Source organism: Cupressus sempervirens, chromosome 4 (assembly GCF_028749045.1).
Source record: "Cupressus sempervirens isolate cs-2001-9-10 chromosome 4, ASM2874904v1, whole genome shotgun sequence".
Classification (NCBI taxonomy): Eukaryota; Viridiplantae; Streptophyta; class Pinopsida; order Cupressales; family Cupressaceae; genus Cupressus; species Cupressus sempervirens.
Genome location: NC_143121.1, coordinates 177,656,000 through 177,728,088, shown reverse-complemented (window position 1 = coordinate 177,728,088; position 72,089 = coordinate 177,656,000). Strand labels below are relative to the sequence as shown.

The window sequence follows — 72,089 nt, the reverse complement described above, 5'->3', positions numbered from 1 at the left end:
CAAGTCATGAGTGAATTTTTATGTATCTATCAAAACCAGGATGGTGTTGACCAACATTATCTTTCCTATCTTGTGTATCAATTTATGTGTCCTATAGCCTATATATATGAACTTTGAAATATGCTACAATATATAAATATAAAGATCACTAAGTTGTGCATAATTACATTAATACTACCATGTACCCATTTTTTTAGGGTGGTGGGTTAATTCATTTATTTCTTAGTCTTATCTATTTTGTATCTTCAATTATTTCATTCCACTATAGCTTTAGAACCATAGGAGGACACCCATACTTTGGGTTGAGCTTTAGAGCTCTTCTATATTGGTCTCTCACAATCTTTAGATGTTTGGAAGCTTTTTTAAGGACTTGGACTCTATTCAAAATATTTTTACCAAAGAGATCCTCTAGAGATTTTATGAGCTAATCTTTTAATTCAAGGCTTTGCTCATTCTACCTTTTAACAACAAACAAAATTGCTAGACAAAAAAATTAGTTCAAGCTATGTACCTTGAATATATTACAACAAACAAAAGAATGGGAAAATGTAGCAACCAATTATATGAAGCTATGTACCTTTTATATAATGTGGGATCAAATATCTTCAATGTTAAATCATAAAAAGTTTCATAAAAAAAATTTGTTTCCTACAAAATAATCATGGGATCATTAGTAAAAAATGAGTTATGAATAAGTAAATTATAATTACACTCTAAATAATTACAATTTTAAAGTACCCAAAAGCTTAAGAAATTTTAAAGGAATCATATATTTTTGGGCAATCAACAACGATGCCTCCAACGATCGAGTAGAAGTAACACAAGTTGCTCCACAAAAGGCTGGTAAATTATCACCAGTACTAGTATCTATTCTATCCTCGTGAGAAGGTGTACTTGTTCATGCACAAAGTTAGTCAATGTCATACTATGATCAAATGAACAAGAAAGGAAAAATCAAATAATATTTAACACATAACAAAATATAGCAAAACAAGAATTCAAGCTCTAGTTGTAGTAGGTGTGGATGTTTGCATGCTCCTTGTTGCCAATCCTGCAGTTACCAATCTTAGAGTGTCAGTTGGCCTCATGGAAGGAGGTGTATGCATGTCATCAGGACCTATAAAATAATCATATACACACACACACACACACAATGTATTGTCTTTTTAAAATATACATTGCAAAAATATAACAATAGTAATATAAAATTGTCAATAATAAGCATGAAGAAAATAATGTCCCTTATGATGATTGAAAATTGAAATCACATACCTATAGGAGCTATACTGGTACCCTCATTAAGTGGACCAAATTGGTGAGGTCTCAAAAATTGTTATAACAACACATACATATTCTGGTTCATGGTCCATAAATTAGTATAAAACATGAGGATTTATTGAACCATTGTCCTAGATAAAGTTTCATTGTTGCTTACTTCTAGACAATGTGCTCTCTGACACAATTCATTTCTTCTTGCCTCTTTCTCTTCGGTTGGATCTGGATCCATCATAAGCACAAGAATTTCTAGATTGATGCTTTTGAGGCTCTTTTTACACATGCTTATAGGGTCACTAGTATATGTGATGTCATCATCACATAATACTATTGCCACTATATCATCAACTAATTGCTCTTGTGTAATACGTTATTTTCCCTTTCTATAAGCATCAAATTGTGACAAAAATATTAGTAAAACAATTGAAATGAGTCCAAAACCTTAACAAAAATAACATAATATGACATTTTGCAAAATCATAACTATACAATTTTTTCTACAAAAGGTTTACATGTGCTAAAGAAGGGGTGAGAGCAACATCCATGCCTCTATCATCCAATGGATCGGCCATGTTGCCCTGTGATAAAGAATATATATAAAATCATCAACATAATGAAAGGAATAGTTGACTTAGCAAAAAAACTTATTAATAAATTGGTATATTGTATATTGGAGTTATAATTGGAAGTAATTAGTTTAAATATTACATATATAGTACTCACAAGTCCCATGATAGTAACTTTCTTTGTATCTATGTGATTCAAATTGTAATCTATTAACAACTCTTCCCCTAAACTTATTGATTTTATCACACATACAAAAACATGATTTCCCTCACACACCTCAAAAATGCAATTGGGTCACTTATTAGTTGACCCAAGACACGTACTATTTTATAAAACCTGCAATGTTCCCTATTTCTTTTGGTCTTCCATCAATGTAGATAGCGAGTCTTTTACTTTGATTATTTTCTTTCCATCGTAGATAACTTACTAACAATACATACGTATACATACTTGTTTATAGCGAACTATCTGCATCCAATTATTGTAATTGTAACAAGGTCCTACATACTTCATCAATTCAAAAACTTTTTTATAACTGACCTTTATGATATCCATGGAAAATAGGCCCAAACCATGTGATAATGATGGAGCTATGTGATATATCCTCTCATTAACAAAAAAATCAATGTTAATTGGAGGTAATTCCTTGGGTAACCATTCAAATTGAAGATGTGTGTACCTGAAGGAAACCTTGATGTCACCCTTTGTCTCATCATCATAAGACTATGACCTCCCTTGAGAAAGAAAAAATTTCATGTGTTTATTGAATTTTCTTCTAATATTTTGACCTCTAATTTTTCTCTCTTTCATAGACCTATTGCATGTCTCACTATCCTCTTATATTCCCACATTTCCCTCACTTGAAGAAGACAAATCTGATAGATACCTATTTAGTGCTACCTATAGCCCATCAAATGAGAGATATAGTTGAAGGAGCAAAATATTTTGCTACAAAATGAGGCTAATATTGATGAAGTTTGTATAAAGTTAATTTTGAAGGTAAAGAGAATGCAAGCATGTAATAAATCTCTTGATCCATGTCACTGTGTATGATCCTCGTCAAAGGGGTATAGTTTCCTACATATGTAAATCAATTGTCTTAAGTTAGTTACAAATTACATGATATTTATGCTACAAATTACATAGAACATAACATGAAAAATATTCACATATCATAATCATTGTATAATTTTTAATCTGTTACCTCTACAAAAAACATATTATAAGTAAACAACACCAAGAATTAAGCATCGTAACAAATATTTACACCTAATCAATACCTAATACATTTCCACTGATCATTTTATTACTCATCTTCTTCACCCATCTCATCATTGTGAACATCATAAGTATCGGCATCATCATCCAAATTGTCACAATGACCATTGACATCATCATGATCATTACTATGACCATCATTTTCGTCATTGTCATCATCATCATCATCACCATCACCACTATCATCATCATTTCCACGACCACCACCATCACCATCACCATCATCATTGTCATCATCATCACCATCATCACCACCACCACCATCATCACGAACATCTTCACCATGATCATCATCATCTCCTTTATCATCTTTGCCATTATCATCTTCCACTTATTCGATATCTTCTTCTTCAATCACATTATACTTTATCAATCTTCCTCTTGGATTGTGTCAAACGACAAATGACCAACCCAATTTATGTGGAATGTCAAAGAAAAACACTTATTCACATTGGCTTGAAAGAACATAAGGGTCATTTCCAACTAGCTCAAATGACCGTGTAGTAATAACTGTAAATCCATTATCATGTTCAATAATTATTCTATTAGAATCATTTTGATTCAGTCATAGCCTATACCATTTGACAATGAATAGAACTAGTTTAAAGGAATTAAAGTTACACTCAATTGTATCATCCAAAATGCCATAGTATCTATTTTAAAATTTATGAGGATGCATTTCATTTCTAGATGAAATATTGGTGACCTTAAAGACTGCAGTTATCCCATAATCACAAGTTCACTTAGTGTCATCCACATTTTTTATGCAAAATTTACAACCATTGTAGTACATAGTTTTGTGGTACTTGACCTATTATTTTTCAAACATGTCAAAATTATGCATCCATCTATGAGTTGATATTAAAAAAATGGGTCATGATAGATTAACTTATACATACCTTTCCACCTCTTAATCCATTTTCTAGATCCATTACCATTGGTGTAACATTGGAATCTCCATTGCATTGAGATTCTTTAACCAATGAAGCAACACCTTCCCATGTTAATGATCAACCATTTTGTCAAGATCATTCAATCTATACCATCATTCAATCAGGATTATTTTCAATATACAAATGCAATGCATCCCACTCACGAGCAACTATATAAAATAAATAGACCAATTAGAAATAACTTATATTGATGATGGATAAGAATTAATTAACTACAATAACATCTTATAATTACCTCTCAGTTTCCTCAATCTACCTTTCCCCATCAAGTACTCCCCTTTGAATTTGTTAATGGTGTTGGGATCCCAAATGCGATCTACATGGATCTTTGATGCAAACTTGGGAAGATATTCACTAATGTACACCATGTTCTAGTATACCATATATTCCTTGACCATGGAACCCTCAAGACATGATCTTTGTTGAACCAAGCCCTTCCAAATTTTCAAGTACCTCTCAACAATTCACATTGACCTAGTTGGTACAAGTCCACATAATTCAATCTCCTCAACTCAATGTATGAGGTAGTGTTCTTGTGCATTGCAAAAGTTTGAAGGTAGATAATTTTGCATCTCGCACAAAAGCTAGGGAATTTCGCTCTTCCAATGCTTTATGTCTTTTTTTATCAATTTCTTTAGAGGAAAACCACTTAGAAGATATTCATCACACAAAAAAATATTAACAAGACACTGTAAAAAACTATATAATAAATTACAGAAAAAGAAGAGCAAGAAGTGAAAATAATATCTATACAACAAATTTAACAAATAACACTTCTAACTTCATGTATTTCCCAAGATCATATATAACTTGTTTGATACTCATGTTGTCAAATTTGTGTGGTAGAGATAGAGGTAGAAGTACTGCAATAATAATAAAATAATCTTTTCAATATATTATAAAATAAAATAATGAAAAATACATGATGTTTTACAAACTTATTGTAAATAAAGAAGAACATGACTTTCCTTGAGGAAAGTATGTCAATCATATATTTTCAACCATGACCCAAAATCACCTTTCTTTGATATGAGAGTTATTATGTTTGTAGCAAATCCTATGAGAAATTTAGTATTTTTTAATGGCTTCAATATCATGGCATTAGTTTTCTGATGCATTAATAACCAAGGAATGGCACTCGTATTAATCTAGTTTCCATTTCTATTTGATTAAAAGAAAAAATTCAATGCATAATTGGATTCATCAATGTCATTACAAATTTTGAGCCATTTTTTTCTTTTTCATGCCTTCCATCCAATATTTTCCATAGTGTCTCTATTACATTCTTTTCAATATGCATAACATCAACCAAATGCATGATTGGAAGGTGCTCGTAATATGACAACCTACTAATTTGTCTACGATAGATTTTAAGTCCATTTGGAAGTTTCTCATCAATGCCTTGATGACCTTCATTAACATCAATTACATCATTACTAAACAAAAGACAATATCCAAATTTTAATTTCATACAAAATCTTGCATCAGATGGAATGACATTACTTCAATGATTCATTCTATTATATTCTAACTTCCATATGTGAGGTGTCATTCTTCATGGTTTTGATGTTGTCTCTCCTTTCCCATTGAAAATATATTTTTTGATAATTTGATACTTATGATTTTTGTGGAGAAAGTTTCTATGCTCATCAAAAACTGTCTTTCCTAAAAAAATTGTATGACGAGATTTCATCTTTGGACCACAAATTGGACATGCAAATTTTCCCTTTATATGAAGACCTACAAGATCGTATATAATTGGATGACATGTACACTAGAAGATTCATATTTACAATTATCACATGAAACTTAAACATACAATGAAAATGTGTTAGCACTATTACATACCAAAAATATGCATTAATAGTTTTACATACCACAAAAATGTGTTAGTCTAGGGGCATCATGTATTGTCCATACAAGCATCGCATAGAATTGAAATTTTGTTCCACCAATTGGTCTAGAGATGTCATACATAATGACCCCATTCCATAACTCTAAAAAATCATCAATCATTGGCTCAATATATACATTCATATCTTTCACTTGGTACTTACCTAGTTGAATGAACATAAACAAAACATAATTATTATAGTCATTTTGATACTTTGTTTATAAATTGATTTAGATTACTATTAAATAGAAAAATACCTAGTACAATAATTTCCAACATTATGTGTTTCCTCTTTATAAACATCCAAGGAGGAATGTTATTGTTACTAACAAAAATAGGTCAGGTTGAGTAAATAGATTTCATCTCTCCAAATGGATTGACACCATCTACTTCCAAGGAAAGCTTTAGATTACGAGGTTCTTCTTCAAATATTGGCCACCTATCTTCTATGTCCTTAAATGCAAAACCATTTGCAAGCATTCAGATAATGTCATCTAGACTTCTATTACATGCATGGCAATCCATAAATTGTGCCAAGATAGTGCACTGGAATAATCATTGTAGATGTGGAATAATGGGAATGTACCAAAGAAACTTGTGAGGCACCTTTTTGGTTATTTGATCTAATTAATATCTACTAATGTGACAATCAAGGCATTGTGTTGCAAATTCATGTTATTTATGATATATAATATGATCATGTATTGTTTGATACTCCATTCCAATATCTTCTATACTAGCCAATACTTCTCAGTAAGAGAAAGGTAGAATGTTTTATGGTTGTAAAAAACACTCAGCTATCAACCTATGGAATTTTTATTGTTAATATAAAGAAAATTAATGGTATACGAACATAAAAGATGACAAAAATGACACTATACCTTAGCATGTGTGAGATTGCTACATTGCATATACCATTCATAACCTTGAAGTTTACCAGAAACAATACAATGGAGAGAAGCATTCTTTGATAGACTTGGTATAGGGGCTCATATGCCTTTTCAATTATAGGTATATCAAGGTTATCTTCATTAGCATTATATGCACTAGTATCATCATCTTCATCAGTTGCACTAGTAACATATTCTTCAATGCTATTCTCTGACACATTATTAGTTGTGCCTATACCAGCATCTTCAATTGTGTTCTCTGCCTTAGGATCATCTTCTTCCATGGGAGCATTACCTTCTACTTCAATATTCACACCTCCATGTTCCACCAATTCAAAATCCACATTCACCAAAGGACAAAAATCCTTTCCCCCTTCAATGTGATCATGTTGCCTACAATGTCTCTAAGTTGTTGTGATTAGAATTTTTTGATTCTTTAAAACCTTATATTTTTTGCAAGGACAATAACATTTTGCATCACCTTTTCTTTTGAACTGAGGCCGCAATCTAGCAATTTTTACCTTTTTTTGGGGGGTTTATATTTTTAAGTGTGGACTTTCTTCACAGGAAAATATTCGGTCTATAAAATTATATCAAATATAAGCATACAAGCATTAGCAATATCTTGTATATAATTAAAAATAATTAAATAATTAAATAGTATTATCTCTTTAGTAAGGGTTGAAACTATATATATTCATTGTTGAATATATATAGAAGTATGCCACTCTAATTATGCACATGGTGTCTACACCACAGGAGTTTGCATCATTTCCTAAGTTGTCATGTAGACAACACAATTTTTTGCACTCCTAATTTAGCACATGCTGTCTACAACACTGATGTGCGTGTTCTCACCTTTTTAGGCTTATCCTCACATCATCGCACTTACTTTCTTGCATAATGGAGGATAACCCATATCTAGTGGACATGTGCCTGGTTGTTGGACTTATCATGGTGCTGATTCTGAGGTACTCTAGATGCATCTCAAAGGCCTTTATATTGAGGCACTCCTAGTGTACTTGGACAGTGAGTTGAATACTATACAGTTATTCTGATCATACTCTAGTCTATTTGTTCTTGTGTTTTGAGTTCCTTGGTCTTGGGGAAATTTTTCTCTAACACAAATTCTTACATGGTATCAGAGCTGAGGGAGATACTCATCACATAGCCTTTGGAGACCTCATTGCTTCATCTCTTTAAAAGACCCGATTCAAATCCAGAGCATTAGCTGCAATTGGGAGTGTCTAGAGCCAAAGTGGACCTCGCTATTGCATTCAGAGCAAAGATTCGGTGAAAATTGACTATAAACTTGCCTATTTTAGGTTATAGTCAACCAGGAGGCAAATTTTTTTATGCAAATCTAGGTATGGTCTTTTATCAGTCTGATTAATTTATTTTCAGATCTGAGATTTTGTATTTTTTTGCAAATTCAAAATTATTGCTCGCATTTATTTTTTGGGTATTTTCAAAATTCATTTCCATGTTAGAGGAAAATTTTTGCGACACTGGGTTGTCACACCCCAACCGGCAGATTATTTAATTATTTTTGCAGGGCATTATCGCATTTATCCTGCATATTTTCCAATCGATGGCTAATTCTGACCCGAAGCAACCATATCCAACAATTCAACATACACCACTGGCCGACAGTTTCCCTTAAATCGACGGAGATACTTATACCGACGACAGAAATACCAATCCACAAGCGGTAATCGAACCGGCATTTTTCTCCACTGTTGGCTTCCCTTTGCATAAGCGACTATGGTAGTTTTCTTTTATAATGCCCTGTCTACATAGTCCCACTGAATGTGGGACTAAAATCTAAGTCCCCATTAGTGTTTCTTAACCGCCGACCACTGTTGTCCTTCTCGGCGAGCCTCCTCCTTTCGACCTGCAATGCAACATAGATCTAAGTTGTCTGTCATCGCAAAGTCATTGCCAGCAGAACCAATCCCTTTCCTCCATGTCTGCACCTAGCGGGATACAGTTAGCATTGTCATCGCCACGGTGTGATCCAACTCAATGCTACATCAACTGACCTGTCATCTATCATACCTACACACCTAGCATAACACATCAGATCCATCCATACATGTCTGTACATGCCACGTCAGCATTCATACAAGGTGACATCATCAGAGGTCAAAGTTTTCGCTGACATCAGCAAAATGCAAGGCTAAATTTGATGGTCATCTGACCGTCATTCCAGGCCATTTTTGAACTATTGTGACAGTCATTTGGATGTCAAATTTAACACAGTGTTTTCCTCTGAAGATCCCTCTTCCTTTGCAGTTTTGATTTTGGAGCTCGACTTTGAACAGCCATAACTTGGTCATACAGACTCCAAATCAGGTGCAATTTTTTTTGATTTTGGGTAAAATTTCTTGAATTTTTCAGTGGTGTAGTTTGTTTCTAGTTTTGGTGTACGGATTGGTCAAAAATTGTAGTTTTTCATGATTGTACCTGTCTAATCTTGCTTTTTACAACTTCAAACGCATCATACGGGCTCATCTAGACTCCTTTTAAAGTTCTATTTTTTTTCAAAGTGCATTTTTTTTGTCTAGTTTTAAGATCTAGAGTTAGATTATAGTCTTATTTGGACAAAAGTATCACTTTCAGAAATAGGTCTTGTTTTGCATTGTAATGCTTCACAGTTGATGTAATTTTGAGCTACATTGTAATACTCCAGATTTGTACTCTATACAGAGGCTGTAATCAGCAAAATTAGATAGCCTACTTTGTCCATTTTTGTCAAGTAGCCCATTGTAAACGCACTATATATAAAGTGCCAAAATCATTTATTTGGGGGGGGGATTTATTGATTGAGTGAAAAGGGGGGGTACTGTGTATTGTGTCTCTTTATCTTGAGTTCTTGCATCATGGGTTCTTTTTCAAAGTTAACTCCACATAATTATTCTACTTGGAAAGAAAACATTAAAGAGCCATTGGTAGAAAAAGGTTTATGGCATTATGTCACTGGTGTAGCCAAGAAACCTCCTTCTAATGTAGATGAAGCTCGTAAAGAAGATTGGGAATCCAAACAAGAGATGGCCTTAGGTACCTTGTTGAAAAATATCTTTGATCCTATCAAATTTCACATTAGGAAGCTTACAAATCCAATAGAGGTTTGGGCTAAACTAGAAGCATTGTATGAGACTGTAGATAAAGACATGGCTTACACGATAGAGGATAAACTTCTCAAGTTGGATCCTAGAAATTTTGATACAACTAAAGACTATCTCACCCAAGTAGAAATGTATAGAACACAGCTGAATGATTGTGGAGAACCCATTAAAGATGGAAAGATGATCAAACACATCATGACTCATCTTCCATTTGAATATGCTCCTTTTGTTTCTAGCTTTAATACACACAGATTAACAATGGGTAGTGCCTTTGTTAAGCCTTCATTTGAGAAATTCTCAGAAATGTTTATCCTTGAACATGACAATTTAGTGGGAATGGGAATTCTCAAGTCTTCCAAAACTAAAGCCTTGGTAGCAAATGAAGGTAATTCAAGTGGCAAAAACTCAAACAAGAAGCAGAAGCAATGGAAGGCCAAGCAGCAAGATGACACACAACAGTCCTCCTCAAAACAACAATCTTCCACAAATCAATCTTGTTCTACTCAAAATTCTTCTTCACAACAAGGAAAATTTTCTTCAAAGAACAATAAAAAAGGGAACAATTCCAACAAGAAGGAGAAGAAATCATGTTCCTATTGTAAGAGGAATGGACATGAAGAACATGACTACAAAGATAAGTAGATTGATGAATTGGTTAACATTATGAGGAAACACAAAATTGATGTTCCTAATACATACAAAGAAAAAGGTTCTTCATCCACTTCAAAGGGCAAGGGCCAAGCTTTAGTTGCAAGTACAAACAATTCGGAGGAATGGATTTTAGATTCTGGAGCATCTCATCATATGGGGGCTTCAAGGAAGCACTTTTTCTCTTTAAACACTTCACATGTACCCTACATCTATGTGGGCAATGATACTAAATTAAAGTAGAAGGTAAAGGGAATGTTGAGTTAGAGAATGGCATCTTCAAGGATGTATTGCATGTTCCTAGCCTTAGCACCAACCTTCTCTCCATATATCAAATCACTCACTATGGATGTGGCAACAAAGTAGAGTTCCTCACCAACACAGTAGTGGTAAAGAATCTCAAAGATGATTCAATGGTGGCCATTGGAAAGGAAAACCATGAGACAAGACTTTATTCTTTCTCCAATTTTGTGCCTAAGTCCACGTCTCTTGCCTTGTTGACTCATTCAAATACTCAAAGTAAATTTTGGCATGACAGATTTGGACACCTTAATTATTGCTACCTTCAGCAATTAAGAAGCAAGGAAATGGTCATTGGTCTACCTCAAGTCCAGTTTTCAGAGGGAGTATGCCTAGGCTGTGAAGCAGGTAAACATCCCAAAAAGAAATATGACAAGGGGAAGTCTTGGAAAGCAACTGTTGTTCTAGAATTGGTACATAGTGATGTAGTTGGTGCCTTTCTAGTACCTTCTTTTGGTAAGGCCCTCTATGTTCTCACATTTATTGATGATTTTTCAAGGTACACTTGGGTCTTTTTTCTTGGTCATAAGAGTGAAGTCTTTGACAACTTTATCACATTCAAAGCTCAAGTTGAGAAGAAATCTAGGAAAGCCATCAAGATACTAAGGATAGATAATGGCAGAGAATATGTCAATTCTAGACTTATAGACTATTGCACACATGAGGGGATAGATCTCCAACATTCAGTTGCATACACACCACAGTAGAATAGTGTAGCTAAAAGAAAGAACCAAACCCTTAACGAAATGACTACTTGCATGCTTCAACACAAGTCTCTTGATCAAGTGTTTTGGGCTGAAGCCATGTGTTGTGCCAACTACATTCAAAACCGAGGTCCGCATAAGGCCTTAGATGGAATAACACCTTTTGAGGCATGGTGTGGAAGGAAACCAAGTGTTAAGCACTTTAAAGTTTTTGGTTCTCCAACATGGGCTAGGATACCTCCACAGAATCGTAAGACATTAGAACCTCAAAGCCAACCATGCATATTTGTTGGATATCCTGATCATCTCAAGGCATATAAATTAATGGATCCTGAGACTCACAAAATATTTTATGAGAGGAGTGTTCATTTTGAAGAAACATGCCCAAGTTTGGCCTCTTCAATTCCTCCTCCTTCCTCCTATGTGGATAGTGAACATAGTGAAGACAATGACTTAGAAGATGAAATTCCTCCAACCTTGACTCTCAGGACACCACCTTCGCAGGGTCAACAAATAGTTGAAGACATTCCTTCATCCTCTTCCACCAAACCTCGTTGGGCACAATAGACCCTTGATGTAGCAGGTTCAATGGTGGGAAATCCTTCAGATACTCGGAGGACTAGGTCACAACACAAGTCATTTCCACATGCATACATAGCCATTGCTTCAGATCCACAGTCTTTTAAGGAAGCATCAAGGATTCCAAAATGGGATACAGCTATGGAGGAAGAATACAATTCTTTGATGAAAAACAACACATGGGACTTAGTTCCCCTTCCAAAGGGAAGAAAAGTGGTTCGATGCAAGTGGATCTATCGAACCAAATTTGTAGCGGATGGAAGTATTCATAAACATAAGGCTCGACTAGTTGCCAAAGGTTTCTCGCAAGTTCCAGGTATTGATTATATAGAGACTTTTGCACCAGTTGCTAAAATGAACTCCATTCGCCTCACACTAGCAATTGTTGCAGCTCAAGGATGGATTGTACACCAAATGGATGTTAAGAGCGCATTTTTAAATGGTGACCTTCATGAGGAAATTTATATGGAGCAGCTACAGGGGTTCATATAGGATTCTACTACAGTTTGCAGATTAAAGAAGTCTATTTATGGTTTAAAGCAGGCTCCTTGGCCTTGGTATGCCAAAATGGACTCATTTCTCCTCTCAGTTGGGTTCAGAAGATGTCATTCTGATTCAAATGTTTACATTCTTTAGAAAGATGACTCTCACTTGATTTTAGTGCTTTATGTCGATGATTTGATCATTATAGGGAGCACTGCATCCATCATAGCCAGTGTCAAGACATCTCTACAAGACAGATTTTCCATGACAGACTTGGGTTTGCTACACTACTTCCTTGGCATTGAGATCATACAGTCTTCAGTAGGGATTTCACTTTCACAACCTAAGTATGCTCTTGACTTGCTTTCATGGTTTCACATGAGTGACTGTAAACCTACTCCTATTCCCTTCTTATCAGGTGTTAAGATAGAGGCTAAGTGCACAACTCCACTTGTTGATGCGACATTATACAGATAGTTAGTTGGGAGCCTTATCTACTTGACACACACACGCCCTGATATTTCCTTTGCAATTGGTATGGTTTCACCCTTTATGCAAGAACCTCATGAGCTTCATTAGAAAGCTACCAAGTGCATTTTGCACTATGTCAAGGGTACATATTCACATGGGATTCATTATGCAGTAGGTACAAAGCTTCAATTGATTGGATACATAGATTTAGACTATGTCAGAGACTTAGATTCTCGAAAGTCTACTTCAGGGTACACATTTCACCTTGGTTTCGACCCTATTTGTTGGCAAAGTAAGAAGCAAAACAATGTTGCTCTTTCTTCCACAGAGGTTGAGTATCGAGGGGCTATCAATGCAGCCACAGAGGCTCTTTGGTTACAGCACATCCTAGAGGAGTTTGGATTCGATCTACCTAAGCTGATAGTTCTTCATTGTGACAATCAAAGTGCCATTGAAATCTCTAAGCATCCAGTTCAGCAACAGCGGACAAAGCACATTGAGGTTCACATGCACTATATCAGAGAGCTTATACATGAGCAGATCATAGCACTTCAGTACTGTCCTATAACAGAGCAGGTCGCTAATATTTTCACCAAACCCTTTACCGAGGTCAAGTATTCTCATTTACGAGATCTCTTGGGGGTGCGGGATGTTGCAGATAGGGAAGTCCCTTGACTTCTCTTCTTCTTCTTCTGAGAGGGATTTTTTCCTCTTATGAGGTCTTCTTCTCTCTTTCTCTATTGTACTTATCTCTTGTTTTGGAGGAGGGTTTTTCCCATGAGGTTTTCCCTCTTTCTCCACTTTATGAGAGATTGCATTGCATCATTTTAGCATTGCTTTTGTACATGGGTACCTAAAATGGCCTAGTAGTCGGGACCCTTTATGCATTAGTCAACTTAAGTGCATTCCCCTAAGTTGCACTTAAGGGGGGGTGTTGGTGTAAATAGATATTTACTATTTACACTTTACTTTACTTAGGTAAGTGCATTATTTTATTATTTTTCATTATTTTATTATTTCTCTTTATGAGACACTTAGGAGTTTGTGCATCTTCTACAGTTGTCATGTAGACAACATAGAAGTACGCCACTCTAATTATGCACATGGTGTCTACACCATAGGAGTTTGCATCATTTCCTGAGTTGTCATGTAGACAACACAGTTTTTTGCACTCCTAATTTAGCACATGTTGTCTACAACACTGATGTGCGTGTTCTCACCTTTGTAGGCTTATCCTCACATCATCGCACTTACTTTCGTGCATAATGGAGGATAACTCATATTTGGTGGACATGTGCCTAGTTGTTGGACTTATCATGGTGTTGATTTTGAGGCACTCTAGATCCATCTCAGAGGCCTTTATATTGAGGCACTCCTAGTGTACTTGGATAGTGAGTTGAATACTATATAGTTATTCTAATCATACTCTGGTCTATTTGTGCTTGTGTTTTGAGTTCCTTGGTCTTGGGGAAATTCTGCTCTAACACAGATTCTTACACAAAGAATGTGTTATATCTTATCTTGAAGAAGAAATGTTTACTCTACAAGTCTATTCCACCTTTCCCTAAGGTTGCACATGTTAGCATAAAAGTCAAGTAAAGATCAATGAGATTCCTTGGTCTAGAGCCTCAAATTGTGTAGCCAGTGTTCATATAGTCTAATATTTTATTCTAAAATAAAATCATGGAGGTCCTATCTTTTCCAACAAATCATGGCCTTCAATATATCTAAAATGAAATTAGTTGAAACCATAATAAATGACTTGGATTACAATCTTAGACATAACAAACTTAGTTTATTTACTTTCATTTTCACTTCCTCTACCCAAATTTGCATTGATCTGAGATCCTATAATTAGGATTTCTCATTTTATGATTTGTATGCATCATTAGCCATAAACACTACTCTTTCAATTATTTATTCTCAATGGTATTCCCAATTTAAGAAAATTGTTGGAAATATTTACAATAACTGAGGGGGTAGTGAATCAGTTATCCAAGGTCTAGATGTACAAATAAAACTTTTCAATGCTTAGTAGACCCATATCCATAAAACTTTATTATGCATGGATCCATTAGATCATACAAATCTTAAATTTTGTAGGTTACTGTCCTAGGTCAAAACAACTTTGCAAAAATGTAAACATGAAACATAATAGATTTAATAACACATTTGACACAAGGATTTTACATGGAAACCCAATTTGGGAATAACCACCAGTAACATGCTACTAATTCTTACTCTTCTAAAGTGATGCCCTATGAAAGACCAACCTTATTAAAGGTTACAATACACTGTTAAATGTGACCTGGTTAAAGGATTTCAATCACCCTATTAGGAGCGAGCCTTATTAGAGGATTTTAGACCATTCCATTAGAATGTCACCTAGTTAGAGGATTTTCAAATGACTATTAGGTCAACCTTAATCCAAAGGATTTACCCTAAACTGATACAATGATTAGAAAGTAACAGTAAGGCATGATCCGATAACAAATTACAACTCACTAGGAGATTACAAATCTCTATTTCAGTCCTCCATTCTGCTTGGTTTTCACCAACTTTAGCTCTAATAGCTTGTTCACCCTTCAAGTATTCATACTCTTAAGTCTTATTTCTTTGCATGCCAATTGTAGTCTCTTTTGTTCAGCCACTAAATGAAGAAATATCTTAGACTCTTTGCCTTAGGTTCTTGCACATGAAAACCTTTGCTTCTAACTAGCTTTCTCTATAAATAGAGAATTAAGATCTTTTTTCACTTAATCACAATCGTTCATTTTAGGGTTAGGTAGGATTAGGTCGAATACAATGAATCTACCCACTTTTCCATTTGGTTCCTCTAGAAACTTCTTCTACAATCTTCCTTGAATTTGCCACAAAGTGGTTTACCTTGAATTATGTGTCACCAACTCATCATAATTATCTCCAACATGCTTCACACAATTCAAGAAAACAAAATAGTCAACACGAATATGTCAAACCTTTGATTTAACATGAATATTGGAACTCGACATCAATATGATGTCACTCGACTTCTATATTGTTCTTCCACTCGGCCAACACTAGTTTACTCAACAAAGACTAAAGTTTATTGATGCTCGGCATCAACTAAACTTTACTTAGCATATACTAACAATCACTTGGCTTGCACTATTTTTCATCTTTTCTCAGCACCTCTTATTTTTCACTCAATGTCCAGTGATTTCCACTTGGCTTGCGCTGACTACTCAACAAGGAATGAAAAACATATTTCATACTTGATCTTCTTGCAATCTTAACTTGAGTAATCTTTCATTTCAAACTTTAAGTAGATAAACAATAAACTATAGTATCAATTTCTTACTTGGTCTTAGTGCTTCTTTTACATACCAAATAACTCAACCTTTCTCTAGGTGCTATTGTTATCTCCTCTTTTCAAATCCTCTTCATCAATCAACTAAATGATAGCTTTCAGACCAAAAAGAAATTATCTCACCAGTAGGTAGTAGGGTTGACATCATTGAAAAAATAATGATTGTGCCATTACAGGTTCTTTACTTAAAAGCAATATTATATCAACACAAATATACATTGGTATCTTGTCCTCACTTCCTAGCAAATCTAGACACTTTCAAGCCAAGAAGTGTTTCAAGTTCATCTTCTTCTCTATTAAAGTTCTAGAACTAATTTCACCAATTCTTTCTTTTGGCAAAAATAATTGGATCAAGATCCTTCTTTATAGTCACAATTACCTAAACTAAAAATAGTACTTCCTTCGGAATATTTAATTTGGCTTTAAAGTTGTTGTTTCTTCATCCTCAATAAGGTTGATCTTCAAATTCTATATCTAGGAAACTCTAAGATAGTTGCTTGAAACTCTAACATGTTATAAAATAGATATTGATGCTATTTTTTTTCAAGATGCAATATCAAGTTCATGAGTGTATACATATGGAATCAGATACAAAAGTTCTTTCTAGCTAGGATAGTTTCAGCAGTATAATACCACAAACATCACATAAGAAAACACACACAATAAATAGAAATCCATTTAACTACAAGGATGATATTTCATTGGATAGAAAGAGCCTAAGATATAAAATCCAGAGGTTTTTTATGGTCACTAAGGGCGGCTTTGGGTTGGAACCTAAAACCTCTTGTTACCACCTCACTATCCTTCTTTATAATCATAGTTACCTCACAAACTAAAAATGGAACTTCCTTCAGAACATCTAATTGTCCTCACCATATAGAATTTGTATTCACAGCAACCAAATTTTGGCTAAAGCTATTGTACATTGTTGTTTCATCCTAAATATGGTTGATCTTTAGATTCTATAACTTTTTATTGAGTTGATAATCTCTACTAGGAAACTTGAGACAATTGCTTAAAACTCCAAACTGCTATAAAATATATACTTGCACTATTTTTTTCAATCTACAATGTCAAGTTAATGAATGTATACTTATGACATCATATCCAAACATTCTTTATAGCTAGGGTAATTTTAGTAGTATAATACCACAAATACCATACTAGAAAACACACACAATAGATAGAATGCCATGTGACTACAAGTACACTAATATTTCATTGGTTAACAAGAGTCTAAGATATACAATTGAGAGATTAATTATGGTCACTAAGAGCAGCTTTGGATTGAAACCTAAAACCCATTGTTACCCCCTCATTATAATTATAGGTATTAATCATAGAAACTTAACAAAACCTTTTCATGACAACAAATTATATGAACCCATAAATTTAGTAATATTTCCCAAGGAGGGTTTCTTCTAAATTAATGTGAATCAATGTATAGATAAGATATGAATTGGAATAAAGATGTAAAGGAATATTTTTTGATCATTTGTTGAAGAAGGAAAACAATGAAGGCTAAAAAATAAAATTGTGATGATAAGAAGACAAGGTGGAAAAGCATACCTGAGCTATGATTAAGTAGTTATGGGTGTTGTCAAAGGAACACTCAATGAAATGTTGGTTTCTCCCAAAGAAAGGATGTATGTGTTGTGATGTTTCTGGAGTGCAAATTTGGAAAAACCCTTCCAATGGAGACTGGCATCTCGCTTTTCCTTGAATGCAAAACCCCTCTACACATGTACCATGCACTTGCAATTTGATGGATACAAAATGAAATGTTTTCTTTTCTTTTCTTTTCTTTTCTTTATATCTCAACAACATAGAAATTTTGACAATAAACTTAAGTGTCATTGAAATTGTGATGGAAACCTCAAGTTTTTTATGAATAAAATTAATTTTAGTCGAAAGCTCAACTTTTTTGGGATCATATTAAAAAAAAAAGTGGATTTGAAAAGCTAAATTGCCCTGTCATCAAAAATTTTGGTCAAAAAAGGAGGCCTAATGTACTAGTATCAGCATATTGCAAATGCCAATTTCAACCCAAAGAAAATTATATTCATATAAGGCACAAGGAGATGTATACAACACCTTCCCCTATAAGGGACTTCTGTTTTGGATGTCAGTAGAATGTGCCTCCAGTCAATCCATAAATACTACACCCCTATTAGGGAGTTATCTAGAAGGAAAGAAACTAAAGCCTACTATCTTTGGGTCACCCCTATGGAATTTTATTTATGGAATTTATAAATATTAGAGGCTTGAAGGGAAGTCACAACTTCATTTTAATAGAGGGAGGGCCAATAAGGATGTGGGTGACAATAGTAGCACAAATAGGAGGCACCAATCTTGGTGCTCAAGGGCAAGGTTTCCTTCAATTCCTAACACCGTTTTGACTAATACACAATTTAATTTTATGGGTAATTTTTCCAATCTACCACAATATTATATACTCAACTCTCCAACAACTCCTTGCATCAGCAAAACACTAGTCTTTCTACTTAAGAATGTTCCTCATGATAACCTAAAAGGTGCAAGAATTATTAACTCAACCATGGAAACATTCATAGATGAGCTCAATAATGAATGTAGTAGAGAAGTGTTACAAAATCTTGTATCATCTAGTATGGAGGTCAATAATAAAAACCATTGATTAGTCTAAAGATAGTCATTTCTGAAACACATATACATTATTAACATAATAACAACTTTACTGAACCCATTACTTGTTTTACTTGTAGGTAGTAGGTCAAAACCACCATAAAATTCTCATTTCCCATTGAATTTTCTACTTATTTTACTTGTAGCTAGTAGGTTAAAACCATAAAATACTCATCTCCCATTGTATTAGCTTCTTTGAAACATCTACCACTATTGAGGAATAGTCACATAACCTTCTTCCACCATTTTTCTCTCATGCATAGTACATGCAATGCTTATGACTTTTTCATATGAATCCTTCCTCCAATGTATAATAGAGCATGGACAACATTATTGAATGGAACATTTACATTACAGTCTTGCAAGAACACATTCCTGAACTTGCAACAGTACTATTCAAAAGTTACAAAACAAAAACATATCCACATGTGTATATCTCATGCAACATTTCAAGATTTAAGACACATTCTCCATTTATGGACAAACACATTATCTCCATTACAAAGGAAATGGGCATAAGCATTATAAGTTTCAAACACATCTTTGGTATGCTCACAATATTATAGAACCTTGATTTCAACACAATATTATTTCTTTAATAAACTTATTCATTGCAAAATTATCATCATGAAATGGTAGAGTGTATAAAAACAAGTTGTTGGATTCTCATAAGCTATACCTACATACTCTAGTCAAAGTATTGCTACCTCTCCTCAAAATCTTACTCTAGTTACTTCTAATAGTGCATGCCTTGTAGCAATCTTTTATTGCATTGATTCCCATGTTATTTTCCTCGTCTCTATTCCAAATCCATAATATGTATGCACTAAGTATGACCATTAAAGAAATTGATGATGAAAACTTTTTTGAGAAATACTTGAGCATGATGTTGTCTCATTCCACTTGTAATCTCTTAGACAATGCATTAGAATTACTCATATTATATCATCTTATGCTAGTTTAGATATAGATACTCATAGGAATACTGATGATAATATGCATATTTCTATACTCTTCTCGATTTATCTCCTCATCTACATGTTCTTCAATTGTAGATGATTAAGATTGTTTGTCCTTATTATCTATTTTTATAAACATCTAGAGTAGGGATTTTCTTCACTCTCTTGTAGCTAGTCTAAGAAAACTGGTTAGGCATTCTCCCCACTATTACTACACATATTGTATAAGACAATTTTGGGTTTTTTATTGTAAGTAGGACCAACGCTTGCTATGTTAAGGGTGATATTATAATTTCATATTTCCAAGTTCTCATTCAAACTACTAAACTTGATCTTTCATGAAAATGCAAATTTCTTTATTGTGTTAACTTCTTTGTAGTCAATGCTAAATATGAACAATTAAATGAGAGAAATTTTAAAATTATTTTGCTAAGCATTTTGTTTAAGTCACTTTAAGACATAAAATTTGGCCAAGTTTTAACTGGATTTTATAGATATGAATATTTGACCTCTTGACTTTGAAAGAATTTGAGCTCTAAAGAATTTTGACTAATACGAGTCCTTGGTGAATTTGATGGTAGAGATCTCTTTCATAAAAAGATTCTTTTTTCCCCTCTTTTGTAAAAATATTCTTCTTTCTCTTGTTTTGTAACCCACATTGAATTTAACCTTTCCACTCTTGTAAATTCATTTTGTTTGTCTGAATCTAGGATTTGTCAACACAAGAAAATATTCTTTATGTGAGTTCATATTATCTATTGCAAGTACATGTGACTTTAGAACATAGGATGGCCAATCTTTAATTATCAAAATTTATCTACTGCCCAAACACTCTCGTTTCTCTAGATTTAGAGAAAAGATTCATACCAACATTTAGATTCATATATCAACTCTTGAAGTGATTTTTTCATGTGTTGCAAGTATAGCTGATTCTAGAATATAGGATAATCCCTGTGTGACCATCTAAACATATTTACTTCTTAGCATCACCATTTCTTTAGCTTCAGAGGAAAGATTAAAATCAACATCTAAATACATGTGGACTACTAAAACATGTGCCTCTGCTAAATCTATGTTTGCTAATATACTGCTCAACTCACTCTTGTTGATATCGGGAACCATAGAAGCCTTAGTACTGAGACTAATCTTCAAAGTTGTCAATGTTGAGCATAGATCTAATCTTCAAATTTGTCAAATTTGAGCATAGGTTGGTGATATATGTTTACATCACTACCCAATTTCGTGAATCGGGTCACTTAATAGATGACAGGTGAATTTGGTGCAATCTAGTTGCTACCTTTAATGACATAATGAATATTGTATCAAGAATGCTATTATGGATAATCACTACTATAGACAATCTATTGGCCACATATATCTAGGTATTTTGGCAACTGACTTTATCCTCTATCATTCCCTTCCTTTGCATATCATTCTCATATTCAACTTGTCAAATCCATGTACATACACCTTCCTTTGCCCCTTCATAGGTAGGGACTAGAGCTATAGGTAGCCCTTCTTATTATTATTTTCTATGATTCTTTATTTGTCATACATTATACAATAATAATAAATGAATAAATAGTGTGTTGTTCATTTCACCTTTCAAGTATTTCATCTTTTATGATTTTACCAATATTGTTAAAGAAACTAAATGCTAATGAAAAATATTTGATTGAAGTAGTAATGGGAGATCACTATGGCCAAAGTTGTTAAACTATAATTTGATCTATTAGTCATGATTAGTACAACTTTATCTATCTTTTCATTTACACTTTTATAAGTAAATCAAAGGAAAACTATCAAAATATTAAAAACAAGTAGTGAATGAATTTAGTTTTCTAGATAAATGAAAAAAAAACCTATTTTCTTTTAGAAAAATATTGTATATTAAATATTATCACTTTTTTATTATTATTTTTTTTAAAGAGAAAATTCATAAAATTTTATAAAATAAATTATAGCTTTCTAATTATTTTATAGAATAAGTTATAAGAAACTCAACACTTAAAATTTTATAAAATATGAATCACAAAATAACTTAACTTATTATGAAATTAAAATTCTATAAATATTTTTATTTTTCTTATAATCAAAATCACAACTTTAAAAAACTTTTCATTCAACATTACAACACAAAGTTACATTTTTAGGGATCCAAGGGTCCAAAGGGGTTTTAGGACATATTAATGGGCCTTATGACTCTTTAGACCTCTTACAACCCCTCACCATACATACATGCATAGTAAGTGGTCATAATGGGTGGTAAGGGATCCTAGGAACCCTTACTATACATCTTACAGGTTTTAAAGGTTGTTAAGTAGTTATAGAATACATTAATGTGTCTAAGGACCCCTTAAGACTCTTTACAACCCATTTGGACCTTTTAGTACTCGTAAGATGTATTAGTAGGGATCCTAAATGATCGTAAGGGGTCTTAGTACACATAAAAGTGTCATAGGACCCCTTTAGAACCTTTAAGTTACCTATGATATATTTTTAGGGATCTAAAAGGTTGTACGGGGTTTTAGAACATATTAATGTGGCCTAATACCTCTTAATACCCCTCATCACACACAAATGTATGGAAAGGTTTGGTAAGGGAACCCCTTACAATACATCTTACAGTTTTTAAATGTTTTGAAGGGGTCCTAGGACACATTAATATGTCAAAGTATCCCTTTAGAGCCCTTAGAACCATTTAGGATCTACAAGATGTATTAGTCAAAGTCCTAAAGGGTCTTATGGGGTCATAAGAGGTCTTATAGCACATTAATGTATCCTAGGAACCTTTACCATATTGATGCAAAGGCATTTGAGGTTTTTGAAGATTCTGGCATTTTCTGTGGAAGGCTAGAGATGCCTGGTCATCTTTGTGGTGTTTCTTAGTTGGAGGCTCACTTGAATGGGCTCAGTGGAGAATCTTGGTGCTCAGTCGAGGAATAGGTATGCTTGATATTCATTGGGTTTATCGTGTTGGTCAAGGAGCTTGGTCACTAAAGGAGCTTGAAATACATTGTGTTTCTCAACATGCTCTACGATTCTTAGCATGTGTTGGTTGTTTGACATCTGAGGAACTTGAAAATGCTTGTGGGAGCTCGGTCATGGTTGATGATTTTGTTGACACTCAGAAATTTGGGCTTGACAAATGGAGTTCTTGTGGATTTGATCAATTGACTTGGAAAATTTAATGTGTGAGGAGTGTGACCATGACATGAAGTGATTGTTCAAGTTTGTTTGGATCTATTTGGGTCTTGATTGTTTGTCCTATGTGTATTTAATGTATAATCCTTCAAAGGAATTTGGTATTTAATATCTAGTGTAGGCCAACTTGTGGCTCAACTATGTATTTAATGTAAGGGTTTATGTAATTTGTAACTTTCTAGGGTGACTTGTGGCTTAATTAGGTATAAGTAGGGGGTCTTATGGAGTCGAGAGTTATTATTCATCTAGCATGGAGAAGAGGAGTAGTTGAGAGGAGTGAGGTAAAGCAAAGCTAGTAGTTGTGGCTTGGGAAACAAGGGGATTTCTTTGTGGCTTACAAGCACAAGTTTAGATCTTGTTGGCGGTTTCCATTAGAGTGTGGTTGTGTTATAATTCTAGACTAGCTAGGGTTTGGGTTGTATCTTGAGGTATCTAGTTGAACGATTACTTGCTTTGTATTTGGTTGTAATCGGGAAGGCCTTACAACCCAGTACATTACTTGTAATCAGTCGACATTTTATGAATAAAGAATTGAGTTTGGTATTAGATCTTGTATCTTGTGTTGTTTTTTTTGAAGTTAATTGTTGGGAACTGGATCAACTCCATTGGGGGTTCATTTGGTTCTACACTACATTAGGTGGTATCAAAGCTTAAGTTTTCTTGATTGTGTAGATAGATTACCGAACTTGAAGCAGTTTTTAACAGCACTAGGGGTGAAGATTATTAGAAAAGAGATTGATCTTGTGGTGGATTATTCTTTTTGGAGTCTTAGATATCTTTTTTGTGAGGTGGAAGGTTGTGGTTCCTAATTACAATTGTAGAGGACTTGCAAATGGATCAATGGTTGCAAAGATGGAAGGTTGATAAATCTACTTGGTGGTTGTTAAAAGTGTGGATTTTTCCCATGAGGTTTGTGAAGATCTTGGAAGATGCCTCTAAGAAGATTTGATTCTGAGATGATTGTAGATCTCTGTGTTGTGGTTGAGATGAAGATTTCAAAGACATTTTCTCAGTTTGATGTTTCTTTATCCGATCAAGTTAAGGAAAGGATAGTTGAGTTTCACATAGATTTATGGAGTTGGAGTCTACCAATCCATAAGTGATTTATCTAGACGGTTAGGAGACTTGTTCAAGAGAGAAGAGGGCATAGCCAGGTTGAGGCGGAGGTTGGTTTTGTTGACCAGTTTGTGGTGTTTGATACAAAACTGATAGGGCAACTTCTAGTTGTTGAAGAGGTTCCTAATCTTGTTGATTCTAGGATGGAGATTGGTTTTCATGATCAATTGGTTAATTCTGACACAAGAATTGCAAAGAACTTGTTTGTGGATGATCAACTTGTTGTGGGTGATGATTTGTATCATAGTATTGGGAGTTTGGCATGTGTTGTGGATCTACATGTTGTTGTTGCGGATGTGAAGTTTGATGCTCTTTTAGTTGAGATAGATTGTTGTGATATGTTGCAACCCCTATTTGCAGATTGCTTTGTTACTTAGTTTATTTATTTGGGTAAATATGTTGATTGGTTGTTTATAGACTTGCAAAGGAGGAGTTGGTTGATGGACTTGTTCATCTTCTTGGCATTATAGATTGGCAAGCCTTAGGTGAAGATGAAATGGAAGTCTTATTTTCTTGAAGGAACAAAGTGTGGGATACACTTTTCTTTGTACCCCAGGATTTTGATGTAGGGGCATCTAAGGTTTTTCTATCGAAGACTGGAGATGCCCAATCATCTTTGTGGTGCTTCTCAGTTAGACGCTTAACTAAATGGGCTTAGTGGAGAAGATTGTTGCTCAGTTGAGGAAGAGGTATGCTTAGGCATCATTGATTTTTTGTGTTGGCCGAGGAGCTCAACATACACTGTGTTGCTCGAAAATCTTTGTAGTGCTTGACATGTGTTGGTTTTTCAACATCTGAGGAACTCAACAATTCTTGTGGGAGCTCAGTCCTGCTTGATGAATTTGTTGATTCTCAATAGTTTGGGCTTGTCGAATGGAGTTCTTGTGGATTTGATCAATCAACTTGGTGCATTTAATGCATAAGGGGTATGATCATAACATTGAGTGATCGTAGAAGATTGTGTGGATTGATTTGGGTCTTGGTTGTTTATCATGTGTATATTCAATCGGTGTTGTAAGCCTTCTAAGTCATTTAGTATTTAATATCTATTTTAGGTTGACTTATATTTAATATTCATCCAACGTAGAGGAGAGGAGTAGCGGAGAAGAGCCAAGTGCAGCAAAGATAGTAGTTGTGGCTTGGGAATAAAGGGATTGTTTGGTGGCATGCGAGCACAAGTTTAGATCTCGTTGGGGGTGACTACCAAAGTTTTGTTGTGTTACAGGTCTGTAATAGCTAAGGTTTGGGTTGGATCTTGATGGATCTTGCAAAACTATTACTTTCTTTGTATTTGGTTGTAACCGAGAAGACCTTATAGCTCGATGCATTGCATGTAATTAGTTGTTTTATGAATAAAGAATTGAGCTTGGTATTAGATCATGTATCTTGTGTTGTGATTCCATAGTGTCAGGTTGTAGGGCAAATATTTCAATAGTCTCAAGTTGTGGGGCAGAGATGGTTTCCCTACTTTTAGTGATTACAATACTCATTATGAAACATTTAGGGAGTCCATGCAATCCTTGCTTATGTTACCTACTTTCTTGGCTTCATAGAACCAAGAGTTGCTCACCATGGATTTGTCATTCTTGCACACAACTTTGAGCTTGTTGTAGGCTTTGTTATAGAAGATTATATACAGGCACTCTTGGCTTAAATGCTCATAGTTTTAAATTTAATTTCAGGTATTTGGATAATCTCGAGTGTCACAATGATAACATGCTTTCATTTTTGCCAATTTTTTCTAATAAATTTGAATTTTTTCATTACTATTTTTTTCAATAGCCAATAGAAAAAAGCAGATAACTTTCTTTTTCAAGATTTAAAACTTACATCTAAATTTATCAACTATAGAAAAGCCTATATGCTTGAAAAAAGATTATTGAAGTGCTATTTGCTAGATTAATTAGTCTACTGCATCGAACAAATGCAATAGTATCCTACTATGGTGAAGAACTAATAATTGATTGTATTACAAATGTACAATATTACTGATTGCAAAATATTGAAATACTAATCTAGATAGTCTAAAGTAAAATGGGAAAAATCAATAAAGTAATTATTATAAAGAAAAGATAAATATAGATGTATATAACAAGAATTTGGAAATTATATTTCTAAATCTCATGAATTATTGAATTGGAAGTTATTGAAAAAGTTTCAATTTATTTCTAAGTTATAAAAAAATTGAAGGTTGCAATTGATCACAAATATTTTCACCACTAATATTATCATGAATATATTCATATTGTAATCAAGAACCCAAGTCATTTATTGAGTCAATATCAATATGAGAAATATATTTAAACTACTTTTCGAACATAAAAAAATGAATGCTCTGATTCAAATGTCTTCCATAACATGTATAAATAGAATTTACAAAAGATATTTTGAACTACGTGTTATATAAGAATATAAAGTCACAATTAGGCAAGAGCCTATAATACAACATAAATTGTGAGCCTCTTATTTAGAAGATCTTGAGTTTGAATCTACTTGAGCTTAATAAGTTGTAATAATAATTAATCTTTGGCATTTGTTGATTATAAGAGTTTTTTCCTAAAGTAGCCAGTTTTTAGTGGATTAGACTCAAGAAAACATTGTAAGAAAAATTAAGAAAATTTATGTTGTAATTGAGATTAGAAATAAAAGTAATTTTCAAATGTATAATGAGTTTCTAAGGTTTGCCATTGTCATTGGAAAGCTACTAGAGGAACATGGGTTGGCTGCAATAGAATGTGATTGATGTCAAAATTCTCCATATTCAAATATGTCTTTGAAATTTGTGATAATAAAATATTTTCCCATATCCAAATATATCTTTAAGAATATGTTGTAATAAAATATTTACAAATTCTTCATGCTGAAAATTGAGAAAATAAAATTCGAAAAACAAAAATATAACAATAACAAACAGAAAAATAGATCACGTGCTCTAAAATTACTTTAATTTGAGAAAGCACATTTCAAACAAAATCTGAAGCAAACACTACGTTGCAGTGTCATGTCTAGAAGTAAACTAGAGCTTTAACAACCCCCGTATTCTCTGAGCCATTTCTAAATCTACCCAAAGGCAAATAGATTGTTTGTTGGAAATGGAGAATAATATTGGAAGTAAAAAAATATGTTAACGTTAGAACAGTATGTATTTCCCCGAAATAGGGAGAGCGTGAAAGAAAAAAATGAATTTACAGAAATGGGCAAAATCATAGGCAGAGAATAAGAAGACATAATGTAGTCAAAATAAGAGTATAAAACAAATCAAAATTAGTTAAAAATGAGAAATAATCATTTTACAGTGTACACCATGTCTGCAATAGAAAAAAACTGTCACAAATTGAGGGCTGAGGACGGAGGACTTAAGGTTTGAGTCAAAGATAACGTGTCCAGTAATATGGAATGAACATTAGGTAAGAAGACGAATATATCATGCTTGCGGAATGGGGCTTTGACAGATTTATTTCAAAAACGATCAATGAAAGTTGAGATCTGTTAGGAGAGTCACATTTTTTAGGATAACAAAAAGGTGCCGGTGCCTAGTGGTTTGAAAGGGAAAGTCTATAGGCTTAATTATTGTTATGATTTTTTAACAAAAAGGTAATGGTAAACAATTATATTATATGATAGTGATATTGTTTAGGATTCAACTGTGTGGCTTTTGAATCAAACACATTGATCTATATTTCATGAATAGTGATTCAACATGAATCCATCAATCATATAATAGTTTAATGCCAATAAAATAGTAAACATGTTGTATGGGGTATAAAGTTCTTTTAGTAAGCAAATAAAACACAAAACATACCCTCTGGCATTTTGAATATCTCGAGTCTTGCTACCGTAAAATTAACTAGTTTCAGTTTCAGCACCATTTGGTATAGACACAATTAGAAGAATTTAAGGTGTACAGCAAGGCAAAATGGAGATGTGAAAGCCTTTGCTAGATATCTGGTGTGTTTTTCTCTGTGGTACCATTACATCCAGCATCATAGATCCACCATGGATTGAGAAACTCTATTAACTGTGAAAACATCACTATTGACTGCCAATTTGATAATGGAAGGAGTGATCAGTCCATACGTGTAGCGTGAAGAAGATACTGAGCATCATTGAGGCGAGCACTCGTGTCTTCATTAATGGAATCAATTGTGCGAAGTAGTTGTATCTCCTCTTGCCATTTATCAATTTGTTCTTGATGTATCCTGCATTATCTATGTCAAGAACAACATTCTAATAATAATAATGTATTTTACCGCGACAGTCTAAAATATAAAACCCATGGGCACTCTTCCACCGAAGTTGGAGCATTTTACGACGTCTGGATTGAACCTCCACAAACAAGGGATAGTCAAAGTAATGCTATTGCTCTCCACTGCAGAAAGTCAAGGACTAAGATTAGTTATACGGATGTGGTGAATCTGAACAAAACAGAATATTGTAGTTTTCCATAGGCTTTCTAGTTTTCTGTAGCTTTGTTTTCTCTTCTTTCCACCCGAGGTTTATGGAGAGTTTATGACCAAGAAAAAATTATTAGGATGGAAAGCAAGAAAGCAATGAGCTGTATCCTTGTATATCAATTATAGTATAAAGCATTCGGCTTAGACGTTGTTCTAATGTTTTTCTGTTGCTGTGTACGTTGATAAAAATATGTGACAATTAAAGGATACAACACAACGCGCTCCTCAAATTCATTTGACATTTCCAAGAAGAAATTCTTCCCAGTCTCCAAAAGCCCAGACACCTGAAAAGCATGTGAAAGTCAATACTCTCTACTTATTACCTACTTAATGCATCCTACTGGAAACCCAGAGGATTGTCATGAGTAATTCAATAATTTAGGGACTTTTTTGATTGAGAAGCCAAAATTTGAGTTATGAGGGACTTAATCAACCCGCTGAGTAAATTGTTCCATCTTCTCTTGGATTTGCTGAATCTTGTCTTCCATGGCTTTAGATACAACAGCTTGCTCTGTTTCTTCTTGACCGTCTTTTGCATTGTCATATTCTTCACCACGTGTACCTTCCTCTTTTTGTGTCTCATACTGTGCACTCTCTTCACCACAATTATCTCGCTCAGCTGTGTTCTCATCATCATTGTAGCAGTCCTCGTCGTTCATTGACAAACCAGAGCCAACTTCAATCTCATTGCACATAGCCTACAGTTTCCCACAAAGAGGATACATACATATGCATCAATTTTGAGAAAGTACAAAAGAAAATGCATTCTTTTCGTATTCCATAATTCCTCCAGATATATTTGAGAGAATTGTGACCGATAAAAATCAACCAAAGTTTCTTGAAATCATATATGCCTTGTTTGCTGGCCTAAGTTTTAGATCAAAAAGAACAATTTTATTGAAAATGTGTTCTGTAACAAAAATGTTTCAGAATATCATAGGATTCTACAAGTTATTTCTCATAGTGTTTCTTGTTATCAGTTGCAAATGATGAGGTCGTTTTCTCAATGCAAATGGTTTATGGTCTTAACTGTACATATTTTTAGCATTACTCAGATATCAACCAAGCTGGTTACGCTGGTCATCTTCAAAGACTGGCCGCTAGAATCTTTTCCCCCGGACATGGTCCATTGGATGTAATTAACAATGGCTGATGTAGATGAGCAGCTTTCTTATAGAAATCACTATGGAAATGATTGAGAGATTGCAGAATTGCATTAGTTTTACTGTGACTTAGGATATATGACAATAGGGGAGCAATTACTTTGCTTTTGCAGAATAAGACTGTGATGCAGAAACATCCTTGGTGTAGGGTAATCGGCGTCACCTAAAATATTTTTCTCTTTAGTTGGCAAGTTTGAAGTCGCAGTTATGAGAGCCGATTCAAGATGAGGAATCATGAACAAAAACCCTGAATTATTTGACAAATGCCTTTGGAACAAAAACATATGTCATGAAGCGCAAAGATATCATCGTTTGTTGAAAAGGCTTTATAGATTTCCAAGCAAGTGAATTGGCAAGCTTAAAGACAAATTGGGAGCTTCAGAACAGGGCATGGATATCCTTCAAGCCAGATGTTGCAGTGTCAATGTATGTGAATGTGGAAGCACAGACAGAGCACATAAAGTGTTTGACAGAATGCCTGAAAGATCTTTCATGATTTGCGATGATCGCAGGATTTGCACGAACTAAATTTGTTGGAAAGGTTTAGCTGCTGTCAAACAAATGCAATTTGGCTGATGCAAAGAAAACGCAACAACCTTTGTCAACGTCCTTGCAGCCTGTAGAGCAGGGCACGGAAGGCCATCTGTTAAATGTTCAACTTGACTAATTTGACTGCCGTATATGGAGCATACAAGGGTTACAAGAATTAAAGGCATCAAGAAGACAGATCACTATGTCAGTAAAGGCAGAGGGATATTTTCCTTAATGGCAAACGAAAACAGAGCACGTAAGTTATGGATCCTTTAAAGTAATAGGAGAAATTTAACAATGACAGTTTTATAAAATGTTTTTAAAATTAGAAAGAATACGAAAGGTCATCAAAGGTTGGAAGAATGAAGAAGGTAAAACCATGGAAACATTTTGCCGATTATAAAATGTGATAAAGACAGCGGAGGTGCCTCGAGGTTGGAGGTTGGACTCAAGCCCACAAAGAGATAGTAGGTTTGGCTAAGAAAGAGAGAATGGAGAGCTACATGGTAGTGTGGGGAGCTGCCAACAGAGGGGCTGGGTATTTGCTAAGAAAGAAAAGACGCAACAATATAGTTTCATAGTGAGTGGAGTACGTGAACAGCAGATTGAAAAAATAATAGAGTTCAGGTTAATTATCTGATTTATTGTTTAGAAATGGAGAGGGGCAAATGAAATGCCAAAGTTGTTAAAAATGTTTGCAGATTTGAAGAGATTAAAAATATGTTTCTTGTTATAATCTAGGTAACAGAAAGTTTTTGTCTATGTGAGATTGTCTTTCAATTTTGTGCGTTGCAGGTGGAGCGGAGTACATTCTTCTGTATCAAACTGAACCATTCTTCTATTAAGGTTTCTAACAACAGTAATCCAGTTGTCGGAAAATAATAATTTCTTCTTAATGTTCAGTTCAAGCTAAATTCTATTAGTCAGAGTATTGCTATAACTGATAGCCTACTGATAAAGGAAATTTCACGCAAATAAGTTCCTCCATCATAGAAGCAGTCAACTGAATGTAATCAATCTAGGAGTTACTGTTACTTCCATTAGTCTTTGGAATTATCTATCAATACATATAGATGCATGTAAAACAAAGAAGATGGAGTTTAGTTTATTTAAAAATAAAATCTGCAAAAGACAGTTCAATCATAGATCACATCAATAAGTTTGGAAGGTTGAAAGCTTGTAGACGCTTCTCATTTTATAAGAAATACTTATTACGCCGAGAGGTGTTCTATACAATGGCAGCACAAATGCCCAGCACGGGAATATGCCAAGATTCCTTGTCAATAAAAAAGAATTGGGAGCAGTTACAAACTTCCAAATTAAATATTAAAAAAGAATTCCTGAAATAATAGCTGGCCGAAATAATAGGAAGCCAAATGGAGGCCGAAATAATAGGCTCGAAAAAGTAGGGCCCGAAAAAGTAGGACCCGAAAAAATAGGGCCCGAAAAAATAGGGGCGAAATAATTTCAATATGATTTTTTTTTTTGTTAAATATAATTTTGCATGCACATTCATGATTTTTTTTTTGCGGAGAGTGGGGGAATTTGAAACAAATTCGTGGAATGTGAAGAGACGTCTGTTGGGGGATATGAGGAGCCTCTCAGAAGTTATAAAACCAAGGCTCCTCATTTCATTTTCATTTTATGTTTTTGCAAGAAGGAAGAGGTGGAGGTTATTGGAGGATTAGATTGGAGTTTTTGAATAGGAGTAAATTGAAGTTTTGGAGTAACATTTTTGCAGGTGAGATTTCTATTTTTTATTTACATTTTCATTTAGATTTAGATGTAGAAGTAAATTGAAATTCAAAATTAGTTATAATATTCTACTTTGATTTATATTTCAATTTTAATTAATTTCATTTAGATTTAGAATTCTGTTCATATGACCGAAATTGAGGCCACTGGAGGACTTGTGCAGAGTTTTTTTGTGGAGATAACCATGTGGGTACTGAATCAAGGCACATTAGGCCTCTTGGAGATGTAATTGCGGTGACTTCCATGGCTTTTTGAATCGAATAGGGCAATCTAAACAATCTCAGATCTGAAATTCTTTTTTTCCTTTTCAGCCTAAGACAGAACAAAGATTGCTTGCAAGAAATTTTGCAGAGTTTAAGATTTGATTGCTTATGGCTGACTATTCTTGGTAACTGATATTTCTATTGTATATTCCCGTGCCCAGCACGGAAAGTTTTAATCTATACAATTTATTTTGTGCATTTAGTGCACAAACTAAAGAATGCATATGCAATCAATTTTTTTATCAATCTTTATGATAGCTTTTTTATTTAAAATAGAAAATAGAAATTATTCTTTTATGTATGTAGAAAAAAATTAGAAAGATTTTATGTATGTAAAAAATTAAAAGAATTCTATATACATCTAGATTTATTGAAAAGAATTCTATTTACATCTAGATATTTTGATTGAAATAACCATAATGTAAAAACAAAATATAAAATAGAAATGTTAATATATGTATGTAGAAAAAATTAGAAAGATTGCATGCATCTAAAAAAATTCTATTTACATCTAAATTTTTTTAGAATGGAAAAAAATGGATAATAGAAATATTAGTTGCATGTTTGTAGAAATAAATTAGAAAAACATGTATCTAGAAATTAAAAAGATTCTATATGTGTCTAATTTTTAGATTTTACTTTATTCTAAACTAATTATTGATGGATATATATTTTAAAAATATTTATGTAGTTTAAAGTTTAGAGTTTAAATAATTTGTATGCAAATAGGAAAAAGAATAAATATTTTATATATATGTAGATTAATTTCTATTTTTAAAATTTACAAGTAAATGAGTACTTTATTCATTTAAAGTAAACAAGTTTTTAAGTAATATATTTTTATTTTAGAAATATATTAATCATAATGTTCATTTATTATTACTTATTTAATATACTTACTCTCAAATCTAAGACAATGGAAATGATATTTTATTAACTTTGAAATAGGGAAGTGTTAAGCAAGTTCGTTTACAAAAATACCAAAAATATATTTGGTCTTTGATCAAATTGGAGTTAATATTAGAAATATAAATATGATCATTAACAATTAAGCTAAATTCAGTTCAAAACAATAATGTTATTTAAATTTAAATAAATTTTTTTGAAAAGAATTCTATTTACATCTACATATTTTGATTGAAATAATCATAATGTAAAAACAAAATATAAAATAGAAATTTTAATATATGTATGTAGAAAAAATTAGAAAGATTGCATGCATCTAAAAAAATTCTATTTACATCTAGATTTTTTTAGAATGGAAAAAAATGGATAATAGAAATATCAGTTGCATGTTTGTAGAAATAAATTAGAAAAACATGTATATAGAAATTAAAAAGATTCTATATGTGTCTAATTTTTAGATTTTACTTTATTCTAAACTATTTATTGATGGATATATATTTTAAAAATATTTATGTAGTTTAAAGTTTAGATTTTAATTAATTTGTATGCAAATAGGAAAAAGAATAAATATTTTATATATATGTAGATTAATTTCTATTTTTAAAATTTACAAGTAAATGAGTACTTTATTCATTTAAAGTAAACAAGTTTTTAAGTAATATATTTTTATTTTAGAAATATATTAATCATAATGTTCATTTATTATTACTTATTTAATATACTTACTCTCAAATCTAAGACAATAGAAATGATATTTTATTAACTTTGAAATAGGGAAGTGTTAAGCAAGTTCGTTTACAAAAATACCAAAAATATATTTGGTCTTTGATCAAATTGGAGTTAATAGTAGAAATATAAATATGATCATTAACAATTAAGCTAAATTCAATTCAAAACAATAATATTATTTAAATTTAAATAAAATAAGCCATGTTTAGTTTGAAACATCAAACAACTAATTAACTAATACAATAATTAAAATAAATGAATCTATTATGACATAGAAAAATATTTTCGAAGTATAATTTCTTTGTTTTTGAATCAATATGAGTTTTTTTTTCTACTTGAAAAGGTAAACCATCCTAATTGTCATCCTTAGTTAACCCTAACAACAACCCCTACCTTAGCCCTAGCCCCAACAATGATGTACAATATAACTATAATCCAACATTAAACTATAATTATAGCACTAAAACATATCCCTATTGATATAACGAAAATCTCAGTCCAAACCATAATCTAAACCAAAAATCTACACACTAATATTGGTTATAGTCCTAACCCTAAAATCTAACCCTTAACCATAATGTAAAAAAAAACTCCAAAATATTGATCAAAATCCTAAACCTACCTATATGGATAACCATGATATTAAACTCTAAATCCAGTCCCAAGGTCCTAACCATGGTGTAAACCTATAACCGAACTCTTAAAAAATTTACTAATCCTTGATCCTAATCACATTCCCAACTTTAAACTTGAACCATAAACCATAGTTGTAACCATAATCATAAACTTAAACAAAACCCTAACCCTAAAGGTACAATCATAAAATTAATCATAGCTTAGACCCTAATCCTAGCACAAACCACAATCATGACCAAATATAAATCTTCACCTTACCCCTAATCATAATTTCAATGTTAACCCTAACATTAGTTTCAATCCTACCATGATATGAACCCTAATATAGATTTCACCTTGATCCTCACCCTAATCTTAAGTCTAATTAAACCCTGACTAAAACCTAATCTAAATGATATATCTAACTATAATCCTAACTGTAATTATCATACAACCCAATGCTAACCCTCATGTATATTTAATCCCTAATCTTAACTCTAAATATTCTATAAACTCTAGAATTGACCTTGATTCTAACCATAACCCTAAAATCTAAATCGTAACCATAGCACGAAAGGTGGGGACCCCCGCTACATGGCACAATTCTGGGTCTTGGAGCCTTGCGAAAGCACTACAGAGTGAGGAAATGTCATAAAGGTGACATGTAGTAGCATGATGCAATTTTGGGCTTTAGAGCATTGCAGAAACAATGCAGCTTAAGGAGGCGCTAGAATGGAGACTCATGGAAAGAAGAGGAAAGACATTCATGTCGCTGGCAAAAAACTATGAAAAGAGATAACATGATGTCTTAACCTCCCACAAAAAATGCAAGGTTGATCCCAAGGGGGAATTTGGTTTCCCCAAAAATGAATGATGGTCATCGATGAAGGTCTTCCTCTCGAAATAGACGGCATAGATGCATCGTGAATCCTCACCAATGAAGGATTAAGTCGCAACCGTCGATGTAGATTCTCCCCTCAAAAAGGATGACTGAGATGCAACGAGGAAACTCCTCCCAATGAAGGATTAAGTCACATTCGTCGATCAAGATTGGCTTTATTTCCAATGGATGACTAAGATGTAGTGAAGAGATTCCTCCCAACAAACAAAGCAGATAGCACAAAAGGTGTGAACCCCCTCCATGTGGCACAATTTTGGGTCTTAAAGACTCATGAAAGAATTGTGGAGTGAGGAAATGTTGGAAAGGCAATGTGTGGTAGCATGATGCAATTTTGGGCTTCAGAGAATTGAAGAAACAATGTAGCATGACGATGCATCAGAATGGAGATGCATGGCAGCATCTTGTGCAATTCTAGGCTTTAGAGTGTTTCGAAGACACTAGCATATAAAGAAACGTTAGAATGGGAATGCATGGCAACATCTTGCACTTTTGAGAAGATGGGAAGATAGCTCGCGAAGAAATAAGAGTTATCGAATCTCGCAACATGAATCAACCCAACCAAGAAAAAATGATCCAGCGTGGTCAATGAAGAAATTGAGCCAACAAAAAATCTTAGCCGCCAACTTTAGTGATGTTAACCCTCTGCAAATAACCTATCCCATTTAAGGTCTCTCAGATCAGACATCAGTGATGGGTTGAATAGGGGGAAAAAATAGCACACAATGCCCTCCTAAATGAAATTCTAAATGTAACACTAATAACCACAGTCCTACTTCTTTCCCTAACCTTATCCATGAGCGTGGGAATATACATATTATTATATAGGGCACCTTATATAATAATAAATATAATCTAAAATCCCAACCCTTACTCCCCTCCTAACTATAACTGTGACCATAAGAAAACTTCTAAATATAACCCTTCCTCTAACTCTAACCCTAACCCTAACCCTAACTATAATTGTAACCCTATCCCTACCACTAACTGTAACCCTGAATCTAACTCTACCATAATTGGACTTTAACCCTAACTATAACTATAACCCTAAACCTAACTCTAACTTTAACCGTAACCATAACCGTAACCCAAAACCTAACCCTAATCGTAGCTAGGATTCTAATACTCTGTCTACCCCTAACTCAAACTATAGCCCTAACTATACCTCAAACTCTAACCGTAACTCATATTCTAACCCTAAACCTAACCCTAACCTTGACCCTAACCCTAACCCTAAGCCTAAGCCTAACCCTTTGTCTACCCCTATCTCTAACCCTAACCCTAACCCTAACCCTACCCCTAACTCTAACCCTAAATCTAACTCTTTTTGTAAATCTAACTCTATCATAATTAGACTCTAACCCTAACCCTAACTTTAATCCTGACTGAAACCGTAACCCTAACCCTAACTCTAACCTTAACCCTGACTCAATCCCCTTACCCTAACCTTAACATTGATATAACTCTCTCTATATATAACCCTAACTCTAAATATAAACCTAACCCTAACCCTAAATCTAACTCTAACCCTAACTGTAAGCGTAACCCTACCCCTACCCATAACTCTAACTGTAAATCTAACTCTACCATAATTGGATTTTAATTTTAACCCTAACCCTAACTCTAACCCTAACCTTGACTCAAAACTCTAACCCTAACCCTAACTCTAACATTAACCCAACTGTAAAATTAACTCTATTGGTAACTCAAACCCTAAAACTAACCCTAATTCTAACCCTAACTCTAACTCTAGCTCTACCTCTAACCCTAACTCTAACCATAACTCAAACTCAAACCCTAAACCTAACCCTAATCCTAACCCAAATTATAATGCTCTGTCTACCCCTAACTCAAACTATAACCCTAACCCTAACTCAAACTCTAACCCTAACTCATACTCTAACCCTAAACCTGACCCTAGCCCTAACCCTAACCTAGAACCTTACCCTAACCCTAACTCTAACCCTATCTATAACCCTAATCCTAACCCTAACTCTAATCCTAATCTTAACCCTAATTCTAATCCTAACACTAACCTTAACCCTACCCCTAACTCTAACCATAAATCTAACTCTACCATAATTAGAATCTAACCCTAACCCTAACCTTAACCCTAGCTCAAACCCTTACCCTAACTTTGTCCCTAACCATATATCTACGTATGACTATAACATTTTACATTACAATATCCCAAAAATAAAATATATATTTTTATCTAAATTAAACTCCTTATATTAAATTTAAAATAATATTTGACTCAAACCTTAACCGTAACCCTAACCTTAACCATGAGCATTACTCTAACCCTAACCTTAACCATAAACATAACTCTACACCTAACTCTAACCCTAATTCTAACTCTACCATAATTGGACTCTAATCCTATCCCTAACCCTAACTATAAGCATAACTCTAACCCTAGCCTTAACCATGAGCATAACTCTAACGTTAGCCTTACTATAACCCTAACACTAACCCTAATCATAACCATAACCATAACTCTAACCCTAACCTTAACCATGACCATAACATTAACCCTAACCTTAACCATAAACATAACTCTAATCTAAACCATAACCATAACTCTAACAATAACCATAACCATAACTCTATCCCTAACCTTAACCATAGCTCAAACCCTAACCCTAACTCCAACCCTAACTCTAATGCTAACCCTAACCCTAATTCTATCCCTAAGGTTAACATTAACTATAATGGTAACTTTGTCCCTAACCATATATCTATGTATGACTATAACATTTTACATTACAATATCCCAAAAATAAAAAATATATTTTAAATCTATATTAAACTCCTTATATTAAATTTTTTAAAATATTTTGAAGCATAATTTTATACTAACTTCATACAACTCTAATTAAAAATTAATTAACAATTTTATAGTAACCTTATCAAAATAAAAAATAAAAAGTAAATATTTTTTCTATTGCGCCGCGACTGCCACTAGCTATATATACCTCTATATATATTACGCCGAGAGTAATCGTTCTCGAGGCGCCTATTTTTATTTTCATTAATCCCAACTTCGATTAAAATAACTTTGGGATTAAATAAAAATAGGCGCCTCGAGAACAATTACTCTCGGCGTAATATATATAGAGGTATATATAGCTAGTATAAATGCTTGTAACGTAATTGATTTAGCAAGGGAATGAATAAAATAATTTATTCTCTAGACTGTGTGAAATATTTTTGTGTTTAATCTTTGAATGCTCTATTCTGCCCTATTTTCAGACCATCACCAGTAACGAAGAATTAGTTAAAATAAGGTTTCACTAATGACAAATTTAGATTAATGTGACTGTAACAACAAAGCTAGCTCGGAATAGACAAGAGAAGTGATCAATGCAGCTCCAAGCTGCGAAAGTCAACTTTGGCATTCTATGATAAGAATTAGATCTCAGTTGCTGTTACAAAAGTATGTTGTACATGCATTGTGCAATCGTTTAGCATCGTGGGCTAGGCTGAAGGTAGTGCTATATGGAAAGAGTTTCCCTGGTGGACAGAGGATGGCTTGATGTGAAAAGCAGCGCAAAGTGAAAAGGTATCATGTACGTCCTAACGGATGAGACAGAAACTTCTTTCAAGTAATCTGAGAATTCTTTTAACGGAGATGCCTGGAAACATAGTTCCTCTATGCATTTGTCAAAGATCTGAAATGGCTCTAGGACAGATCCGCAAGGTCATAATGGATTTAAAAATTGCTTAGAAGTATAATTCAATAGTCTTCAAACAGTGAATTACAAAATTAAACGCAATAAACAGTCAGATCGTATGATGAACAATGCAAAGTGTAAAGGTCTGGAAAGGACTTAGTCTTAACGCGGACATAGCAATTTTGACTATAACTCTCTATTTTTTATTGTTTCCATTGGATAGAGATGTACACGAATTATCTAAATCATCGAGTGTTTTATGCCACATAATCTAAAATGGATTATTTCTTAAACTAGATAAATCTTGAGCACAGAGTGTGCAGTGCATTTTAAGTTTCTCTCTTATTAATATCTGTAGGCGGTCATTTCTTTCACCTCTAAAATTTGTAACATACCCACAGCCAGATTAATATAGAAGAGGTTGCTCTCATGATACATCAGTTGTAAAAGCCTATAGATATGAGAAAAGTAATTGACCCAGAATCAGAGAATGCAGACACTATCTAGTATATTTGTTTACAATTATAAAACAGAACTAACCAGCTTCCTGCGCTTTTCATTTCCCATATGATCATCTTCGAAATCGCTGAAGTCTTCCATGTGCACAAGAGTTATGGGGAGAATAAGCTATGTATCGGATGTTCCTGTTACCTAGAACTGAAGATAGATGACGTCAAGTCAATTATATAGACAAAAATATTTAGGCCTTTTGGCCCTATTTGGTAGAAAGAAAGAAGTTGTACCAGAATTGAAATGAAGGAGGCTCAAAGACATTAGCTTAAATTGTATTAGCGTAAAATATCTTAAAGGCCCTGAAAAAGTTACACATTGAGCACCAAAATAAAAAAACACCCGCAAATGAGCTCATACAATATAGCAAAGAATATATTTAATCAACGTACTTTACCTGATTAGCCTATTTCTGAGGGGACGAAAAAACCAGTTTGAATTGAAAAACAGAAATAAAAGAATTTAAACGCTAATAGAACTAAAATTTCGTAGGTCGATTTGACTGTAGAAGGGACCTAGGATTTGTCTTAGTACATAAAATTTCTGATAAATATGTGTACATCAAATATCTCGAAACAAGGGATTCGTGCTCTAAAGTTTTCCTCTTTTGAACTTTAGTATCACTACACAACCACTCGATGGTTGGCCGTGATCTAGAAAGCCAAAAATAAGAAACTTTCTACCTAGTAAAGGTTTTTAGTTTTAAGGAACAACAGCAACAAATTCAACATATTTAATAATTAAATTTCCTAATTATTTTTTGTTAAGTCCACCGTAACAACTATTATTCATTTACAAATGTTTGTCCATGATCCAAGGATTTCCCGTTTTCCTTAATTGCAGATTGCCTAAACTGACCACTGAAGCGTACTTCTCGTATTCTACAGGCGAAATTTCTTTCGCAGACTTCGATTTCAGCGACGAGTGTTTGAAATCTGGCAAAAACACAGCTAGATTTTCAAAATTAGAACAATTGAATACCGCTTACAGTAAATATTATGTGAATTGTCGTGACTTTACACGAATTATCGCAAATGTAGAAAATAATTGGTTTCGACTAAAAGATAATCAAATTTCAATATTTTTCCTGAGAAATTGCTTAGTTTTTGGAGCTTCTAAGTTCAGTGTTTGAGCATTTTCGGGATCAATCGAAGTAATTAAACGATTTTTTAGACTGTAGTTACTACCTTAAAACGCAAATGAAACTAATTTGGTAAAACGCTGGCGAGAAAGCATAATTCTTGCGGTTATCTAAATATTTACGGAAAAGGGAAGATCAGTAGTTATGCTCAACTACAAATCTCTAATCAATCCAGAAGAGAAAATAAAATACTTTAGATTGTGGGAAATTAAACCTAAATCTATCAGCTCGGAAAGCATTTCATCCGTAAATAACAGGAAACTTACACCATCTCAAGTTACTGCAAACTAGGCATTTCACGAACAGAGTAAATTGTACAAGTTAATGAATTATCCTGCACATATCACTGATCATTCCTAAAAGCGCATAACATCTTTAATTCGAAGAAAATGTAAAATAAAATCATTACCTGTAAAGAAACTTCAAAATTCCATTGCCTTGAAGTCTGGTGTGATAAAGCGTTGTATCCAACCGTCCTGTTTTTTCACAATGGAGCCGTTAGCTTATGACAGGATCCTTTTAAAATTAAATAGTTTAATTTTCTCATCATTTAAAAAATTTACAAATTACATTCAATAAAAATAACTTATATTCGATTAATTAGACAAGCAAGTGAAGGTGCATTTTTTTCATTTTTAAAGAGAAGCGTAGAGGTAATCGACAAAAGGTAGGTTAGAAGAAATTTTAGATGGTTAAAATTTTTAAGGGCTTTACATGTTTGGTTACGATGGAGATCTCAAAAGAAGTCCTTGGCTTGTATATGTTGGTTGTGTAATTTTATAAGATATTTGGTTTTAAAAATTAATGATAAAAACTAGTTAGGATAAAGGATAGTTCTTTCTTCATTTTACCAAGGTGAAAATAAATTGAAATATAATGTTTTATTGTGATCAATTATAGGGCTGAAAGTTTTGTTGCCTTTTAGACTCGAATAGAATTCCAAGGTTGAAAGTTATTTTTGCCTTATAGAGAAAACAGTCATAGGAATTGATTCTCTGTGATTTTTTCAAAGTCATATTTTGTATGCATGTATCATAGAGAATGTAATGAAAAACTTACTTTCTATCTAATATTTGCATTCAGAAATGCCTTTGTTATGTAATTATCAAATTATTTCCTAGATGTCTTCTCTAGCATGTCAAATCAGGACATGGTTTTTGATGGAGGACCTTATTTTTACAATCATGTGGGTTTGTTCATTAGCCATATCATGTGAGATTCAATTTGGTTGAGTAGTTACCTTTGAGGGTTCCCATTTGGGTTTATGTGTTGCAACTTCCTTTGAAGTTTTGGAAGGAAGGTGTTCTATGATATATTGTTCCTTTTCTTAAAGAGTTGGTCATAGTTACTCCGAACATCCTAGATAAGAAGATACTTGCCTTTCCTCACTTATGTGTTGACATTGATTTAAATAATTCATTATCAAATTCCTTGGAAAAAAAATTTAACCTCTTCATTATGGATTGAATAGGTTGATTATGAGTCTTTCTTTTCATTCTCAGGTATATCATGAGTATGTTCACCTTTAGCATTAGTGTCCTATAGTTAATAAGGTTGTTGTTACTTTTGTTGGTGGTTCTTTTTTATTCCTCACTTCCAAAGGCGGATAATTGGAATGAGGGAAAGGCCCTTATGAAAGATAGTGGTCTCGATAAGGAGGATTTTATGCCAATTAAGTCTTGGGGTAAAGGGAGAGGACAAGAGCAATCCTTTAGGAATAGTCAAATAGACGAGACATTTAATCATTTTGAGGTGTTAGACACTTTTTCCTTATAAGGAGTTTTAGTGGGATGTTTCTTCTAAGGAACTAATGTGTGTGTGTATGTTGTGCGGAAGCAAGAAGATTATTCTAAATCAGCTCATTCAACCCCAATAGGGATTTTCATTGTCAACCTTTGAGCCAAGAAATCCAAGTGATCTAGCGAATTTGTAGGATGATATTATTTTGTCAGACTTAGCTAAATAGGTGCAAAATTCTAATAATGGGAGGGGTCTTTTCTAGTTTTGTGTTTGTAGCAACGTCTCCATAAGAAGGTTAGTTTAAGGAGAAGATACAATTACTTGGGGAATTGTTGGTGAAATATAAGGCTTCCAATCCCATCGACGTTGAAAATTATTATTTTCTCCTAGAATATTAGGTCTTAAATAATATCCCTTGATACAAGGCTATTTGTGATCTAGTTATGGCTCATTCTTTGGTTTTTTTTTTGTATCCGTGAGACTAGGCATTCTATCAATTTCATGCTTTTGTGGACCTAGATAGTATTTGGAATTCTAGTTAGTGTCAATGTATTGGAGCTTTGAGTGCTTGTGGAGGGTACATTGGCCTTTATTTGACCTCCATGTAAGCAAGATTTCTCCACTTTGAAAATTCTCTAGCTCCTTTTCTTTTTCTTTGTTTTCTTCTAATTTGGAATTGGGTGAGATTATTTTGGTTACTATTGTGTATGCTATGATAGATTTTCATGGAAAATCCTTTCTTTGGTCCCATGTAAGATTTGATAGAGAAAATGATCTTTTTCCTTGTAGTTTGGTTGGTGATTTGAATTCAATATTATGTATAGGGGGTTGCCTTGATTGGGCCCTTACTCCATCCTCTTTTGTGAGAATGTGGACCACTTGAATTTGATTGATACTAAATCATGTAATGGTATATTTACTTCAAATAATAGACAATGTGGTGTTAAGGCAATCTTTGAAAGGTTGGAAGAGTTTTTGGTTTCTTTCCCTCGAGGTTGGTGGTCTCTTGAGTACAACTTGTGAAATATCGATTAAGGCCTATCAATTTTTTTGTCTCTTGTTTTTTCTAAAAATTCTTCTTTTAAGTTTCAATCTATGTGATTGTAGGATTCTTCCCTTAGTGACTTAATGATCTAGTGGTGTAGGGATGGGGGCCTTATTATGGTACTTCTAAGTATTATTTTGTTAAGAAAATGCAATTTATTAATTGTCATCAAGTAAATAGTGGAACATGTCTTGCTTTGGGGTAAGTGCACAAAGTTATGGTACCAAAAAGATGCTACAATTTTTTTTCTTATATAAGCCATAGTGCAATTGTGTAATGCCTGGTACCCTAGTTTACTTTTTAAGTTGTTTTGTCAGATTCTTTTAGGCCAGTTTTATGATTTTTTTATATGATTATAAGTATTGGTCACTAGATTTGATTAGATGTTTTGATTAAGTAAAAACAAGTTTTGAAAGAACACGAAACCTTGTACAAAGAGAAAAGAAAGATATAGCAATGAACGATCTTTAAAAAATTGTGGAACACCACCCAGATTTACTTGAGGAACTCACCATAGTTCCCAACAAGAGGGCTAAAAACCAACCCAATCAAACACAACAAGGTACCAACAATTAGATGTTATTTCATACTTAGTTGATTTATATGTGATGAGTTACTTAGTTATTTCATGTGTTCATTATTATTTTGATGGTGATTATAATGTATGTTCATTTAGTGATTTTTAGTTATCTCATGATGATAGTAGATGGATTATTTATATGCAGTTCTATGGTTACTTACCCCATACTTGCATGTGTATGGTGTACTTGTCTAATTACTTTATGCTTGACATTCCTGATATGGTTGAGGGAGGGAGTCATAATCACCTGCTAGTTGGGATCTACATGATGCACCACTCCCCGACATTGTCTGTTTAGTTTAGATTATATGTATATGTACATGCTTAGATTTTATGCAGATTGTAGGTATCGAGCATCGACTTCCCTAAATTGCCAGGATGAGCGTGCCCTATCGCAATACATCTCAATGGTAAAAATGGGAGATAATTCTTGAGTCCAAATCCTAACCCTAAGTCAATTGTCTTAGAAAGTAGGACAAGTATCTGAGTTGTTTACCCTTCTAAATTCATCAAGTGACGTGAATTCAGGATTTTGACCCTTGAGTTTGATCTAGTATTATGTACTTTGTTATGTTTCTATGTTTAGTCTTGAGTCCAAGTCCTAACACTAAGCCAATTGTCCTAGAAAGTAGGACAAGTATCTAAGTTGTTTACCCTTCCGAAATCATTAGGTGACATGAATTTGCGATTTTGACCTTTGAGTTTGCTCTAGTATTCTACACTTTATTATGGATTTCTGTGTTTAGTCTTGTGGGTCTGTTGTGACTTTCATTTATTATTAAATCAAATTAAAAGGATAATTTAATGAAATTTTTATAAAGAAAAATTCAATATTTAATTATATTTAACTGACTAGGAAATTAATTAAACAAAATAGTTAAATTTAAAGATTTAATTAAAGTTCTAATATTAGCGTAATCATATTTTTAATTTAGTAATAATTTATTTAGGAGTTTCATTTTTTATTATAAACTCTAAATAATATTTTTAATTAGTTAAATTAATAAATATCTTATTAAAACCGTCTTATGATTTAATAAAAGAGAGAAAGGAATTGATTTAATAAAGTTATTTTAATTAAAGTTGCAAAAAGGTTGCACATGAAAATTAAAATATAGCAAAATAATTAAGAAAAAGGTTTCGCATGATTACAAACTGAAATCCTAACTAGGGAAAGCTCTTTATTAAGGAATTAGAGCTTATTTCTCTATACTAAGATTTGAAGGAGCCAATTTCTAAGAAGGTTTTTGAAAGAAGAGGAAATTGCTTGCGAGCTCCGTGCATTCATTATTTAGCATCAGGTCCGAGTAGGATCTCGTGAGTTTTGTGCATTAGTTTCCTCTGTGAAATCATTCTATCTTCTTCGTGATCGATGGACTTGTTTCAATATTCATTTGGGTTGAAACCCTTGTTTGAGAAAAAATGATTTATGTTGTTGAATTGTCTGTGATTTAATTTGAAACCCTTGTTCATGAACTTATTGCTTTTCATTTTGAAAATTTCTATAAACAAATTGAAGATTGAAAACACTTATTCAATGAATTTTGGGAATTCGTATTTAGTTGGTTGAATTTGAGCTAGGGTTTGGATAAAAAGGAATACTAGAGATTAAAAATTTATAAATTTGATAGTTCTTATTTATTTTTCTATCATATCTTTGTTGGTTTTTATTTTAAAAATATATGTTATATAAAAATTATCATAGTAAATAAATTACTGTGATAATTTTACATGAAATGGAAAATTGTTGATATACAATAAATTTAGTTTAATTTCATGTGTTGGGAGAGAAATCTTTTTTATGGTTTTAAAGGGTATTGAAGGATTTTTTATTTTAAAAATATAGTTTATTGGGTGGGCGACGGCCACCACCCCCACCCCCCTTCTCCTTCATTCCTCCTAATTATGGTAGCTCAGGTATACAACAGTCGTAAGCACTATAAGCAGCATCGAGCACTCATGCTATTACGTGAAGCCAAGGGGCTATAAACCCATTCAATCAGATTTTTTGTTTTATATTATATGTTATTTTTAATAAGATTTCTTTTATTATTATTATTATTAAATTTTAATATAATTAATAATTAATTTCAATTAATATTTAGTTTTATTATTAATTGTTAATGATTTTCATTATATTATTAAAATTAATGATTTTTTTATCGGTAAACGACCAAAGCCTTGATTATATTAATTTAATAAAAAAAAAAAAATACAACAGAGTATCTCCATTCAAACGGGCACTAGTAGGAAAGAACAGATAAGAAAACCTCTTGTCTTGCCTAGGATCGTAGTCCTATATTATTACATTGTTAAAAGGGCCATACCCCAGCTGTAATTTATATAAGATTTATTTTCAATACAAGGGAAAGGACATGAGTCCTCTTTTGAAAAAATGAACTTGAAGACATTTCTTTTTATCAATACTAGCCCTCTCTCCTAAGAGAATGGTTCAAACAAAACCTTAAACTCTTAGTAGAAACCTCTTAAGTTATTTGCCTGAAATACTATCTCCTTATTGCCATGCTACCTCAATAAATATAGCTTGAAAAAAATGTTAGAATAGTTAGTTAAAAATTTGTTAAAATCTTAAATTCCTAGTAGGATATTACTGAATTGCTTTGGTTATCCATCTAAGACTTAATGCAATATTAATTCTAATTAGTGGCTATACTCTCTCATATTTGGGCATATGCACCGAGTTGTGGTGCCAAAAAGATGACAAGGTTTTTTTTTTTTCTAATTTTCAATAGCACATACGCGCTATTCTGATATCAAAAAAGTTATATGATGGGCTGCAGACCCACATCCCATCATTTTCATTTTTCTTTTTGGCTCTCCAACAGTGCGTACGTGGGTTTGATAGCAAAAATTCACCACCATTTGCCAAAATGCCTCCTCACCGATGAAATACAAGACAATGAGCACACCGACGACGATGAGGTAAGTGATATAAACTTAACTTTGCATTGTTTAATATGTTTTCCATATTGTTTTATTGGTTTTTGATATTCTTTTGTAGGGTTTTTACAAATTTCATTTAGATTTGTTTATTTAGTTGGATTTCAAGTGATTTTTTATCAAGAAATGTCCATAATCAACCGAAAAATCCACAAAACCCTCAAGAACCTCAAAATCAAAACCCTCCTCAAGAAGAACAACAAATTCCACAACCCGAACCAATTGCAAGACCTCTGCCAAGCAGACAAGAAAATATAAGAAATGAAATACAAAGAGGAAAAATTGAATTAGAAAGACTCATTGCTCGGTTGAAAGAATTCGGACAAACCATTCCAATGAGAGTTCAATCGGCATCATCCCTCGAATCCATTAACACTCAGATAGCCTCAGTTAGTGGTCAGTTAGATATTTGGTGGGCTAAGAGGGATGAACAAAAAAGATTTTATGCAAATAAATTGTCATATGAAGATGTTAAAAAAAAAGAAATATCAAAAGGTAGTATATGCATTATTTAGAAAACCCAGTGAGCCAAATACTGTTAGAGAAGGTACTAAATGGTTCCCCATCCATTGGTGTATACACGATGCTATTAGAAATAAATTTTGGGATAGATGGTGGATGGTTTTTGATGCCCCTCCTTGCAACAATCACGAGGTCCCCGTGTATTTTTTTAAGAAATTATATTGTGAGTTTGTCCTTGGGGAGATCCCCAATTATTTTAATATGTTAGACTCCCAAGGTAGAGGTGGGGGGTCATCATTTGAGAGGCCAGGAGCACGTCATGACCCTAATGTAGTTAGGGCACCTGTGGTCCATCCACAGCACGAACATGTGATTATTCCTTCAGTTGTGAAGGAACATGTAGAGGCCAGCACTCTAGGGACCATTAATGCTTTGACGCAAACCCTCATCCATTCCACGAGCCCATTAGTTGAGGGGGAGCCTTCTATGCGTCGTGGTCACATGTGCACTTCATGTGGATCCCTATGCACATTTGGCACTCATGCCGGAGATGCTACGGATGATGGGCTTGCCACCGATGAGTTCCTGAACGAGACATTTGGCATTAACACACAGGTAAATTAATAATTTGATCACATTTCATATGTATAGTGAATGATTAATTAATTAGCATTTATTAACATTGTTCAAAATTTAGGGTCAAAGTGTTGTTGGGCCTAGCAATGATCCTCCAGGCCCATTTTTTGTCCCTTCGACGAGTCCTGAGGTATGTATCAATTTAATCATTTTAATTAATACATATATTTATTACTTAATCATATTAAGGATTGACAAAAAAAATTATGCATGTGCATCAGTTCTCCACAGGACCCTCAACCTTTACCACAGACACAAAGCAGAGACATCATACGAGCTTCACACAGGTACAATTGTTTCATGTTAATTTAATTCATTTGATTATATTTAGTCCATGTTTCATGTTAGATATAATGTGTATTGTATGACATGCAGCTCATGATGTCGGACACACCTCCTCATCTGCGATAGTCTGTTGATAGTGGAGTGGCCGCAACTGTGGCTAGCTCACAGCCACTGACAGAGGTATGAAAGAATTTTCTTTGTTTTAGTTGTTGTTTATAATAGTTAATCTCAAAATTTCTAATGTTATTTATAAGTGATTATATTTATTGAATTGTTGTAGGGTCTTATCACGCCTGATCGTCCACGATCATTTGAGGTGGACTTACAGAGTGACTATTTGTTGGCGGTAAGAAAATAATTGATTTTGTGTGTACATATATTTGATTTTAACGTATAATAAATATTGATTCATATCTACTTTCTTTGTATCAGTTGGACCTAGAGAAGAGCCTCAACAAGAGGTTAAGTGAGCGTGTCAGGAGGACCCCGTCATCTCCACTGTCTCCCTCCACACGACGATAGAGGATGTCGAGAGACTTGTTTCCTTCCCCTTGTGGGAAGGAAAAGATGTAGTTGAGATATTCAATACATACACACACACACACACACACACACACACACACACACACACACACACATATATATATATATATATATATAGAGAGAGAGAGAGAGACTTGTTTCCTTCCCCATGTATATATATAGGCATCAGAGAGACATATTTGACATACATTTGATGTACATATGATATTCTATATTTGATGTATGACATTATTGGTTAATATATGATATGTTTGTTCATATACGACATTATTGGTTATCATTTTATATTATATGTTTGTTCATGTATGACGTTAAATTAGTATGTTCATGTATGACATTAAATTAGATATGTGCATGTATGAAATTAAATTCAATTGCTAGAGAGTTGCCATTATGTCTACGAACTAGTAGATGTTATTTTTTTCTTTATTAGTATTTCTCAAAAACTACAAAGAAGTTGTTTCTAGTGAATAGTTGTAAACAATTGTGATCATCGACTTCATGTACTCATGGCTTTGGCTGCAAACACTTGTAACTTTGCCTATAAGCATCCATGGCTTTGGCTATGTGCACTAGTGGCTTTGGCTGTCAGCATTTATGGCTTTGGTTGTAGGCACAATATAGCCTTGGCTGTAGGTTGTCTTTCTTGCTGCATGTCAAAGTTACCTTCAAGAATGTCATTAGTCTAAGATCATTACAATTAAAATACTATGACATAATACCTTGGAAATAATAGTCTTTAACCCATTACTTTATTTGTTAAAACATCATGTAGTATCTACTATAGTGCTTCTACTCAAATATGTTTTCAAAAATACTTAGTATGGCAAAGAAATGTCTATGGAAAGCTTGTCAAATAGGATATTGAAGAACTAAATGTGGACAGTCATTAGTACCCATCAATAAGAACACGGACATCTTTCTCAAGCAAGCCATATGACATTAGCTTAATTTATAAATTTCCTTTGCAAATAACTAGAAGATGCTATGAATCTTAATACAGAGTTAATCATGAACTCATTATTCCATCCAAGAAGCATATATCACCCTAAGCCAATTGACTGATAGGATAAAAATTAATTCAATTTCAATAAAATTTTGAGTATAACAAGCATCTTAGGGATTCTTACAAGAATTAACACGATGTTCACAAGAGCATTACAAGTTCTCGTAATGCTATTTCACATATTGTAATCATATTCAATTTTGAATGGCCATTTGTGTTACAAGCATAAATTTTCTTTAAGGTCTTTTAATTCTAGACATGAATTTTATTTTGAAGCTTTTCTATGACAACCCACTCAATGCATATATTGTTGTTCCACATTATGTTGATTTGACTTTCATTGGTTGATTTGGGTCTAGACATGACATTATTCACTACCTTTTTTATATATATATATTTTTTGTAGTGAGGTTCTAGCCTAAATGAATGTATTAATCATTGAAGTTGTGAACCTTGGTCGAGATCCTTACAAATATATTTCCAAATTGGACCTCAAATAATTTTCTCAATCACCCCCTGTACACAGATACTGAAATTGTAGTTAATTACAAAATTAATACTGAATTAACACAAGTTTAATTAAGAAATATTATGTACCTCAATAGGCTAGATTATTATTGATCGGGAAGCTTTATCTTAGAGTAGTGTGTTTCCTAAATCTTTAGCGCAATGACACTCTTATAGAATGTGGAATTAGGTATGCTAGCTAAGGAACGTTCTTTAAAAGGCAGAGGAAACTCAAGACTCACATGTTTCCAATCGATATAAATGTTTAAATCGCTTCTCTAATTTTTTCTATTTATGATCTTCTTAAAACTTAACTCTCTAAATGCATTGATGGGGAAATAAAGATCTTCTAGGAACTAAAGGCTAATCATGTTTAATACTTACAATTCTTTGTTTTTTATCTAATAATTTAAAAAAGATTGTACAAGTGTTTTCAAAGAGAAACACTTGTCACTAACATCATAAGAAGGAATATCCAAGGAGAATTACCACTGATCCCCCACCACCAAATTCAAGAGAAAACAAAAATCCACTACTAAAGAGATAGTAACAACGATCATCCCTAGTCTCTCCCTTATCACAAAATGATTACCATCAAAATTTGCATTTCCAATTGTGTCATGTGCGTTGAAGCAATAGTAACATTTTCACTCTTTTACCTAATGTCTCCCATTTTTGAAACTCCTGGGGAAGGGCAAGGCCATCTTCTCAGTACTTCAAAATACGACGAGTTCCATTTTTTCCCATATTGATAATTGTTGACTTAAAGTATAGTCAAAGTATTGACGGCCCATAGGAACTCAACCTTTGAACATCCCATCTGTAAATGACCTCATAAAGAAAGTTCAATAAACCCGAATGAAATAGTGAAACAAAAGTTGCATACTTGTGAAGTTGATCAGACTGCAGGTGATCAATATGTCTCAAATCTATATTCAGTTCTTTTACTATGCATATAAATGGTTTGTTATATAAAAGACTTATATCGACCAGATAAATAATCATTTTTTTATTATGCTATCCTTATCCTTGGCTGATCTCCGATCTCTGCAACACGGTCCTATAGGAACTGGAATCTCATCCATATCTCGCACGAGCCTCGAGATATGCCCCGTCAAAGATTGCAGCCCTCTGGCATTTAGTGACCCTTAGGGACATTCCGGTTGAGCGTGCCTGAGAATGTTTGAGCACTGAGGGGGACAAGATGAGGTTGTGGATAGGGTTTACCCGGCCACCTAGAGCTAATGGAGTAGACATTTTGATCCCACGACGGAAGATGAGAGAGATTTGGTAGTTGGCAACTTTGTTTGGCCAACACTGCAAGTTTCAGAATCACCCGAGATGGCATTGTAGAATGAAAATGAAATGCGATCTCCAAAAAGTGAGAGAGGTTATTGTAGGTCTCTGCAACACGGTCTTGTAGGAACTAGAATCTCATCCATATCTCGCACGAGCTTCAAGATATGCCCTGTCAAAGATTGCAACCCTGTGGGATTTAGTGACCCTTAGGGACATTCCGGTTCAGCGTGCCTGAGAAATTTTGAGCACTGAAGGGGACAAGACGAGGTTGGGGGTAGGGTTTACTCGGCCACCCGGAGCTAATGGAGCAGATAGTTTGATCCCATGACGAAAGATGAGAGAGATTTGGCAGTTGGCAACTTTGTACTGGCCAACACTGCAAGTTTCAACATCACCCAAGATGGCGTTGTAGAATGAAAATAGAATGTGATCTCCAAAAAGCCAGAGAGGTTATTGTAGGTCTCTGCAACACAGTCCTATAGGAACTAGAATCTCATCCATATCTCGCACGAGCTCCAAGATATGCCCCATCAAAGATTGCAGCCCTGTGGCATTTAGTGACCCTTAGGGACATTCTGGTTCAGGGTGCTTGAGAACATTCGAACACTGAAGGGGACAAGACAAAGTTGGGAATATGGTTTACCTGGCCACCTGAAGCTAATGGAGTAGACAGTTTGATCCCACGATGAAAGATGAGAGAGATTTGGCAGTTGGCAACTTTGTACTGGGCAACACAGCAAGTTTCAACATCACCCGAGATGGCATTGTAGAATGAAAATGGAATGCGATCTTCAAAAAGTGAGAGAGATTATTGTAGGTCTCTACAACACTATCCCGTAGGAACTAGAATCTCATCCATATCTCGCACGAGCTCCGAGATATGCCCCGTCAAAGATTGCAGCCTTATGGGATTTAGTGACCCTTAGGGACATTCCGGTTCAGTGTGCCTGAGAACGTTCGTGCACTGAAGGGGACAAGATGAGGTTGGGGATAGGGTTTACTCGGCCACCCAGAGCTAATGGAGAAGACAGTTTGATCCCATGACGAAAGATGAGAGAGATTTAGCAGTTGGCAACTTTGTACTAGCCAACACTGCAAGTTTCAACATCACCCGAGATGGCGTTGTAGAATGAAAATGGAATGCGATCTCCAAAAAGAGAGAGAGGTTATTGTAGGTCTCTACAACACGGTCTTGTAGGAACTAGAATCTCATTCATACCTCGCATGAGCTCCAAGATATGCCCTGTCAAAGATTGCAGCCTTGTGGCATTTAGTGACCCTTAGGGACATTCCGGTTCAGCATGCCTGAGAATGTTTGAGCACTGAAGGGGACAAGATGAGGTTGGGGATAGGGTTTACCCAGCCACCCAAAGCTAATGGAGCAGATAGTTTGATCCCATGATGAAAGATGAGAGAGATTTAGTAGTTGGCAACTTTGTACTAGCCAACACTGCAAGTTTCAACATCACCTGAGATGGCGTTGTAGAATGAAAATGGAATGCAATCTCAAAAAAGAGAGAGAGGTTATTATAGGTCTCTACAACACGGTCCTGTAGGAACTAGAATCTCATTCATACCTCGCATGAGCTCCGAGATATGCCCCGTCAAAGATTGCAGCCCTGTGGCATTTAGTGACCCTTAGGGACATTCCAATTCAGCATGCCTGAGAACGTTCGAGCACTGAAGGGGACAAGCCAAGGTTGGGGATAAGGTTTACCTGGCCACTCGGAGCTAATGAAGTAGACAGTTTGATCCCACGACGAAAGATGATAGAGATTTGGCAGTTTGCAACTTTGTACTGGCCAACACTGCAAGTTTCAACATCACCCGAGATGGCGTTGTAGAATGAAAATGGAATGCGATCTCCAAAAAGTGAGAGAGATTATTGTAGGTCTCTGCAACATGGTCCTATAAGAACTAGAATCTCATCCATATCTCGCACGAGCTTCAAGATATGCCCCATCAAAGATTGCAGCCCTGTGGCATTTAGTGACCCTTAGGGACATTCCGGTTCAGTGTGCCTGAGAACGTTCAAGCACTGAAGGGGACAAGATGAGGTTGGGGATAGGGTTTACCCAGCCACTTGGATCTAATGGAGTAGACAGTTTGATCCCATGACGAAAGATGAGAGAGATTTGGCAGTTGGCAACTTTGTACTGGCCAACATTGCAAGTTTTAGCATCACCCGAGATGGCGTTGTAGAATGAAAATGAAATGCGATCTCCAAAAAGTGAGAGAGGTTATTGTAGGTCTCTGTAACATGGTCTTTTAGGAACTAGAATCTCATCCATATCTCACATGACCTTCGAGATATGCCCCATCAAAGATTGCAGCCCTGTGGCATTTAGTGACCCTTGGGGACATTCTGGTTTAGTGTGCCTGAGAACGTTCGAGCACTGAAGGGGACAAGACGAGGTTGTGGATAGGGTTTACCCAGCCACCTGGAGCTAATGGAGCAGACAGTTTGATCCCACAACGAAAGATGAGAGAGATTTGGCAGTTGGCAACTTTGTACTGGCCAACACTACAAGTTTCAGCATCATCCAAGATGGCATTGTAGAATGAAAATGAAATGCGATCTCCAAAAAGTGAGAGAGGTTATTGTAGGTCTCTATAACACAGTCTTGTAGGAACTAGAATGTCATCCATATCTTGCACGAGCTCCGAGATATACCCTATCAAAGATTGCAGCCCTGTGGCATTTAGTGACCCTTAGGGACATTCCAATTCAGCGTGCCTGAGAACTTTCAAGCACTGAAGGGGACAATACGAGGTTGGGGATAGAGTTTACCCGGCCACCTGAAGCTAATGGAGTAGACATTTTGATCCCATGATGAAAGATGAGAGAGTTTTGGTAGTTGGCAACTTTGTACTGGCCAACACTGCAAGTTTCAGCATCACCTGAGATGGCGTTGTAGAATGAAAATGGAATGCAATCTCCAAAAAGTGAGAGAGGTTATTGTAGGTCTTTGTAACACGGTCCTATAGGAACTAGAATCTCATCCATATCTTGCACGAGCTTCGAGATATGCCCTGTCAAAGATTGCAACCCTGTGGCATTTAGTGACCCTTAGGGACATTCCAGTTCAGCGTGCCTGAGAACGTTTGAGCACTGAAGGGGACAAGACGAGGTTGGGGATAGGGTTTACCCAGCCACCCGGAGCTAATGGAGCAGACAGTTTGATCCCACGACGAAAGATGAGAGAGAGATTTGGCAGTTGGCAACTTTGTACTGGCCAACACTGCAAGTTTCAACATCACCCGAGATGGCGTTGTAGAATGAAAATGAAATGCGATCTCTAAAAAGTGAGAGAGGTTATTGTAGGTCTCTGCAACATGGTCCTATAGGAACTAGAATCTCATCCATATCTCGCACGAGCTCTGAGATATGCCCCGTCAAAGATTGCAACCCTATGGCATTTAGTGACCCTTAGGGACATTCCGGTTCAGCGTGCCTTAGAACGTTCGAGCACTGAAGGGGACAAGACGAGATTAGGGATAGGTTTTACCCAGCCACTTGGAGCTAATGGAGTAGATAGTTTGATCCCACGATGAAAGATGAGAGAGATTTGGCAGTTGGCAACTTTGTACTAGCCAACACTGCAAGTTTCAACATCACCCGAGATGGCGTTGTAGAATGAAAATGGAATGCAATCTCCAAAAAGTGAGAAAGGTTATTGTAGGTCTCTGAAACATGGTCTTGTAGGAACTAGAACCTCATCCATATCTTGTACGAGCTTCGAGATATACTCCACCAAAGATATTTGAATTCACAGTGTTTAATGAGAATATAGTTGAGGCTTGCTTTACTTTTCTATGTTAAGTTTGGCTTTCAATTTTGGTTTCCCTACTTATCTATGTGAAATTTCCACTTTCATAAGTAACATGGATGCAATAATACTAAATTAAGTATAGTTCCATGGTTCTAGAAGCTTCACATAGCTTCTCTTCAACTATGGATCTTGTAAGCATTGTACCATGACTATTGGTGTTGTGAGAATATACAAAGCATATATATTGTTTGACCAAATGTCTTCAATGAACATGAACTTTATGGAAGAAGAGAAGACATTTTGCAAAGCCTTTGAAAAATTTCTTCAAGAAATGTAAGGATCCATGGGTGATTCATCCAAATTATTTGGTAAAATAAGAGGAGGAATGAATCAACCTTGATGATAGAGGTAAATGCTGAATAATATTTATTTAATCACATTGTTTGAAAAAAATTTAATGACCTTTAAATACAATTGAAAGAAATGGAATTGATCTCCCTTACTCATGTAGATGAATAAAATTGGAATTTAAAAAAGAGAGGGACATCCACCATAAAACCATGCAATCATGCACTTCTTGATGGAAGTATCATAAGTTCATTGTTAGATGGATATGCCAAATGTGGAAGAATTAAAAGGAAAATATGTTGATTGATTGAATACAAGCATCAAACCAATGTGATAACAAAAAATCAAAGTTGATTCCATAAGGTCTAACAATATCATATAATTCATTTATCAATAATTTGAAACATCATAAGCATATGTCTAATAATGTCATACATGAAATATATGTAAAAAATGACATACATAGAAAAAATTATACAAAACATATGCCCAATAATGCCATATAGGTGTAAAATGTACATCATTAGATATATACTCTTTCCAACTAGGGGAACAAAATAAATCCCTAATTGTGCTTAATTGCCAACAAGTGGGAGATGACCAATGTATATAACGAGGTCTTCCTAACATGCTCACTAGTCCATTAGTCTAGAATCTTCTGTAACTTGACATGTTACAATCAAAATTATATATGAATAAATAACTATTTTATATAAAAAAATAAAATATATTTACACATAAAACTTAATATTTTCTTACAGCTAACTGATAATTCCTCTGTATATACACCTCAAGGATACACTGATGGTCAGGAATAATAAGACCCTACAAAAACTATCAAAGTTACCACTCGATTGTTCCTATGAATTTTATATTGAATTTTAGTACTAATGAAATTTTAATGTAAATTCTTTCATACCTTAGTCATTGGCTTAGAACTAGTGAGTGCAATAAGGACTCGTTGATCAATACAATGATGAAGATGTAAAGGTATCTCTGATGTCAATAGCTGAAAATGATAATACATGAGACTCAAATGCAGTTATGAAGAATACACATTTTCATTTGTCTCCATATCAAATAAAATATTTTGGTATCTCTGTGAATGTAGTATGACATCCTTCATTTTATAGTGTTGATCCCAAAGCTACAACACTTATTATTTATTACACATGTATGTAAATCTGTTAAGCATCAAATTCAACACCTTTGTCTGCAAAATAATGTACTATATGTTAGAGTAATAAATTCATTTCCTTAGTAATTAAATTATATTGATATAATTACTAAGTTACTTATTATATTGATATAGTTTACTTATAATTCCTTTCTATTTATAACTAATTGAAATGATTTCTCCTATTTTCCATCTAGTCACTAGAAAATTGGATTTGTTGTCTCTTTCTCTTAAAGAACTGGATCTACTAGTTCCTTTGGTCTAGAAGCCTTCCATTGAGATTGGGGTTTTGAAAGGTTCAAGGGTTGAGGAACTTTTTATAGAATATCTTGAAGAAGGAGAGATCATGTATAATGGTTTTTAGGAAGGCTAGAGTTCCATCCAGATGGTGTTGCAAAATGGGCAAGCGGAGGAGGAGGTAGAAGAATAAATAGAATAAATGCATGAGAAGGAGGGTCATGGGGGCAATGGATTCAAACCCACAACCAAGCTTTTATACCATTATACAAATTACAAATTATAAGACTATGCCTTTCATGATAGTCGCATTTTCATATTGGCAAATGAAGAATGACTTTTGGAACAAACATAATAAATACTTCCAAATAAAAATGAAGCCAATGTATTGTATTATAAGCTCGAATGGTAAAGACCAAGCCCAAACATTTATTAAGGTGTAGCATTTATAATTGTCAAGTTCATGTGAAGAAGTCATCGTTCATATTCTCATTGTTTTGTAATTTGATGATAAGAAGAATACAATGATATAGAGGTTGATAGTGACTTAAAACTTTACAAAATGCAATCAATGAGAATTTTATATTGAGGGGGGAGTAATAATCAATGTTTTATTCTCATTGTTTGACAAACTCTTATATAAAGAGGGAGTAGACAGATGATATGGTTTAGTCTTCTTCCGAGAATCTTATTCATATTGGTTCAGAAGGATTCATGATACAACTACTATACTTAGCGTGACCAATTGATGCTAAAAACCTTAGTATTGATGCTACAAACCTTAGTATTGACATAATTTAACCTCTGCAATTCCAGGCATAAGATGATTATCATACAATGGTACTTGAACAAAGAACACTAATAAATATTGACGATGTGAATTGATAATACCATTTCGCAGATGCTTTTGGCATCTCACCCTTTATCACTTGTGCGTCAACTTTATTAGCCCTCTTCTTTGGTGACCTACAAATGAAGAATCAACACAATAACAAATCTAAGATAAGATTAAAAAAATGGGTCCTATTAAAGAATCTAATATAAATTCAAATAATGTATCTATATTCTAAAAAAATCAAAACTAAATCTCATCACTTACACATCATAACAATACGGTCCACCTTAGTCATGTGATAGTCTTGGGGAAGAGATTGTAACATTGTATTTGGATCCAATTGATCACTTTTTCTCTCTCTCCCAATTCAATCTAATGAGCCAACTGGATCTGCTCGACATTTTAATGTCTCAAGTATTGCCTCATGGTCTGACTTGCGAACTTTCCAAAGAATCTTATTATGTGGTTTTCCACCATATTTTATCAAGTGGACATTTGATGCGACAACAAGGTTTGAATAATGAAGAATCTTCCTCTCTGTTTGCCAATCCTCGAATAACCACAAGTTAAGATTCTTCATAGGATATCGTCTAAGCCATGTGCCTATTACAACCACCGCACCGACATGGTACTCTAAACCTTCACCATCTATAACCGAGTGATCCAATTTTTGTTTGGCTTCAACACAATGACACAAATAATAATCTGTCCCTTCTTCATTGTCTTCAAGTGCAATAACAACAAAAACATGGCCTGCAGTGACAAATGTACAAAATGTGGTCATTAATTCAAAAAATACTTGGGTAAAATTTATAAAGTTACATATTGAAATTACAAAGATATATATATATATATATATATATATATATATATATATATATATATATATATATATATATATATTACCAGGTTGCACTAAATCTGACAAGCGGTCAATGTCAATAGATGAATCCATCTCTACCATTTCCAGTGCTTGTGGGGGACGATAGATGTCAATTGGGTCCAAAACTCATATATCCCATTTGTCCACCCATTCAGTTGACTCACAGTCATCCCAATTTTCCTCTGCACATGATGGACAATAGCATGTCATTTTTCGTGTGTGGATACTCCATGAACCTGCATCAGAGCTTCTAAAAGAGTGTAACTCACTAGATTCTGTTAGTGTGCAACAATCTTGATATGGTGCAATGTTAGTATTATCTATCAACCAAAAAAATCTACGAACTGTAGACTCACCTTCCTTACTTGGACCCATTGTAGCATTACACCATTGGATGATGGATTTTGCATCTATCAATATTGCTCCATCTTTTTACTTTAGTTCTTCATGAGCCAAGACTCTTTTAATGCATGCACCTACACCATCGTGCTCTCCCTTACCATGACCAGCCTCTATGAAATTCCACATATACACAACTTGTGCATCCTGCTCAACCAATAGAACATCCGTGCATTCTTGAATTGAGATGCACAATTGTCTGACCAAATAATGTGTTGACGATATGATATGCCCCTGTTAGCCAAATCTCCATAAAATAGTTGAAAACAACCATGTACAAACTTTGTACAATGTGATCGATCATCGCTGATGTAAAAATGGTACTCCCTCAAAATCTTCCTATCATCCTCTATACTTGTAGGTGAATGCATGAATGTTATGTGAACAAATATAGAAACCTGTTGAGATGTATAATACTTTGCTTGCACCTCATTTTGTGGTTGTAGTGTGTAGTTCTCTGCAAAATCTACAACCGAAACAATGGTATCCAATGGAAATGTATCCTTGCACAACTTGAATTGCAAATCCAACCATCGAGCTCTATGGGTATGCCTTACATACTTGTACATAATCTTTTCATGAAAAATATTCATGAACTCGTACACTAGAATCTTTTCAATAACTAGATCACATCTTTTACCATGTTTCCCATCTTTTAGAGCATATGTCACTGTCTTGAATTTTCTATAATCTACTATTTCATTTTCAATTGCATGTGTACTATCCATATGTTGACAAGTTGATAAAAGTTGCAAAGAACCACAAAATAAGCACGTACCATCCAAGCATGATGTCTTGTAAAATTGTTGGCCATCCCCTATTTCACATAAAATGTTGGATATGAATTCCCTTGAAGATCTTGGTGGCTCTTTTATGTCACAATCCTGCAAAACAAACTGAGAATGCAAAACTACGCATATGTGCCTAAAAATATCAAAATGGTTAGAAAATTCAATATGTATCCTACAACAACAAGTTGTGCGTGTGTGATTTATTTTCACATAAAAAGGTTTACCCATCTCAAAAAATCTTTGACTTATTCGAATTTGAGGATACATACCAATAAATTTTGCAAAAAATTGTCTGAGTTAAGTCCAAAAAATGTTTCGCATGTGGCTCGCGATTTCAGCTACCAATCCTCCTTCTTACAACATCTCTTTGATTAGGAGAAACACGTGTGTAATTTTTCCAAAAATCTTCGATCAATGATTTCAAGGCTTCACTAATTTCTCTATCCTTTTGCGGTAGTCTACCACTAAATGTCCATTACTCATTTTTTGTTGGATCTTCTAATCTCTCATGAATTAGCATGGCTCTACTTAAGGTACCTCTACCAATTTTTAATGTTTTGCTTGTCTTTCTCATGAGTTGAGCTTTCTTCATTTGGATACTTACTATTGTCGATGTGAGTACTCGTCTTGTGATATTACTATATTTGGTGCGTGATTTAGAACCCACTTTGTCATAAGCACTCATTAGATTCTTTACAATATTTCTTTCATTTGAATCATCCATCGTTCTTAGCCCAAGAATCTTCATGATAGGCCTAAATTTCAAATTCCTCATCATTTCAACAAATAATTGGCATTGGCCTGTAATATTTAATTCTTCAAAAAATAATCTCCACATATGATTAACTTTTCTTTGACAAGTACGCTTGCTAATCTTGTCAGGTGTTGATTTCAAAATGTTAGTATCAATATCAATCAAATATTTTGGTTTTCTAAAACGAATTCTAGAAGGTGTTCTAATCTCTTCAATTCTCTCAACATTTTGAACATCAATATAAGGTTGAGTGTATTGTGTACCTTGAACTGAAGATGATGTGTGTTGGCAATAAGATGTAAAAGATGGAATATCACCTACTTGATGTGTTGATGTTGTGCTTTCAACATGACATGATGGAGTGTGTATATCGTCGGATCTATAAATTAGTGTCTCTTCAACATGAGAGGATGATATGACTTCAACATTGGAAGATGGTGTAGTGGATGATATGACTCCAACATTCGAAGATGGTGTAGTGGACGATATGACTCCAACATTGGAGGATGGTGTAGCTTCACAATTCAATTGTCTTCTTGAGCGTAACAACCTCATTCATTTTCTTTGTCTTTCTAATTCTTCCTCCTTGTTTCTTTGTACTGGTGGTTCTTGATCCTCTTCGAAAGTTAATTCTTCATCATTGCTTTGCAATTCTCTTTGTTCACATAGTAATTTCATTTTATCTCTTTTAATTGTCAAATCTCTCTCCCTATCTGCATTTGTTTGAATCTTTGGTTTCTTCCTTAGCATGATGATGATTTCTACATGTCAAATTATTCAAACATCTGAATTACTTAAAATGTGTAAATTACAAATTATTCAATTACGTATAAAAATTATAATTATTTGAATGAATACACAATATATATCAAATGACTTGTCAAATTTCTAACCATTTCGAAATAACATTTCATTCAGATATACAATTTTTAATGAATTCACTATATATTACATAACATATCAAATTATAATCAAATTTGTATCTATATATCGACAAACAATATTTAAAATGGATTGCACTAACCTTTTCTATTAAAAGAATATTCAAAAATTCTTCAAATCGCGTATCCAATGATTGAATTTGGTGTTTGCTAGCTTCCAAAAGTGTTGAAATAGTGTTTGCTAGATTTTGAAACTCGTGTTTTTTGTTGGAATAACAGAGAGCATAACAGACCAAAAGTTTAAAATGGATGAAATGGGCCCCAAGGTTGGTTTTTGACCCTTTTTTGGTGATTTGAGATAGTGCGTATGCACTATAGCACGTACGCACTACAAAGCGCGTACGTACTATCTCAAAACACATCACTCCCCATCCTACCTACTCTCTATCCTCCCTACTCTCTCTCCCATCCCCTCCCTCTCTCTCTTCCTACTCTCTCCCATCCTTTACTCTCTCTCACCCTCCCTCTCCCACCACCTTCTCTCTCCATCTCTCTCACCCCCTCTCCTCTCCTATCCCCGACTATTTAGATCTCTCACACACACTCTTATCCCCCTATCTCTCTCCCTCTCCCTCTCCTACCACCTAATTTCTCTCCTCCATCTCCTACTCTCTCTCTTCTCTCCCATCCCCTAATTTGTCTCTTTTACACATGTTCCCATTCCCCCTCTCTCTCCCTCTCCCGTCGCCTACTTTCTCTCCCCCATCGTCGTACTCTCTCTACCACCCCCTACTCTCTCTCACCCTCACACTACTACTACTTACTATCTCTCTCTTTCAAGTTCTCTCTCTCCCTCTCTACTCTATCTCCCCCATCTTGTACAAGCTCTCTCTGCCTCTCCCACTCTCTCTCCCATCGCCTACTTTCTCTCCCCCATCCCCTGCTCTCTCTCTCTCGTCTCCCATCCCCTACTCTCTCACACTCTCACACTCTCCCCCATCCCCTACTCTCTCTCTTCTCTCCCATCCCCTACTCTCTCACACTCTCACTCTCTCCCATCCCCTACTCTATCTCTCTTACACACACACCCCCATCCCCCCCTCTCTCTTTCCCTCTCCCATTGCCTACTTTCTCTCCCCCATCATCGTACTCTCTCTCTTCCACCCCCTACTCTCACACTCTCACACTCTATCCCATCCCCTGCTCTGTCTCGCTTACACACACACTCCCATCCCCCCTCTCTCTTTTCCTCTCCCACCGCCTACTTTCTCTCCCCCGTCATCGTACTCTCTCTACCACCCCCTACTTTCTCAAAAAACATCACTCCCCATCCTCCCTACTCTCTATCCTCCCTACTCTCTCTCCCATCCCCTCCCTCTCTCTTCCTACTCTCTCCCATCCTTTAATCTCTCTCTCACTCTCCCTCTCCCACCACCTACTCTCTCTACCTCTCTCACCCCCTCTCCTCTCCCATCCCCGGCTCTTTAGATCTCTCACACACACTCTTATCCCCCCTATCTCTCTCCCTCTCCTACCACCTAATTTCTCTCCCCCATCCCCTACTCTCTCTCTCTTCTCTTCCATCCCCTAATTTTTCACTCTTACACACATTCCCATTCCCCCTCTCTCTCCCTCTCCCACTGCCTACTTTCTCTCCCCCATCGTCGTACTCTCTCTACCACCCCCTACTCTCTCTCACACTCACACTACTACTACCTACTATCTCTCTCTCTCCCTCTCTACTCTCTCTCTCTCTCTCTCTCTCTCTCTCTCTCTCTCTCTCTCTCCCATCTTGTACAAGCTCTCTCTGCCTCTCCCACTCTCTCTCCCATCGCCTACTTTCTTTCCCCCATCCCTTTCTCTCTCTCTCATCTCCCATCCCCTACTCCCTCACACTCTCACACTCTCCCCCATCCCCTACTCACTCTCTTCTCTCTCATCCCCTACTCTCTCACACTCTCACTCTCTCCCATCCCCTACTCTATCTCTCTTACACATACACCCCCATCCCCCCTCTCTCTTTCCCTCTCTCACCGCCTACTTTCTCTCCACCATTGTCGTACTCTCTCTCTCATCCACCCCCTACTCTCACACTCTCACACTCTCTCCCATCCCCTGCTCTATCTCTCTTACACACACACACTCCCATCCCCCCTCTCTCTTTTCCTCTCCCATCGCCTACTTTCTCTCCCCCATCATCGTACTCTCTCTCTCTGCCACCCCCTACTTTCACACTTTCACACTCTCTCCCATCCCCTACTCTCTCACTTTCATAGATACACACACTCTTATCCCCCCACTCTTCTTCTTCTCTCCCATCCCCTACTCTCTACATCTGTCACACACACTCCCATCCCCCCTATTTCTCTCCCTCTCCCTCTCCCTCTCCCACTCCCTCTCCTACTGCCTACTGTCTATCTCTCTCAAGTCCTCTTTCTTCCTCTCTCTCTCTCTCTCTCTCTCTCTCTCTCTCTCTCTCTCTCTCTCTCTCTCTCTCTCTCTCTCTCCCTCTCTCTCTCCCATCCCTTACTCTCACTCTCTCTCCCATCCCCTACTACTTTCTCTCAAACTCTCACACTCTCTCCCATCCTTTACTCTATCTCTCTTATAAATAAATACACATTCCCATTCCCCCCCTCTCTCTCTCTCACAGTCCTTGTCCCACTGCCTACTCTCTCCCATCCCCTACTCTATCTCTCTTAAATGCTTCCATTCCACCTCTCTCTCCCTCCCACTCCCTCTCCCACTGCCTACTATCTCTCTCTCTCTCTCTCTCACTCTCACTCACTCCCTCTCTCTCCCATCCCTCTACCATTGCCTATTCTCTCTATCTCTCTCTCCCCTCTCTCATTCTTGACTCTCTTTGACACACGCACACCCATCCCCCCTCTCTCCTCTTCCATCCCCTACTTTTTCTCTCACTTGCTCTCCCTCTCCCACTCCCTCTCCTACTTCCTACTCTCTCTCTCACTCTCACTCTTACTCTCTCCCTCTCCACTCTCTCTCTCTTTGCTACCCTCTAGTCTCTCTTAAATTTTCACACTCTCTCCTATCCCCTCCTCTCTCTCTCTCTCTCTCTCTCTCTCTCTCTCTCTCTCTCTCTCTCTCTCTCTCTCACACACACACACACACACATTTCTATTCCCCCTTGTCTCCCCCTCTCCCACTCCCTCTCCCATCGCCTACTCTCTCTTCCATCCCCTACTCTCTCTTAAGCTACTTTGTCTTCCCCCTCTCCCATTCCATACTCTCTCTCTCTTTCACACACATGCACTCCCATCCTCCTCTCTCTCAAGTTCTTCCTCTCCCACTTTGTCTCCCATCACCTACTCTCTCTCTCCTCCATCCCCTACTCTTAATCTCTCTCTCCCAACCTATACTCTCTCTCACACTTCCTCTCTCTCCCATCCCCTACTTTAAATCTCTTTCCCCCATCCCACACTCTCTCTCACACTTCCTCTCTTTGCCACCCCTACTCTCTCTCTCTCATCCTATACTCTCTTTGCCACCCCTACTCTTTCTCACTTTCTCTCTCCCATCCTGTACTCTCTCCCATCTCCTATCCCCTACTTTCTCTCTATCTCTTTCATGCACACACACAGCCATTCCCCTATCCCCCCCCCCACCTAGTTCTCTTTTGCAACTTACATCTTAAATAGTGCGTGCACACTATAGTGCTTGCGCCCTATAGCGCGCACCTGCTATTTAGAGCCGAGGTTTAAATAGCGCGTACATGCTATAGCGCATTTAAACCTTAATCAAACCCAAGCCTAAGGCTTGGTTTTGCCTTGGAGATCCAACCCAAAGGTTTGGATTTGATGAATAGGCCTGAGACGTGTTTTCCAGCAAACATACAAAAAATGATTATTTTTTCTTCTGTGCTCCCCTTCAAGATTTCTCGTGGTTGGGTATCGATAAGATCAGGTTACATAGCATTATAGGTCTCTGTGTTAGCTATCTAACCATATAATTTATTTTTAATTTGAACTATTTCAAGCCTTTCATCTATAATTTCTTTTGAATGTATGTTCATTTTTTGTCAAAAACCACCATGTACTAATTGGGCTATAGATTTTAGCTCGTTCATCGAATTTTGTAACAACTTAGTTTTTTAGAAACTAGGCTCCATTCTACACACTTTGAAAAAAAAAAGTTTTGATTTTAGATTAGTTTTCAATTATTTCTAGGGGGAGCACACAGATATTTCGCATTTTTAGGATGTGTCTAGTTAAAAAATTCGTTAAAAAAAAAAATAGACATTATAAAATTACTCAAAAAATTTGGGATAAACTACATAGTGTTAAGTAACTTTTGACCAAAGCAATTAAAAAATTTCAAAAAAAAAGTTAAAATTTTAGGGGGGCCACACTTTGTACTGTGCTATGTTTTTTTGGAATAAACAGTACCACTTTTTGTGGCCCCCTTTTTTGAGGACCTAAAACTAAACCATTTTGAAAAAAAATTAGTAGTTTAGAAACTAGATTCAAAGGACTACGGCTTTTTTTTTTTGTCATATCTAAAAATTTTGAGCGTAACTATCTTCAAATTCTTGTTGAAGTTCAAAATTTGCAGATTTCAGGAAAAAGGTGTCCACTTGTACCCCCCTTTTGGCACCACAACTTTGTGCACTTACCCATTTATTCCTGATGAGAAGTTGATTCTAACATTTTAACACAAAACAAGAAATAAATACAATTATTCCAAACTAGTTCTAGTATATTGAATGAGTAGTACTGTGCTTTGTTGATTAAAATTTTCTCTTTATGCAAAAGGAGTCTTACTTGTACTTATTTAGGTAATGCCAAAATAAAACTCAAATTGAGTATTTGTTTTTATTGGACTATCCTCTATGTCTTGTTCTTTTTACCATCCTAGTTGCCCTTTCAAATTGCTTTAGATTATTACAATACTTAGTCTACCTATCACAATTTAAAGTTTAAACTTTGAGTTCACCATACATTATTATCATCTCGGTTGAGACATACCCCAATATTGATGAGAAAATAAGGGTACATCTTAAGCAACAATAACAAAGACAAAATAATGTCATTCAAATAAAGTTGAGGACTAAATAAAACTCATAATTAATATAATCTTAATATATATTAATATCTTTATGAATTTATACAGTATCAGATATGGGGATCTCTGAGCTTCTACATATTATGAGTTAGCTTACTAACCAGCCTCTAAGATAGTTGCCAACATTAGATGATATAGACTATGACCAATATTAGTCGTTAATGCAATTCACATACATTATGCATATTATGCTATCCTTACTATTCTTCTGAAGGAAACCACTAATTACATTCCTTTCTAACCATAATCAAAACCACCTAGCAAACTTTGAGAACAAAAACTACAATCAAAGGAAGAGATGAAAAGGGCCCAACAAAAGAGCAAACCAAGACATAAAGTCGAGGGATAGGGGAAAACCCTCAACCCAACTATTGAAGTAACAAAAAACTAGATTCCATACATAGTACGAATCTCATACTAATATTTCCAAAAGACCATAATAATCTCAGTGATATCATTGGGGTTGTCAATTGAAAGTGTGGTGGGAATTTGAAGGCACTCTTTTCCTTGCTAGACTTCTCAATGTTGGGAGTGCAAAAATCTAGAGCATCCAAATTCTTCAATTCCACACCCAAGTGAATATAAGACTTGAAAATGCCCAAGTAGTTTCTCACCCACTCCTTGTCTTCATCCTCCACTATCCCTCTCCATCTAATGAGAAACTGGATGCTAGATTCCATCTGCGGTCATACCAAATTAAAAACTGCATGTTTACGAATAACTAGCGAAGGTCATCTTAGAACTATGGCCAAGTCGAAACTCCCAGGAGATGTTCCATGTACATTTTTGGGAGGGGGATACAAAGTTTCTCATCTAAAATCTTAATAACTTCTTCCAAACCCACACACCAAATTGGATCAAAAACATTTCGACAAAGTTTGACCATTGCCCATTTGTCTATTTTGGCTCTAGCCAAACACCCAATGAAAGCCCCTATAATATTGTTATTTTTTCTCCATGTGAAATTATATTTGAAAAATCCTTCTCCTAAGGCACAACTCATCACAATTCTCATCATATTTTCCACCAGTTTTAACACTCCACTCCATCTTTCAGGTTTTATATTACTATAGAAAGCCATAATCTGAACTTCCAAGTCATGCAAAACATAGATATTGGTGTCCATTGAAGGATATTATAGGCGTCAGGTGAAAGAAACAAGGCAAGAATGGGTTAAAAAGGTAGATAACTATATATGAAGTATCTAGAATAGCTTGGATACATGTCAACATCTGTTGATGCTACCTACCTGACGTCACTGTGAGACTAATGATGAAGGAGATAAAAATGCCATAATTAGAAAGACAAGGCAGGGTGAACAAACGAAAAGGTGAACAAAGGCCAAAAGATAAGAATCAAGAACTGATGATGAGAAGTCGACTAATAGAAAATTGGAAAACTTATAATGATTTGCATCACAACACTAGTGAATACTACATCTAAGTTAGAAGACCCTTTCATACTCTATTAACGATTATAATCGAATTGATATATTCATACTGAATCTTTGTCATCCCCTGAGATGAATAATCAAAAATATGAATATACTTGGATAAGGTCAAAATAATGAGGGATATAAAAGAAGAATATAAAAGAACTGGAAAGGTTCGCTAGAGATGGGGATGCTGAGAAAGAAGCACCCAAGGAACCAAGGATGAACTACAGGCCTAGACTCAATCATAATCTAGTAACAGAAAACTATTCAATGGAGTTAAGTAGTATGCTTATGTTTAAATATAGATAAATGTAATGAGAGTTGGAGTCACTAGAGTTTAGATAAGCCAACCAACCATTGATGACTAGAAAATTTTCACCATCAGCACCCTTATTTTCCAACTAATTTTCCTTCCTATTGCCTTCTCAAAAAATATGGCAAATCTGAATATCTTCAAACTAGTCCAAAATATTAAGAACTTCTTCTAGCTTTGATTTTAATAACCAATTTGGCGTTGCTCTTTTCCTAATTGCATTTAATACAATCTGAGAATCTCCTTCAATGATAATCTTGGATAAACCCAAGTTTAGACAGAGCTGGAGTCCTTCTAGCAAGGCTTCTAAATTAGCCAAATTATTAGTTTTTGGGTCTATATATTTAGCCCTTTTAGCAATCCATTTGCTTGATTCGTTGGTGATTATACATTCAATACCTACTGACCCTAGGTTGCCTCTTGAGGCTCCATCAAAATTTGGCTTGATCCACCCCAATAGTGGAGGGGTCCATCTATAGTTATCCCTTGCCTCTTCATTCTTCTTTTTATAGGTAAGCAGGGGATTAACAAGATTTAACCATTTATTTTTAATTGAACCATCCCAACTTGAGAATGATCTTTCTTCTTGTTGTGAATTCCTAAGGTGAGAGTTTAAAGTCTCCACTATACAAGCTTCTATTTTTTTGATAATCTCATCTGGCTGCATATCCTAGTCACAAAAAATTCTTCTATTCCTTTATTTCCATAATTCCCACATGAGGATAGATGGGAAAATGTTCCAAATTATGCAATAGACCCCTTTATTGATGTCTATAGGCCATCCTTTAAGGAATTGAACTAATGATTTAGGCATGGGGGCATTCCAACCCAACATGTGTCTAAGTCATTCCCAACAATGTAGTGTATAAGGACAACTATATAAGATGTGGCCAGTGTCTTCACTATCTCGTCTACATAGTACACATCTTGAAGGGCCCTCAATACCCAATTTATGAAGTCTATCAGCTATGAGGATCTTATTTTGGAAGTCATGATGCATCCTAGCAAAGATTAAGTAGGATTTCCACTTCTTCCTATCTTTGAGAGTGAATGAAAGATTTATATCCATTTTTCACACTGTACTTGCCATCTTTTGATGTTGCCCATATGAGAATGTCATTCCTTTATAATTGCTTAATTTTCCTACTTTGGATAATCTTTTCATATGCCTTTTTTGCTATTGGTTCTAGATCTATGTTGTCCCAGATTCCAAACCCAACTCGAAATTCCATTCACAATTTTTTTGGTTTTATAATCACTAACCTTGCTTCCCTAAAGATTAACTAATTTTTCTTTGATGCTTACATGCATAACCATACTATCTAATGAGGGGAGCCCATCCCATGAATCTTCCCAAAATAATGCTTCATCCCACTTTCCAATGTCCCAAGTGAGACATTTACTAATCAGGGGATGCCTTTTAGCTATAAAATTCCAACTTTTAGATCCTTTGGGAAGGGTCTTTATCTTAAAGATAGAGAAGGGATCATCAACATTAAGGTATTTTCTATACATAATTTTAGCCCATTTTTTATCCCTTTCTTCAAAGAGGTGCCAGGTTAGTTTAGCCCATAATGCTTCATTTTCCCAATTAAGGTTTTTAATACCTAAACCTCTAGACTTCTTTAGTTTGCAAATGTTTTCCCATCTTATGAGAACCAATTTCTTAGAATCCTCACAATCATTCCAGAGGAAGCTTCGAAATTTTGCTTCAAGCTTCTTATTGATATGTTTAGGTATGGGGAGGCAGGATAGTAGATAAGTAAGGATAGCAAATAACACTGATATGATCTTGGTGATTTTACCTGCTTTCATAAGCCATTTATCTTTCCAACCACCTATCCTAGCTTCTAGTCTATCCAAAATACTTTGCCATGCCTTACTGGATTCACTGCCTTTTTCTAACTTGATACCTAGGTATTTACAAGGGAAGAAGCCCCTTTTATACCCCATAATGACACATATCTACATTTCCATTATGGGTTTAGTGTTAATAAAAAAAAATTAGATTTTTTTGCATTTACTTTTTGACCCGATTCTACCATATATTGTTGGATGATAGACCTGATGTTTAGAGCCTCTTTTGTAGTACTTTCACTTGGAAGAATGGTGTCATCTACATATTTTTGGTGGGTAATGTTGGGGATATTTTCTATTATAGTTATACCTTTATCTCTCATTTATTGTGAGCCTTGGTAAGTGCTCTCTCAAAGGCTTCAGCCATGATAATATATAGGAAAGGAGAAAGGGGATCTCTTTGTTTAATACCTCTTGAGGTTTCAAAGAAACCCTCAAGGGTACCATTAATAATGATTGAGATTTTTGTGGTAGAGATACATTGATAAATGAAGTTAACCCATTGGTGCGAAAAACCAAATACTTCTAAGGTTTTACGTAAGAATCTCCAGTCAACCATGTCATATGCTTTTTGGATGTCTAATTTCATGAACATTCTTGTTGATTTATTCTTATTGGCTAAATGAAGCATTTCTTAGATAATTAGTATACCATCTAGGATTGATCTACCTGGAATAAAACTGGTTTGTTCTTTAGATATAATTTTAGGGAGAATCAGTTTAAGTCTATTTGTGAAAATTGTAGATAAGATTTTATAGATAGTGTTGCATAGGGCTATCAGTCTAAAATCCCCAAGGTTTTTAGGATCCTCCTTTTTAGGGATCAAAGAAAGAAAGGTGTAATTTATTTTGGATAGCAACGATCCACCATTTCTTGAAGCTTCAATAGCTTTCCAAAGATCTATGCCAATAATGTCTTGACATTTTTGGTAGAAAAAAAATTGGAATCCGTCTGAATGTAGGGATTTGTCAGGATGCATGTTGAAAAGCACCAATTTGACTTCTTCCAAGGTGATAGGTTTGTTTAAAATTTTATTATCTTCTAATGAAACTACTTTAGGTATGGCTTCGAGCATTTTAGATTGAGTATCTTATTTGAACTATCATAATTGTTTAATGTATTTTGAAAATGACTGACAAAAATCTCACAAATTTTA

The 72,089-nt window shown here is 34.8% G+C and overlaps 1 protein-coding gene across 2 annotated transcripts; it reads right to left on the bottom strand.

Annotated features, from left to right (window-relative positions):
* Window positions 1-28,081: 28,081 nt before the first annotated feature.
* LOC149560551 (uncharacterized) lies at window positions 28,082-41,651 on the bottom strand. Of its 2 annotated transcripts, XM_089823620.1 has the most exons (6): window positions 41,514-41,651; window positions 40,822-40,898; window positions 39,994-40,110; window positions 29,351-29,614; window positions 29,127-29,200; window positions 28,082-28,661 (listed from the first exon to the last, which is right to left on the bottom strand). In XM_089823620.1, exons 3-6 carry the CDS (start codon window positions 40,051-40,053, stop codon window positions 28,529-28,531), a joined length of 531 nt encoding a protein of 176 aa, XP_089679746.1. In that variant the 5' UTR covers window positions 40,054-40,110; window positions 40,822-40,898; window positions 41,514-41,651; the 3' UTR covers window positions 28,082-28,528. The 2 variants fall into 2 exon arrangements, with proteins under 2 accessions (XP_089679746.1, XP_089679744.1); XM_089823618.1 differs by lacking the exon at window positions 40,822-40,898 and having other exon boundaries at window positions 28,120-28,661; window positions 41,514-41,604.
* Between the last annotated feature and the right edge of the window lie 30,438 nt (window positions 41,652-72,089).

Bases quoted from the DNA above. Each gene is read 5' to 3' on its own strand.
- LOC149560551 (XM_089823620.1), bottom strand. From the start codon at position 40,053: ATGGAAGACTTCAGCGATTTCGAAGATGATCATATGGGAAATGAAAAG. The intron at 29,201-29,350 runs GTTGATTAAGTC...CATGCTTTTCAG, and splicing joins TGGAACAATTTACTCAGCGG to GTGTCTGGGCTTTTGGAGAC. The intron at 28,662-29,126 runs GTATCCTTTAAT...TAGATAATGCAG, and splicing joins TTTGAGGAGCGCGTTGTGTT to GATACATCAAGAACAAATTG.